At 32.9% G+C, this 72,089-nt stretch overlaps 6 protein-coding genes across 7 annotated transcripts in view; 1 reads left to right on the top strand and 5 right to left on the bottom strand.

Annotated features, from left to right (window-relative positions):
• The window catches only part of cindr (CIN85 and CD2AP related), a 14,161-nt gene extending 7,261 nt beyond the window's left edge, over positions 1-6,900 (bottom strand). The window contains exons 1-3 of the mRNA XM_077439124.1: positions 6,758-6,900; positions 3,676-3,874; positions 1-13 (exon numbers count right to left, since the gene is read on the bottom strand). The exon at positions 1-13 is cut by the window's left edge and continues 202 nt beyond it. Coding sequence (XP_077295250.1) covers positions 1-13; positions 3,676-3,874; positions 6,758-6,773 — 228 coding nt within the window. The 5' untranslated portion in view covers positions 6,774-6,900. The remainder of the gene's footprint in view (positions 14-3,675; positions 3,875-6,757) is intronic.
• Positions 6,901-9,329: 2,429 nt separating this feature from the next.
• Positions 9,330-14,931, bottom strand: LOC143914212 (leucine-rich melanocyte differentiation-associated protein-like). 2 transcript variants are annotated; one of them, XM_077434341.1, is made up of 6 exons: positions 14,761-14,931; positions 10,550-10,635; positions 10,273-10,414; positions 10,049-10,188; positions 9,751-9,962; positions 9,330-9,630 (listed from the first exon to the last, which is right to left on the bottom strand). In XM_077434341.1, the coding sequence occupies exons 1-6, from the start codon at positions 14,812-14,814 to the stop codon at positions 9,551-9,553; spliced, it is 714 nt and encodes a 237-aa protein (XP_077290467.1). In that variant the 5' UTR covers positions 14,815-14,931; the 3' UTR covers positions 9,330-9,550. The 2 variants fall into 2 exon arrangements, with proteins under 2 accessions (XP_077290467.1, XP_077290456.1); XM_077434330.1 differs by lacking the exon at positions 14,761-14,931 and adding an exon at positions 10,750-10,917 and having other exon boundaries at positions 9,551-9,630.
• Positions 14,932-18,038: 3,107 nt separating this feature from the next.
• On the top strand, positions 18,039-24,073 carry obst-B (obstructor-B). The gene is made up of 6 exons (XM_077440489.1): positions 18,039-18,158; positions 20,915-21,056; positions 21,137-21,255; positions 21,339-21,539; positions 23,139-23,334; positions 23,421-24,073. The coding sequence occupies exons 1-6, from the start codon at positions 18,104-18,106 to the stop codon at positions 23,584-23,586; spliced, it is 879 nt and encodes a 292-aa protein (XP_077296615.1). The 5' UTR covers positions 18,039-18,103; the 3' UTR covers positions 23,587-24,073.
• A 7,238-nt stretch (positions 24,074-31,311) lies between these two features.
• LOC143911395 (protein obstructor-E-like) lies at positions 31,312-41,877 on the bottom strand. The gene is made up of 5 exons (XM_077430273.1): positions 41,664-41,877; positions 40,619-40,677; positions 39,274-39,436; positions 33,006-33,200; positions 31,312-32,929 (listed from the first exon to the last, which is right to left on the bottom strand). The coding sequence occupies exons 1-5, from the start codon at positions 41,713-41,715 to the stop codon at positions 32,715-32,717; spliced, it is 684 nt and encodes a 227-aa protein (XP_077286399.1). The 5' UTR covers positions 41,716-41,877; the 3' UTR covers positions 31,312-32,714.
• A 2,449-nt stretch (positions 41,878-44,326) lies between these two features.
• LOC143918241 (protein obstructor-E-like) lies at positions 44,327-49,518 on the bottom strand. Its single transcript, XM_077440059.1, has 7 exons — positions 49,299-49,518; positions 47,624-47,716; positions 47,434-47,547; positions 47,286-47,350; positions 46,812-46,944; positions 44,753-44,966; positions 44,327-44,639 (listed from the first exon to the last, which is right to left on the bottom strand). Exons 1-7 carry the CDS (start codon positions 49,351-49,353, stop codon positions 44,588-44,590), a joined length of 726 nt encoding a protein of 241 aa, XP_077296185.1. The 5' UTR covers positions 49,354-49,518; the 3' UTR covers positions 44,327-44,587.
• A 4,243-nt stretch (positions 49,519-53,761) lies between these two features.
• On the bottom strand, positions 53,762-59,182 carry LOC143911384 (protein obstructor-E-like). The gene is made up of 5 exons (XM_077430262.1): positions 58,952-59,182; positions 55,972-56,169; positions 54,601-54,804; positions 54,310-54,523; positions 53,762-54,226 (listed from the first exon to the last, which is right to left on the bottom strand). Exons 1-5 carry the CDS (start codon positions 58,992-58,994, stop codon positions 54,145-54,147), a joined length of 741 nt encoding a protein of 246 aa, XP_077286388.1. The 5' UTR covers positions 58,995-59,182; the 3' UTR covers positions 53,762-54,144.
• Between the last annotated feature and the right edge of the window lie 12,907 nt (positions 59,183-72,089).

The raw sequence follows: 72,089 nt of genomic DNA, 5'->3' as shown, positions 1-72,089 counted from the left end.
ACGGGGAGTATTTCTGGTGAAAAAAAATTCGTCATTTTAAATTCATATCAAGAAATGAGTCAAAATATAGTAGACAGAAAAGGTACAATTGTCCTGATTTACAATTCATACATATCATCTAAGGAAAATGTTTTTTTTTTTTTTTTTTTAATAGAAATGAAAAATATATCATATTGTATAATAACATATATAGTTGGTATCTATACATATGTGCTAGTTTTATAAACACTAGATCTGATTTATTATTTTATTTTTATACATATACTAGCTGAACCCGGCATACGCTGCAATGCCACAATAACGCATGCAATTCCCTGTTATTACAGTAATGATAGTTTGTCAGAAAAACGTAGGCGGCGAGGCAAACACATTTGAAATTATAATTGTTTTTTTTTTATTTTACCCTAACAACGCAGGTGGAGACGCGAAAACATTTGAAATTATTGCGTTGCAATGCCACTCATTCCCGTTTTGGGCGATTTTTTTTTTTACAGAAACCATCGCAGACATGCACACAATAACTCCTTTAAGTTTCATCGCAATCGGTTGAATGGTATAGGAATCCATATGTGACAGACAAATATTGATTTATTTAGATATTTTATATACAAACATCGATAAACAATTATATTAATACAGTATCACAGAGACATCTAAGGACAAATTCGAAATACAGCTAATTTTTGCAAGAAATACATACATTTTACAGAGTGGGTAGCATATTTATATAATAATCAACAAATTCTAGATACTATAAACTCGACCTTGCAAGATACAGGATAAGCTGCAAATTTGGTGGAACCGTTTCAACAATGAAATCAGATAGATTGGCAAACTCTATTAGGAAAAGATCGACCTGGCGTCACATATATCCAAGGTCTGGCCAGCAACACCGAGCCAGGGATTCAAATCACGACCCTTCAGTTGAAAGCACTACACACTAACCAAACAGCTATGTTGCTGGTTATATATGTATAAGTTACAGTACAAAGAATTCACTCTCGTTCATTCGTGAACACACTAGTTTGTTCATACACGAGTTTAAGTGCGAACAGTCAAAAGCTATCTTCAGATAAACAAATAAAAGTGTCGCATGAAACTTTTAGCTGTCAAAATGCCGAACATTCAAAAGGGAAATCTTATGAAAATCACATTAATTTTTAAAATATTGCAACCTAGGATAAGCATACACACATACCTAGAAGATGGAACAAACGATTGAGAATACTTAAACTTATGCCTAATAACACTGAGCAAATAAAACTCACTAGACAATTAATGTATAATAAGTATTTTAAACATTGAAGTATAATGTATAGATTAGTCATTCCTAACAAAAGTATCGCTTGAAAGCGAGCCATCGAAGAGAGAGACGGAAAGTCAGAAGAGAGACAAAAGAGTGAGGAAAAAAAATTCGTGGAAGTGATCGTCCCTTGACGTTCAGGGTGGCATTGGGCATATTTTTATTTTATCTATTTACGAAGTATCAATAGATAAAATATTAATTTTAATTCAATTTAAAAATACAAAATATCACTTTTTATCTATATTAACAGCTTTTGACCCATAGGAAGTTGCGCTTCCAGCTCTTTCCCACCCTTGTATCAGTGGTTCATAAGGGTACTCCACTATAACCAAGGGGACTCAAGTTATCTTTAATTTAAACAATTTTCACGATACATATAAAGAAATAAGAAAGGCGTTTACGCGAAATTAAGTGAAAAATTTAAATAGAGGATTCCTTCCTTGGGAGTGTTATCAGTCCCCAAAAGTGGAAGCCTCCTAGTCGCGAGAATTTAGTTGAATTAGAAATATATAAATATACAAATATGACATATCAATCAGAATGACATATTATAAATAATGTTAGTGTGACAGTACTATACATATCATAAATAAAAGAATTTTAAAATCCTTGGAAAATAACTGTTTTGTTAAACAAATACCTTTTCGATGAATATTTGTTAACCAAATTATCTTTTTTCGCAATGTAATAAACTCTAATTTTAACAAAATTTTCAATGGTTGCGCGAATTAACTGTAATCTATGGTTTTGTATAGCAGGCTGATCTGCAGAATGCACTAATATAGAACTAAAAATAATGGTACCCAAAAATAATTTTAATATTTTAGAAACTATTTCTACGTTTATGATTTTTAGGAAACCTTTAATAAATTAATCGATGTTATTTACTGTAATATTGAAAAGTTCAAAAATATTTGAAATTAAATTAAAAAACATAGATAAAGTAATAATTGGTTTTAAAAAAGAATACGGTGTAGTGTACGGCCTTGTTTTTCAATGAACGGTCTGAACATCCATCTGTACGCACGTGCACATACATACAGATGTTCGGACTTTGTTGAACTACTACATACGTATTCTAAGAATTCTACTTCTATGTTATCGACACGTTGCGATGTTTTTAGAGATAATTATAAAATTACTACTATGTTTAATGAAATAATATAGATTCTAACCTATGATATTTTATTTTTATTTTATTAATTGAAAAATCAACAGACAGGATGTACAGAGATAGGTATAAAAAAAACAAAAAGTAAATAAATAATATATGTAACATCCGAGTCCAATAATAGATTTTTACAAAAATGAAAAAGATAAATACCATCATTTTTAAAAAGATAAATACCATGTGATACCATCCATTTTTTTGTACACTATTGCCACACAATTTCACTACACAGAGCGACATTTTCGAGAAAGTAGAGCCTACTTTAAAGAGAACTTACTGCCACAGAGTTTAGTAAACAACTGGACAAAAAAGCTGACATCTCCGGGCACACGGACTTTTTGTGGCAACATTTTTAGGGGCTGAGAGCAATTCTATGCATACTACTTCAATGTAGATAAAGTAATAATTAGTTTTAAAAAAGAATACGGTGTACGGCCCTGTTTTTCAATGAGTGAGGCTGGTCGGAACATCTATACGCATGTGCACATACAGATGTTCGGACTTTGTCGAACTAATACTACCACACAATTTCACTAGTAGAGCCTATTTCAAAGAGATCCTACTGCTACAGAGTTTAACAAACAACTGAGCAAAACAGCCGACATCTCCGTTTGCACGGAGTTTATGTGGCAACATTTTTGGAAGCTAAGAGCGCTTCTATCCATTCTACTTCAATGATTTTAAAACAATAAAAAATCACAATCAATAGAAAAAACGTCCGACTATTGATTCCAATACTCACTTTGAGCACATAAATACTAGATTGTGAGTTAAAACCCGCAAAAGTCAAAAAAATATTAAAAACACGCGTTTTTTTAAACGCTCATATCTCGAAAACGATCATTAACCAACAAAAATCATTATCATATTCGAATTCAGTGAGTCAAACTTAGTAAAGATTGGTTAGTCTCGGTTCTGGTAACTCAAAAACGTAATTTTTTGTTGCTCAGTGTAATTTGTGTATGAACTGTTGCTATTGCTAGTTCGTTTACAATCGCTCAAAAAAATAAAATAAAATAATTCCCATTTATATATCACAAAGTATCTTGCGTTATATAAACCCAATCAATATATGTCGAGCATCAAAGTCAGCACACTTTTGCACATAGTTGTGACGTACCAAATGTTCTTGGTACGCAAATAACAAACACTTAAGTCGCCTCTCCCCTATACAACACACAAGGAACGACATAATCACCTCATAACAGCATCATTGGGATCATGCGACGAGTCGAGCAATCGCACAAAGTTGTCCGGGAAGAGACCGTAGCGACCTCGGAGCTCGCCACGCCACCAGCCACCGACCTTCTGCTCGACACTTCTGATGATATCTCCCTTTTTGATAGTCAATTCCTGATCGTCCGTCGCTTTGTAGTCGTGCTCGACTATAACGTTGACTGAAATCATATATAAAAAAAAAAAAAACACAAATTACCAAACAGCACAACTCGAACTTACATACAGAGATACTATGGAGGTGTTCCGTTATTGTCACATTTAGGGATTAGGAAGTACCGATACCGGTAGTATCGGTATTTGACCGAAAATAAACTTTGGTAATACCGGTATTAAAAAAAGAAATACAGATAGTATCGATTTTTTTCAAATTCATACATTTTATTTGTCGAAAACGATATCTCCATGGCTAAAAACTACGAAAACGACCGGTGCGTATATATTTTGCATACGCGAATTGATCGAGTTATTATTTTATAAATTGTTTTTTTAATCTCTCTTTATTTTATCACGCCTCACGTTTGTAAAATGGTTTCAATTTTTACTCTTTTTCGATACATATCGTTAAATACAATGTTCAAAACCTTTTCAATTTAATTTAAATAAGAAAATGTTAACTATAAAGTGCTGATTTTTGTTTAAAATTACGTACATACATTGAAGATTTAATCAAATATATTATTTGGTACACATATAAAATGATAGCACGACAGGGACTATTTTTTGTAATTTGTGAATGGAAAAAAAAATAACTTTAAACAACAACTAATTCCCCAGCTGATGGTTGAGTCTTCATTTGCATCTCCAGTGAGTAATGATTAGGTATCTGATAAGCTTATGTCGCAATTGCAAAAAAAAAAAAAACCACTAGTTTCTACGAAACATTATAATCCTTTATACCTGGGACGTACCTACTTCACAGTTTTGTACCCGAAAATCATGTATTTGAATGTTCAATAGACATGTTGAAACATGCGAGCGGTGCTCGGGATACCGGAAGCAATTTTTTTTACTAAAAATTAATTAATTTAAAAAAAAACATACCAAAAGTACCGTTTGTATCGCTCTTTTTTTATTTCGACAGTACCGGTATCGCAATATCCGGTTTTTTTGCAATCCCTAGTCACATTCAACGATAACGCTAATCTAAACCAAGTTCCGAGATAAGATAATGATGGCTGTAATAAATTTCACTATGCACTTCAAAAGTCGAATAGAAAACGTAATTCTGTGGAGCATTGATCGATGTCGTAGATATTTAAAAATTAGAAACGATCAATAAATCAATGACATCACCGTTGAATCTCTGATGCAACTCATTTTGATTGAACACACATGTAAAGCTCCGTTATTTCGGTTAATGTCAAAGCCGTGACTCACTGTTTAATGAATGTTTTCAAACATGAGAGCAGAATTAAGCTTTTAAATTTCAATGTTGTTGAAGTGCACACCGTTCGGGAAATGCTTACGGTATCAAAAAATACGCGCACACACTGTAAAAGTTGATTAAGCAAAACAATCGCAGGAAGGATTCACGAGTGCAAACATGAAAATTTACGATAGCAAATTGTTATGATTAACCGAATGTAAACTTTGCTTTAATATGTACATATGTATATACTGTGAGAGGAAAGCAATCAAATAGCATTTACCGGATCAACAGCGGCACAATACAGATACAGAAAAATCAACGGTGATTCATCGGTTTCTATAGATAAGGATGTGTGGATAAAAAATGCGATAACAGGATTAATGAGAAAGCGTGACGATTTTCACACACTCGCATATAATCCGGGGTCGTTACGATCGACCACAAAAAGGATGTTTTCCATTAAACGTTAATATATTTTGATTCAATTTCAAGCCTGTATGGTAATGTATTGTGAATGTTTAATATGCTAATGGGAATGAGTCACTCGGTTCGCTTATAAGGTAAAAAAAAAAAATACATGTCAAATTGAGCATCTCATTCTCATTCTCATTCAACGCATGTATACGTTGTTAATGTTATTTAAATTGCATCAAATACATCAGTAGCTACGGCTTGTAATTTGTATTAATTATGCATACGTACATACATATTTTTTAATTTGAATTCTATTGATAGATACGACTGAACTTATACATACGAATACAATAGTGAATGTTTAAAAAATTATACAAATAATATTATTAAATACACAAAGAAGATTTAACACTAAAATTGGTACACATGAACAAGCGAATAAGATAGTGAAAGTCAAACGTTTGGCTTGGAATAATAAGGTGAAGTCAGTATTGGTAATTTTAAATATTTTTTTTCATGATTTATATTTGGAATATATGTACGTATATTCCAAATATATGTATATACATATATATATAGTTGAATAATATAAGTATATTACAATTATTATTGAACATTTTAGATAGGTAAGAGTATAAAAATAAGACTTGTCTGCAAAATACACACCCGATCCAATACGAAGAGGAAGTTTCACCTTTGACCACCGTCAACACTATACACAAGTGTCGTTTATCTTTTTGGGTTAATTAGTATCGTAAATTTGTAAAATGTCAAAATGTAAATAATTGCGAAAACGGACTGCGAACCGAGTACAGAGTAGTACGAATAAGCAATACGAACTGCTGAATCAAAAAAAAAAAAATTTAAAATTCAGGCTGATATCATACATGAGACACTATCAAAAAAGTGCCACTCCCACTTAAACAAACCGTCGTATAACTATCACGAATATCGCTGGGAAATATATCAGATGACAGTCGTGCGCGTACGCAATAAATTGAATTTGTCGCTGCGATGAGTAATGGTGTTTATAGGGCGGTCGTAAATGTATACATGCAGAAATGTGTCAACGTGTAATTTCGCGGAAAAAATTTGACAGGTGACCGGGAGTTTGACGAGGTTAAGTTTTTCAGCACGAAAAGAAGAAGTGAAAGCTTCCTGTCAAAAGGTGTCACGAGAGGGGGCGGGGCGGGGGTGCGGTGTGGGGCGAGGGGGCGCGGGGCGGCGTCTCGGACGGGTGCTTCGTGACGGGACTGACCGGTGTGGAGCGCCATGACTGGGGGCGCAGGCTCCGGGGGGCGCTGAGCGGCTATGGGGGCGGCGCGCCCGCTGACACACACATCACACGCCTCTCTGCCCTCCGCCGCTACACATCAAACAACACACCAACACGTAACAGCCACATTGGCGGCCATCTACCGTGAGATTGGACATTTTTTTTCGTTGCGTTTTTTCCAGGGCTTTTGAGTTGTTAAAATAAAACACGACAGATACTCCAACACTTTTTCACAATGCGACTCCAGCTCCAATTTTAAAATATGAAGTTTAATTTTTTGCAATTATTTTTCCATTGGATTATTTTTTTAATATTATGGGCGATGAACGAATGAGACGACTGGCATGTTGATGCACGTGCTTTTATTATGAGAGCCAGGTATATTCCCATAGGGCTCCGAACACGGCCGAGTTGGTCCCAACTCGCAGGATAGTAACCGAAACTCGACCATGTCGTAGAGCCGCCACAATATCTCTGGAGTACTAATACTGGGTCCCGCATCTAAAATGAACAGTAAACGGGTAACATCCCGAATGTGAATCTCTAACAGGATAACCGCCGCTACGAAAATCGCTCACATGGACCTCTTGTCGCAAATATTACTCATTTGCGACTTTTCGAGAGTTTTGAACAATATTTGGGCAATTTTCAACGAATATTCTTGTGCAATGAATTTTCGTGCGACATGAGATCCGCGCGAGCGATTTTCATAGCAGCGGGTATCCTGGTAGCGATTTAAATTTGGGATATAATCACAGAACCAAAATGAACTAATGTAAATCACTATGTAGGGACCCTACGACATGGTCTAACCTGGGCTATAATCATGCAAATTGGCAGTTTGGCACCCATTCAAATATGTTGGTGAATCTTAATGTGTTTTTTCATAGAACCTGAGCCCTCGCCTTTACAGATCTCTCCAAAGCGACGAGTGGACTTATACAGATACAATACAATTAATATACATAAGCATTTTATACAATGCGAATTCATACAAACGTCCACAGTGACATCTATGGAGAAATTTTCGCAGCATTTTGTTATCAAATTGGCGAATCTCAAAACGCTAAATTACATGAGATTCGCAAAAGAGAAAGAGGAAGGAGTTGTCAATTTTACAGGAACCGTTTCTATAAGAATCAGAAAAATTGGCAAACTCTAATAAGAAACGATCGACCTGGAGTCACAAACCAAGGATTAGCCAGCAGCGGGATTTTATTAGGACTCTAGCCCGTGACCACTCTGCATGAAAGCGTCGTATGCTACCCACTAGTCTACGCCACTGGTTTACTATTATTCACTTACTTCCTTCTAGTCCATCATATTAAATAGCGTGTCTACAACACCGTTGTTTCACTTGATAAATTAATTATTTCGCACATTGCGATCGCGAATACGGACTATCTGGCACTCGAGCTCTCGTTATTATGATAGTTCGCGTAAATACCTCTCGATGGATGGAGTCTTCGGGTACAAGATGTTCCGTGATCGAGATTTTAGTTACGTGTGCGAGATCCGAACCGAACCGTTTCACTTTTAATTCATAGACGAAACTAATAAAATTTACGGATTTTGCGTAATGGATTTCTAAAACATCAGGCCTGTCTTCAATTGATCAAAACACGAGAAAAAAAAACAAATATATTCTGTGTCTCGGATCTGTATATATTGGGTATTGGTGAGTCACTTTTAGTTGATAATTCAATATTCATATGCATTATTTAGTTGAAAATAAATGCGTTATCAACGTGAAATTAGAGTTTGAGTCGTTCGAAGTTTAAAAACTGTGCCTCTAGTCTATTTTGCTTCGCGTAGTATTAATAAAAATACATATATGTAATAAATTTATAATAACTTAATGTTTAAATAAACATATACATATGTATTGTACATGTTATTGAAAAATTAAGTCCTTGCAATTATGTAAAATTATATTCATTTATTGCTTGATGTATTTATTATTACATATTACATACCTCCTTAACGTTTCACTTACGATTACATTCAGGAAAAAGTTTTCCTCTTTTCCGATCGTTTTCATACTTTGCCATATTGCTCAGTTTGGTCATCAATATAAGTAAATGGATCCTCCGCCATTACGATGGTGCAAAAATATTGTGTAAGATGCGTTTTAAATCTGCCCGGCGAGATAGTTGTTGACGTCTATCCACCGTTTGTTTATTAGCTTTAAACATAGATGGCGGTAGCAAAATAAAATAATGGTATGTTTATTCAAAATAATAATTTTTGTACGCTTGATGGTCTATAACGACTTTTTTATTAATGGCTATTAGTAAAAAAAATATATTATAGAAGAAGCGTTACAATTGTAGATCAGTGTATGAAGTTATTGGCAGCTTGAAAATAAACTGCCAATAACAATACAAATTATAATTAGTACGAACAAAGCATTATTGATTTATAGTTTAAAAGTTCCTATTTTTTTTAAACTTAAAATCCAACTTGAGAATAATTAATAAATAATAAATAATAAATAGTGTTTCTTTTACTTTTTTAAGGAATATATCTACCATCACAAGAGATAAGAAAATTACATTATAAAATATATATTTATTATCGAATAAGAGATTACAATTTATTTCATAGAAATAATATTTTCGTAAATATATTTTTCAATTATTGAAAAATTACATATCATTTTTTATAATGTACAGTATATCATTACTTTATGTAATAAGAAGTTAAAATTATGTTATTACTTCATTTGAAACCTTGGGATTTATTTAACAAACGATAATATACATACCAAACTAATCACAAGTCATTATTGCAAATGAATCGATTTCCTTCAGAGTGTTTGCCGGAATATTTATGTGTGCATTTTCCATAAGCCCCTTAAAATAATATAATAAAACAAAGGCATTTATTGACTATCTAATTTAACATACACATACATATAATATTATTATGGAATATTATATGATATCATTTTTATTTATTGCATTACAGCACACCTTTGTGTTGCGGCCTGGAAGAAGAAATGGTTGGCAGAGATGTGTACGGCAATGTCTCCAAAGCTGGAGCAATAGTTTGTTGGTATGAATTAGTGGAAGGTCTCCGCACTCGAAGAAATTCACCACGTCTATTCGCTTCTTTTCTTTCTTCACTAGTAACCCTTCTAAAATCTAGGAATTTAAGATTGGGCAGATGATGCAGAACATAGTATCTAAAAAAATAATATATCGTGATTAAAATAATATATAACATACTACATATAAAAACAACAATGAAGTTAAGAAAAAGAACAGCCACCGGTATCTCTGATAATCAGCTTCGTCAGTTTTGGTATCAGAAAGTTGATCAGGACAAACAGGATTTCCCAAAAGGCTCAAGTATGTGAGATTCGGTAGTTGTTCGGCTATTCGCATCAACGTTGCATCTAAATTTGTAATCTTAAACAAATTATGTAATTTTTATTTAAAAAATAGTGTAATATTATAGCTTTAGTTGGTGTAATATAATAACTGGAAACTTACAAGATTATTATTCAGTGAAAGAGTTGCTAAGTTTCGCATGTATGGTAAAGGACGAATCTCTGTCAGCCGATTATTGTCCAAAATTAAGTCTTGCAAAGCAGGAAATCCATTTAAACCATTAAGAGATACCAAACAATTATAGCTGCAAATTAAACATTTACTCAGAGTTTATTTGAGGTATAAACAAAACAATTTCAAAATAAAATATTATAAATAACTGTTTTCTAATAATTTATTTTTATTGAATAAATACGATTTTTTTTCTATGAATAATCACCTCAGATCCAAGCATTCAATTTTGTCACCAAACATTTTGTTTAATGACGGGGGAATCTTTTTACAATCTTGACCACTGTAGCTTAACTGAAAATAAAAAAAATATAATTAATATAACAATAAATAAAATCTAATACATACATACATGCATGTATAGAAAATTTGAATTTTCCGTATATTTTTTAACATTGGTAAAATTACCTGAGACCTAGACGCCGTCAAGTGTAAATATAATTGAGATTTTTTATGTCGGCGAAGACTATTCGTCTCTACACGTAGCATACATTTCAATTCTTTCATTAAAGACATTATTTTATTTATTATTAAGACATTTTCTTATTATATATTAATGAAAAAAGCATATTTGGGGGATTATTTGAAACAAATTTAATAAACACACACTTATAAAATATTTATATGTTATATTGCAAATATATGTATAATATTTTGCTTATTTTAATTGAAACGTTGGCGAAATAAAAACAACAATTAGTGAACGGCTGCGCATTAGATAATGCTTATAAATAAAGAGCACTATCGCCATAATGTTTTTAATAATCAATGCACAAAGAAACGAATACTGCGCAACGTAAATGTAATCGGTCAACATTTTCTCAATGAGAAAACGATACTGAACATTTTCAAGAGTTTGCAAAAGCTAAAGCGCCTTGAAGCACTGCAGAAACGAATGCATCTTAGCTTACGTAGAAGTTCAACAGGTGTAATCAACGTAATGAATAAAAAAATTTCAATAAACTAATATAACATGTACATATTTCAATTTAACTAAGTTTATACAAAGCAAACGGTGACAAAATTCAGTACAGTATATGTATATGATAATAGACAGCGTCCAAATGTAAGTTTGATCACAATTGAATAAACCTATTGACTGTTTGAATCTTTCGCAGTGTCGATGCTATAAGGAAAATTGATAATCAAATGCCAATTTTAAAAGATTAGAAGTTATCCAATAGGTGAAATATTGCCATAGGCCTGTCTGCTAGCCAGAAGTCATACAAGTGCTCTAGTTGTATTTGCAACACTTAATTGTCGATGCACGTGTTGCTTCAGATGTTTTTTATTGTCAAGAGTTCAAATAGATTATCATATTTGATCGGGTGCGACTATTTGTTATTGTTTTGAATGGTAAATATTTGATTATAATTTAAAATGCAGTTTTTCTATTAGTATTTTCATGAAATTCATTGAACCTTATTGATAGTAAATAAAAGTTAATATAATTGTATTTATGTATTTATATCTGTGTTGAGCATATTTGTACATATCTGTAGTATTCAAAGATATTTATTTATTTATTTTATTTATACCAGGAAGGTCTAACAGTGCGCCTTCCTGACCGGAAACATTGTACATTTGATACATAGATAATATTATACAAAGTAAATTCATATCAATTAACATCCATAGAGACATCTATGGTCAAATATGTAAATTTGCAGCATTTTATACAATTCAGCGAAATTTGAGATTGCTGAAAACTCGAGATTTGCGAGAAATGGGTAAGGTTGCCAATGTGTTGGAACCGTTTCAATGAAAATCAGATAAATTGGCAAACTCTGACAGGAAACGATCGACCTGGAGTCACAAATCCAAGGTCTGGCCAGTACACACCAGTGGTATTCGAACCCATGACCACTTTGTTCAAAGCATTATATGCCAACAACTAGTCTATTCTGCTGTGCATACGTTTTTTTTTTTTGGGTTTGGATGAAAAGCTTTCCTACTTGTTCCGACATTGCATCGTCATCGTCATTGCTCGGCATTGCAAATATTCCATCGATGACTTTTTGCCCTTTTACTACCACTTATTTTTAATACGATACTATTAAATTATTTAAAAATGAAAATGTTTTTCAAATTAATTTTTATACAAAAAAATAAATGACAACGCTTAATCGTTTTGCTAAGAGAATTTTCATCACAGTTTTCCGAGACAAATTAAAACACTTCACAATTGATTTTTTTACCGCAATTGAAGCACACTGTATGTATGTATGTACATATATGATGAATTGTAAATATATTAGTCTGTTTTAGATTCATCGTAATTCAACGATATGATTTTGACAATAATTTAAAGAATTTTCGTGAATATTATATATCACCAGAAGACATATAAGTTGAAGTAATGTGAGGCGTCGTCACCAAAACATAATGTAGGTTTTGAGGCTTCTCAATTTTTTTTTTAGTTGTTTGTAGGACATCATATGAAGACTTCCTGCGCACTTGCGGTTTTACCCACTCGATCTTGTTACGTCTCCAATGCATCAGTGTGTCAATGTTATCATTTTGCTCCACATACACATCAACGTAGACGAGTCAGCTTACCGCAGACGTCTGCCGAGTATATTTTTAACATTTTTATAAATCAATATGTTCAGAAATATCGTTCTGTGTAAATTAATTTATTATGACTACTAATACGGGCCCTGGAAAAATAATTCTGGGCCCGATGATAGACTAAAAAATAGATCTTATAGATATATTTTTGGGGTCTACCTGGCGGGACCGAAAGTGAAACGCCCGAAAACGCAAATATCGAAAGGCAAAGATCGAAAATTGAAAGATCTTAAGTCGAAAGATCAAAATAAAAGGGTGCATGGTAAACGGTACATACTCACTGAATTTGCGCGAGCAGGATACAACAGGAACAAGAGGAACAGGCTTTTCCTCCCGTATTCTGCGCACGCACATTAATATGGGGGGAAAAGCCTGTTCTTCTTGTTCCTGTTGTATCCTGCTCGCGCAAATTAAGTATGTACCGTTTACCATGCACCCTTTTTTTTTGATCTTTCGACTTAAGATCTTTCGGTTTTCGATCTTTGCCTTCCGATATTTGCGTTTTCGGGCTTTTCACATTCGGGCCCGTGAGGTAGACCCATTTTTGATATGCGAAAAATTTATCAGAACTATTCGAAAAATACCTATATGTTTGCTATTTTTTAAAATAATTGAATAAGAAAGTATGATATAACAGGTACGATTTCACATGGACACAAAGAATGCACGTATTATTAAATAGCATTAAATAAATATTTGTGTTTTTATGTAGAAATAATATAAAATATCAATGTTGGCTGGTCGAAGGTCCTGACACGGCCCTTCAAGTAGTCCGGGCCCTGGAACTTTACCACAGCTTCCCCGCCCCGTCAGCCTTGTATATGTATGTCAAATGCTCAAAACTTCTATAGTACATTTATTCAATTTAGTATAGTATAAAAATATATTTACATAGTTATGACCTACATTATACGTATAGTAAAAAAAGCATTATCTCTTATTCATCAATTGAATCATATATTAATATAGATTTACAACATGTACTGTTCTCATACAGCAAAAGCGAAAATGATAATATTATGATTCCGTTTAATTTTTACTACATACAAGTCATTGATCTGGTAAAAGTATGAAATAAAGTGAGTTACAACATGGTGATTATGTTGTATGTACATACATAATTGAGATGATTGGTTTTTTTTCCATTTTAGAAAATAAACCAGATGGGTTTAAATGAAATGGAAAGTCATATTGTTTACTTTCACATTTTTAGCACGTAGTTTAATATAATAAGTTTGATAAATTTGAAGTATTCATAAAGTATAATCGTGTGAAATGTGTATAATAGAGAGATAATTGTTGCCCAACGATAAGCACACTAGCATTGTTTGTTTAATAAATTGGAACAATTTTTTACTAACAAATTAAATGAAAGAATTGTAGAAAAGCACGTTTTCAATATTATTATTTTAATATTAAGAATATGAGATTTCAATTATATTATGTTATTAGATAATGTTTAATATCAGAAAATATCCGACCACATTTTTTTTATGTAATCAATAAATAAATGCATAGAATTCTCGGAGAAACCAGTATTTCGTTGATGAGTTCACGGCCTATTGCATAACTTGGATTTAGTAAATGCTAAATAGTTGAAGCTTGGCTGAAATTCTAAAAACTGCGTTGGCGTTAAAAGAATGATAAAATTTAAATACTCAAAATTAACACATTAGTTGCGAGATAAGAAATGCGTGCATTTTCTGTTTATCGACTAGATAAATAAAACTTAATATTACATTGAAATTATTCGAGCGATTGATTCATATTACTATATTTACATATTTTACGCTGTGTTCGTGCTGGAGTGTCATCGACACATGTGTTGTTAATTATTATTGTACAAACCGTTTTATCCACGACTATGAACTGGTAGGTTTCTCTATATTCTTCAATGTCCATATTTGTGAAACTTTCGGCTGCTTTTGAGTGAGTTTTAAGTGAATATTGTTAGGAAAACTATTGTTGTATACAGTTCGGCTCGCGAGCGAACTCTACGACAGCTAACTGGTAAATAGTGGACTTGGTAGCAATGAACTAGCATATCTGTATGGGAAAAATGCTGATAAAAAGGCGTCTTACAAAATATCCATAGATGTCATATTATTACTCAAATTAAAAATTAATCATTAAATTTATACATCCATAAATTAATACTTATTGAAGTAACATACGTGTATACTAATAAACACGTGTTTTAATATTTTTTTACATTTTTAGAGAAAATTATATTTTTAATTTTTATTTTTCATAGATGTCACTATAAAGTAAATTAAAAAATATTAGTTTTGTACATGTATTCAAAAGCAGGGAACCGAACCGGAATCGATCTAAAAATCAAAATAACCGTTATTTTTGCCGGAACGAAAACCGAAACTGAACCGATATTTTTTTTGGTTCGGTAAAATTAATATATATATATATATATATATATATATATATATATATATATATATATATATATATATATATATATATATATATATATATATATATATATATATATATATATATATATATATATATATATATATATATATATATATATATATATATATATATATATATATATATATATATATATATATATATATATATATATACATATTATTTCGGTCTCCGTGACGAGACAATGATAAATTACAGAAAACGCAAATATCGGAAGGCAAAGATCGAAAATCGAAAGATCTTAAGTCGAAAGATCAAAAAAAAAAGGTGCATAGTAAACGGTACTTACTCACTTAATTTGCGCGAGCAGGATACAACAGGAAGAAGAGGAACAGGCTTTTCCTCCCGTATTAATGTGCGCGCGCAGAATACGGGAGGAAAAGCATGTTCCTCTTGTTCCTGTTGTATCCTGTTCGCGCAAATTAAGTGAGTATGTACTTGAGTATGAACCGTTTACCATGCACCATTTTTTTTTGATCTTTCGACTTAAGATCTTTCGATTTTCGATCTTTGCCTTCCGATATTTGTGTTTTCTGTAATTTGACATTCTGTCTCGCCACGTAGACCCATATTATTTGGGGGTTTGGTGCAAACGATCGTAAAGCGCCAGACAGATTGAACCACAGATTAACTGGATGGCTGCTTTAAACGCAATTCTCGACTTCACGAATAAAAATTGCACATCAGATGACGAGTAACCTTTCGATGTGCACAGATGCTATTATTAAAATGGTAATTATTAAAATTGAGTTGGATCTTTCTGGCGAGTTTTTAATAATTTAATAAGGAAAAATTCGGAACTTAAGTATCAGAAGTGCAAGAAGTGCAAGCAGTGCGCACGCATAAGGTACACGTGTCGTTAATCTGTGGTTCAGTCTGTCTGGCGCTTTTCGATCGTTTGCACCGCACCGATTCTTTGGGAACAGGTTTGCCAGACGTCTCTATTTGAGCGGGACTGTCCCGAGTTCAACAGACAAATCCCGAGTCCCGTATTGTATCTGAAAATCCTGACTTAACAAAATTTGTATATGTACAAAAATGTACGTAAATAGAAATGGTTTGACTTCAAAAGTAACATTTCAATCCATCAAAGTCTTGTCTTTAAACCAAACATGAAAATCGATTTTCTTCAATTGAAGAATTAACAGAACTATTTAATATTATTTGCAATGATGACCTTCTATACGAAGATGTCTGTTTATTAAACAAATTTTTACTGAAGCAAACGAAAAAAAAATGAGAAATGGACAATATTTTTTATCATTCCGCTTGCAATAATGTGTATAAAATTGTAGCCCACATCCTTTCATTTCTATATTCCATTGCAATTTGAGAAAGAATATTTGGTCTAATGAGTGCAACCTGGAGAAAGGAGAGAAACAGATTATTGTTAGAAACCGTAGAAGCTGAATGAATGCAATTGTAATTAAAAATTGTTATTAAGCAAAGCAGCCACCGAGAGGGGGGGGGGGAATGTGGGGTTAAAGTTGACTACTTGAGGGGCCCGGACTACTTGAGGGGCTTCGTGTTGGGACGTTCGACTGATCGATATTGATATTTTATAGTATTCTACATAAAAACACATATTTATTGAATGCTATTTAATGATTCATGCATTCTTTGTGTCCATGTGAAATCGTACCTGTTATATCATACTTTCTTAATCAATTATTTTAAAAAATAACCAACATATAGGTATTTTTTGAATATATATATATATATATATATATATATATATATATATATATATATATATATATATATATATATATATTTCTTAAATGCTAAATGTTTATTATTTTTAGATCCACGCATTCTTTGTGTCCATTTGAAATCGTACCTTTTTTATCATACTTTCTTATTCGATTATTTAAAAAAAATAGCATTTAATATACATAGGTATTTTTCTAATAGTTCTGATATAGGTTTTTGAGCTCTTTTTCCTATTATGCCGTACATTAACATTAGAATAATATAATACTATGATTACTAACCAAATTAAATTAAATTGTAAAATAGAAAATGATCAGTAGATCAGTAGCTATTAAAATATATATAATATGTAATGTGAACATAATTTCGTAATAATAAAAAGCATTTGAAAATCAAAAAAACAAATTACTTTTCCAGGACCCGGGATTCTTCTCAGCGGCCCTGTATGTATTATATATACATATATACATATGTATTTTAAATTAACTGATTAGATGTCTAAAGGCACATAATTTCACTTTGTATTTTTTTTAATTTTTAACTTTGCTTCAGTAATGAATCTTCAAAAATGGCTGAAAATTGAAGCGTCCAATTAAAAAATGAATGGGTACATTTTGAAAATGTATGTGGTGGAAAATACTGTTTTTCTTTTACATACCATATTTTTTCTAAAGCTTTTACCAAATATTATTGCACCAGTCACCATCTTTATACCAACCAGTAAAACGTTTTGTCAAATTTACATAAGTATTCTTCTTCTTCATATTCGTAACAATTTAAAGGCAAAAACATTAAACAGTGCGAAACCATTCTACGTAGAAGCTAATGACAGCCGATATTCATATAGATTTTTGCCTTAAGATACCCAAGAACCGATGCAATTTGTCATAGATTTTGTATCCAACGGTTTGGGAGCCACTGTCTGACGACATTTGACCAAAGAGAGCTTAAAGAAAACCGTCCATGCATCATTCAAGTCCGGATTGTCGGACGGATCGCAACGCTACCGTTGGCAGCTGATGTGTTAACAATGGCAGTCAATCAGAATAACTTACTGAAATGTTTCCTCCTGTTCCTGATCATAGGTAAGTCAATGTAACCAAATTCATAACCGATAATAATATAACGACTTTTTTTCAAAAAAGTATATATGAAACTACATATATCGAACGCAAATCAAAACCATCAAGAGGGCCAACTTTTGATATTTTGTGTGTAATTAGATAATTTTTTTCTTAATAGAAATCGAATCTGAGAGCTGGTTCTCAAGTTGCAAATAAACGCCAAAAGAGAAAGTAAAATGCACGAATGTCAAGATACTCTTGAACCTTGAACGTTTGCCGCATAAACTTTATGTATTTTTGTTGTTTTAAAAGCTTATCATTGGCTGCATTAACAAGTATGGAAATGAAAAGTTTCATCACAGATTGATTAACGTCTACAATACTTTTCCTTTTTGTTGCGTCTTACGTATTTCAAACTTGTTTGGTTGATTTTTAACTGCTAAACTGCTTGTAAACTTGTGTAATTACAGTCTCCTATGAACTTAATACAATATAATAAATTATACGCTTATTTATAAAGCAAAATAGTACAACAGATTGCTAATCCGATTGTTATAGTTGGAATGTGATTTAATTTTGACATTTAATTTGTTCATATTACAAATATTTACACATCTAGCGTAAAATATTTGGAAATTTAGTTTCTAATATACATATATAAGAATGATAGTTTGAGAAGCTGTGCGCTGTCGGATGCTGTCGACCGTTTTTTCTAGAGTTCATTGCATTAGAAAATTTAAATTTCTTTTTTTGTATTGAAAAAAAAAACACAGTTTACTCAACTTTTTCGGTGAAAATTAGATAAATTTTCATCACTCAACTAGGAATCTATATCCAAATTTGAATGCATTAGATTTTTTTCGCTTTCGCTTACATAAAATATAACTGGAAGAGATGCTACATTTCATTCTTGGATAATGTATACCGGTTGACCTTTCGTACTCGTTTGGCAAAGACTTGTTAGTCGTTTGAGAGCGTTATTCGTTTGCTTTGTCGCAAGTTTTGCGGAAAATTTTGCCAATCCACGACTGCATGCCATAATTTTGAAATGAATTTTTGCAGTGGACTGTACGTCTCAATATGGCAATCGATCTGATAGGAAATTCGTATGGCGTATATTGTATTGCATTGTATTTTTTTCAATGCATTCGGCGAATTCAATGCACAGTTATGTACCTATATAACGTTTTCGCATTCTTTGCAAACCAAAGAGAACGCAATAGCAAACCGAATTAACCTTGAAAATGTATTGATATAACACTGGAAATTAATTCTTTATTAAACTATTCCTAGAAATCCAACACGAATAATAATCTGTTTATATTTTGCGAAACGCAATTATTTGAGAATATTTTATGTTAATCGAATCAAGTCTCCTATACCTTTACAGGATATACAAAAAAAAATTATAAATTTACATTTTGAATTTATCACATCTTCCGATACTGTATTATATATAGAGAAAGTGAAAAGTTTAAGAATCATTCGATATTTTCGTTCAATTATCGAAGAGAAACGTGTCGATCGAACGAATTCGTTCAAAACACTTCAAAGTGTGCGCGCAACTAATTGAAGCGAACGACTCTCAAACTTTTTTTTATCAAACTACACATACACGTACGATGGGAAATTTAAATTCAAAAGAAGCCTTGTGTGATGTGAATTTGTCAATGCAATAACCCTACATCGAGGTGAACTACAGTTAAGTTCTTCGACCGTTACCGGGCGCCGACTAGACGACCTCATTGAACGTGATCGAAAAGATCAAGGATTTCGAAATGTAACTGTTACAATTACAGGAAAAAAAATGAGAGGTTAAGGTCTAGAGGCTTTGTAGAAACTGCGAAAAAAATTTTTGTCAACGATGGCGCGCGCTGAAATGGTAAAATTTTAAAGCAAAGCGTCAATCGCACTCGCTTAAAATCGTTTCCAAATTTCCACGACACATGTTTCGAAAGAAATTCTGTCAATGTAAAGTTAAATACATGTAATTTTTTTGTTGTATATTGAGACATCAAGATATGTATTTCAGGAAAATATATTATATAATGTGATATATGATTTCTTATTCGATACCACGTAATAGCTTTCTGTCTATACATTCTGAAAATAATTTCATTGTTGTTTTATTAGTTTGATTTTTATTAAATATAATATAAGAAATAATACATCTACTGATACAGTTAACACACGTTCACTATAGATATAAAAAAAATAATAAAAAGGTTAATTTTTTAATGAAAAAATCAAGGACGGATAAGTATCAAATAAAAATTAATTAAGTTTAAAAAATACAATAAATAGCAAAATCAAACTTAAAATCATAGAAACTGATAGTCCAATAATTAAACCCATGTAATATTTTAAATTAAAATTGCAATAATGCATGTATGTATACATATTTGGGGATCATTAAATTTGAATCATCGGTTTTAATTTATTTTGCTACGCCACTACTAATGTTATTGAACCGGTTTGATCGACACAATGAAATGCCTTCTGGCTCTTAGGTTCCAAAAAATCAAGGTCGTACAATATATGTTGATATGTAATACAAAACCACACTACATTTGCTTAACAAAAGCTGCATAATCGGTAAAATTGCTCAATTAACAAAATAGCCCAATGAAATAATCAAAAAATTGAACTATAATGGGATTGATAAATGAAAAATAGAGTGTCTGTTAACTTAGCATGCAGGAAAATGCTCATTTTCAGATACGATGCGAGATTGATGTATCATACGTAGTATTGATTGGCTGGTTTTTAATTTGCAGGAGTTGCTTTTGCGCAAAGGAAGCAGGAGAATAAGAAGCGTCCAGCATCCAACGATGAAGATGTTTCCACCAGCAGTCAATGTCCAGAGCCAAATGGTTACTTCGCCGATGCTGAACAGTGCGACAAGTACTACGCTTGCAGGTCAGAAACAACTTCAGATCACCATAATCATCGGCAAAAGAGCGTTTTAAAGTTTATCATTTGGTTTATATATTTTTCAGTGGTGGCGAAATAACCGAGAAGCTCTGCCCCGATGGTATGGTTTTCAATGACTACAGTCCCGATCAGGAAAAGTGCGACCTTCCCTTCAACATCGACTGTAGCCAAAGATCCAAGCTGCGTAAGTGGTTCAATGTTACAAGGAAGCTTATCTTCGAGAATGACCTTGTTCGATATGTATTTTTTTTTCTTTTTGGTTGACAGAAACTCCTCAGCCGTCTCAACATTGTCCACGTCTGCATGGATATTTTGCCCATAGTGACGAATCTATCTGCGACCAGTTCTATTACTGCGTCGACGGAAAGTTCAATATGATCGTGTGTCCCGCTGGTCTGGTCTTCAATGACAAAACCGGAATTTGCACTTGGGCCGATGAGGCTAAGAAGAAGGGGTGCACCACCAAGGGTAAGTCGCACAATTTTATTATTAAATATGTACATATGTGCCACGACAGGCATTAATCAATGGCAAAACATACGGCCAGATTATTTTTGTACTTACTTATTGTAGTACTAACAATTTTTAAAACATAACAGTACATAGAATACAATAGAGACATCTATGGACAGTCAGCAAAATTTTTGATACAAAGCAAGTTTGTAAGAAATACATTATGTATTTAGCATTTTATAAGATTCAACAAATTCAAGATGCTAATAACTCAAATTTGCGAGAAACTGGGGGGAAAAGATAACGATTTATTGGATCGTCTCAACAAATAAGCTAGAAAAATCGTAAAATTCTAACAGGAGACGATCTATCTGTGCTTTTTTAATAACCACAAGATCTAGGCCGGGAATTGAACTCACGACCTCTTTACTGGTATGCAATAGCTTTACCAGTGCACTACGCTATAATGAGCTGAATGAGCAATGCTTTGAATTTTGTCTATAAAATTTATTTTAAATGTGCTGACAAGTGTTTAAAGTCAGTGCTTAAAACAAACGAAAATAGTTTTATTCGTTTATTTGAAATATTAAACCAGAGAAATGTTATCATAATAGAAACGTCTTTACGAATAAATACATTATTTCAATATTACGCGGTACGTCTCCATAACTAGGCTAAAGCGCACGGAATACAATCAGGGTTATCACATATTCACTACAGAAATTAAAGTTTTATTTTGATATAGATTTATTTACAATTTGAGTATATGCTTGTGTTGAGCGTTGGAGGCCAATCCGTTTATTTTCCAAGTTTGCACTTTATTTTATTTGTCTGTCTTTGGGAACTCTTAAATTAACGTGTAATGTATAGTTTGACGCTTTGGGTGTGACGCTTTGGGGCAACCTGTCAGGTCACACTTGTCATTTTATTGTTGTTATTATTTTAAATTAATAAATTAAATTAAATAAATAGTTTTTACAAAAATATGTATAATATAAAATGAACGATGTTTATATTAATTAAACTTAAATATTTGGTCATTAATATAATTGACTATTCGGTACCACCAAGATAAATGTTTTACATTTATTTAAAAATAATTTTTACATTTCTCTGGTGCCGCCCCTGAAATGTTATGTAGAATGCAGACGATCGCCATGACACTTTTAAAAACTGTCAAACTACGATGTTAATTCAATAATATCTTACTTAAATGATCAATTTACGTATAAAAATGTATCCCATGTTATTTATTGTGTGCTTTTGAATGTGTTGTGCAATTTTTAACGATGCACTTGCCCATTGCCCTTGGCCAGAGAAGTTTTTATCGGACATACGTCGACCACCAAGCATCAAATATGACTGATGCTAAAATTATTTAGGATTGTCTGTGGACAATCGTCACTTGACAACAATATAACGCCTAAAGTCACTTTTATTATTATAACATTTCTCTGTATTAAACATTTTGTTTCAAATTTGCACTATTTTTATGTAACTTTAAAAACTAGTATTACAGCTCTAATAGTTGAAAGCTTATGTTTTATAGAAGTTTTTTTTTTAAAGAAGCCCAATTTATTTTTGATCTCATATGAGTCATTACAATGATTGCAGATGTCTTCAACTTCGAGTGTCCTAAAGTCAACGAAACTTTCGCTCTGAGCCACCCTCGCTACACAGACCCTGACGATTGCCAATACTTCTACGTCTGCATCAACGGCGATGTACCACGTCGCAGTGGTTGCAAATTGGGTCAAGTGTTCGACGACTCTACCAAGAAATGCGACTGGGCCAGAAAAGTCCCGGAATGGTACGTAAAACTCACAAGTATTGGAGCATATGTATATTATATAAAGTATACTGAAGCAGTTTTATTTAATAAATGTAATATTTCAGCGTCGACTGGTACAAAGACCAGCTGAGCGATGACGAGCTCTACGCCTTGGAGAACCCAACCACCAAGAAGCCTAAACACCAACCAACCCCGTTCGTCAGCAGGAGGAAGCCGATGAGACCCAAAAAGAACAAGTCTGAGCCGTCTCCACCACCGGAAGAAGACTAGGAGTGAGATTTTATCGTTGGCAGATCGTTCAATCTTGACTTTTATTTATAGTTTGAAACGATCCAAGAAATGTATTTATATATAATATGTAAAGAACTGAAACTGTAAAGCATGTGTACATATACATATTTTGAATGGTACAATATGTCAGATTTTTTACTAGTCGATTGTGATGCAATAAAATTTTTATGTATTTTCAAAACAATAAATGGTTATTAAATATCCTTTCGTTGATTTCATGTTTGATTTATGTACATTAAATTGGCCCACGATATGTATGAAATTTGAGGTTTTATTGGTATTCCATGTCTCGATTCCACGTCACTTTTCTTTTAAGATGTAAGGTAAGGATTAAAAAAATCAATACAATACTATTATTAGTCTTTTATTGGTGTCATTACTTATTAAAGTTTTCCTTTATTATTCTTCGTGTGATTTCTAATGATGTTTCAATTATTAAAAAGTAATAAAACTATATATTTTATAGTATAAATATTATATTTGAATACTGATATAAGTATCTTAACCATTTCAAAGTTACACATCATTTTGAGCGGTTCTGTATAAGATTATTAAGCAATTATTCCTTATTCCTCTTATCCTTTTTAGCAGTTAATACTTTTCGGGACACTTTTCAATCAACTTTTGTATCAATTTAAGAATAAAATGCAGGCCAAACATTCAGATAAAAAAGTAGCAGTTTTAATACATAATTTTATTTTACATAGTTTTAAAAAAGTTCATAACACAACGACATTTTACTATGGTACAATTTTCTGCGGTGTATTTTTCATAATATTATATTTCACTCTTACATACAGATGGCATTAATTCAATGTTATTGAATTTTATTTATATTCCAATTTATTTTATAGACTGAAAGTAGTCATATTTTCTTAAATTTAAATTAATCAATTAAATTGAATTAAAAACTTGCATATCTCTGATATTTTAAATCTTCTGTGATGGTTCGGTCTCTATGTTTAACCCAAAACCTAAATATTAAAAGTGAATTTATTTTTGTATGAGAATTCCATTAATGAAAATTTTTGATTAAAACTTACCTTACTGTGCTAAGCAATCCGCTAGCCACTGTGCTGGACGCCAAGCGTCCAGTTAAAAGTGTTTGTTTGAAGTTAAAACGAGGCTAATTACCGTAAATAGCTTTGAAAACCATTAAACGTCTAATAATATGAGATTAGTGCCATTCTCACACTGAGCGTTGAGCTGAATTAAATTCCCTTACATTGTTTGAATTGCTGAATTGAATTCCTGAATTCATTTTATTGATTTCCTCTCTCGTATCTGTGAGATACGTGTACAAGGGGCTTCCCACGAAAATAATTATTTCTGTTGATATAGATCAATATTTTTATTTCATAATAAGATCATTCAAATCATAGAGGTTTTGACGAGGAACACATAAAATATGAAGACCCTGCATTCAATATATTTTAAGAAATAATATAAAGTTCGGCAGTGTGAAACTGAGAAACCTGATGTTAAAATGAGAAATCTGATGTTAAAAACGATTCACAGGTAAAGTTCCATTTGCTGTACAGCTTACAAACGATCTTGAAAGAATACTTACATATTTATAAGTATTATATATACTGTACATAGTTTTCATTTAATACATGTACATATATTTGACATTACTTTTGTATATCTTTGCATTTAACTTTCTGCTTCCTTCACTTTCATGATTACACCATTTGAGCTTATTTTGAATACTGAACTGACTTTCACACGTATAGGTGACTTATTGACCCAATCGGTTATGTATGTATGTACATAAAATGAATATTGGATATCGAAGAATTGGAACAGAGATAAGAATAGGAGCGTGGATCAATCGAGCAGTATGTGCTGCATAGAACTGGAGCACTAAAAATTTTGGTTTTATTCAAAAATCGTCGCTTATTATTTACATTTTTTCGTTTCTCACTAGTGTTTTTACCCGGCTTCGCTCGGTATTTGTAATATAAACAGCTTAAACATGGAAAAACAATCTATGTTAACATTCATTTTTTTTTATTTAATTTATTTGAATCGATACTATTATATCGATATCGATATCGTCGTCATGGAAATTTTGATTTGTTTTCAATGTTTCCAATAAACCTTACATACATACATAGTTACAAAGTTTCTTTCAAAATTATATATTAAAATGTCAAAGTTCCAATTGAATGAACGGTATTGGTAAGATCATACTGAAAAGTGCGGTACCGGACGCGTAGGTGGAATCCATCTGTGAAAGGGTGTCTTCATGTCATTGTTAATTCATACGATTCTATTATTTCGATAAGTTTCTACAAATATGGGATCACTGTTAAACTTATGTACAAGGACACAATATCACCGAAAACACTTCAATGGGTGGGGTTTGCGAAGAGAGTTCAAGGGATTCACTTTGAGGCCATTCTTAGGATAAGAGCGGCCTCCCTACATCGTCGTTTTTTCTCTAAATAAATTTATTAATAACATAGCAGAGCCTGGTAAATTCCATTACACATAATTGATTCGAATTTTGACTACTAAAATTGATAAATTAATATAATTTTGGAGTCTGGATTATCCAAATTTACACAGAATATGTCAAAAAGAAGTATGGAACTCTATATGCTTGGCATAACGAGGAAAGCGGATTACCTGTGTGAGAAGTACTACAAGGATAGTGGATATAGTGGATAAAGTGAAGAGATTGAAATGGCCATGGGCGGACCACGTGGCTAGAAGTGCTAGAGTAAAAATAATTTAAATAAGTGCTGGAATGGTAACTGAGAGAATGCAAATGGGTAAAAGGAAGACTGCAAGGAAAATTGGTGGACGAAATTAGAAAGATGTGTGAGGTGACGAGTGGAAGAGTGTTGAAGAGGCGTTCATCCAGCAGTGGATGGTGAACGGTTGTAGATGATGATAATGTCAAAAAGAATCAACCGATTACACTTTCCCGAAGTTCTCAGCTTCTCGTTATTGACATCTCGCATTTGTTGAATCTTATAAAATGCTACCTACATAATGCATATTTCGCAAATTTGTTGTGTCATAGTGTTTGCTGATTATCCATAGATGTCTCTATTGTATTCTATGTACTATTTGAAAAGTTGTTAATACTTATGTATATATGTACAAAAATAATTTAACCTTGGTGTAATTCCTGTCATGGCACATATTTTTATTTTACATATATACCAGGAAGGCCTTACAGGTAAATCCCAATGCGCCTTCCTGGCCAATTACAAATACAAATACAGCATTTTTATTATAAGTCGTTGAATTGCGAGACACTGAAAAAACTCGCAAATTAACGAGACATCTATGAATTGTACATAAATTTTTATTGTACATCAATCAAATTTTTCAAATAGTGGTGACATAGTAGGTAGGAAGGATTTTTAGCCAATTTTTTTTTCCGGGAACCGTTTCAACAATGAAATCAGAGAAAATTGGCAAACTCTGATAGGAAACGATCAACCTGGAGTCACAAATCCAGGTCTGACCAACAGCATACTCTGAAAAATTCATTTTCATTCAGGGATAGAACCCGGCACCTTCTTGACGGTAAGCAGAAGCTTAACGTCCGAGCTATGCTGCTGGCATACATACATATGATGTATGTATGTAATAAAATATATATGAATGCAAAAAATCAACCTTAATTTGTTACGTTCGAGACGTAAATATTGAACGAAAATCAGCATCAATTAACCAGAAAAATTGCACAACGCTCGGAGATATATTATATGTACATATTGCGCAATCGGCACGACAATAAATGACGATGATTGACAACACGAAATTGATATAGTGCGGTGCAATTTCGTGTGCACGTAAACCCACATATAATACATGCACACGTGTTCCGGCGGCAACGTGTTAAATTTACTTTCACTTCGGTCCGAACGAAATCGAAAGTTGTATTGGCGAACATTCAGCGATCGCCATTCCGGAACAAATTGATCCTTACGAGCTGTCGACGCAAGGGTGATATTCGTACGATTGGAGCGACAGCTTGAGGTCATTAGTCATTTGGTCGTGCAGAGCTCGCGTTAAACGGAATTCACAACCGGCAACGGGCCGAACCGGTCGCTTAAGAAAACGGAATGAAAAAAATAAATAAATTAAAAAATAATATCGGTTATTGTCAACGGCAGTGTCTGTGAAAATTATTATTCGACACGGTCGTCGAGTGTACCTTTCACGGGATCAGACGCTTACGTAACTGGCGTAACAGCGTAAGTTACGGCGTAATTGATTGCGGTAAAAGCTACACGTGTCCAATTGTGCAGGAAGTCGTCGTAAAATTTGACCTAGAGATTCGTATTGATGTGAATCGCGATTTGTTCATTGAGAGTGATTTTTGAATGAAGTCTGTGTGGCCACTGCTTGGACTCTACTCCAAGTACTTGAACATGTGGTCATTTTGATCAAAAGATACATACATATAATACATATTTATAAAGGGTCTACCTCACGGCACTGAAAGTGAAAAGGTCGAAAAAGCAATATACCAGGAAGGTCTAACAGTGCGCCTTCCTGACCAGAAACATTGTACATTTGAGACATAGATAATATTATACAAAGTAAATTCGGGTGCACCTCACGGGATCGAATGTGAAATGCACGAAAAGCCAAATATCGGAAGGCAAAGATCGAAAATCGAAAGATCTTAAGTCGAAAGATCAAAAAAAAAAAGGGTTCATGGTAAACGGTACTATGTACATATATATAATATATGGGTCTACGTGACTTGACAGAATGTTAAATGACAGAAAACGCAAATATCGGAAGGCAAAGATCGAAAATCGAAAGATCTTAAGTCGAAAGATCAAAAAAAAAAAATGGTGCATGGTAAACGGTACATACTCACTTAATTTGCGCGAGCAGGATACAACAGGAACAAGAGGAACATGCTTTTGCTCCCGTATTCTGCGCGCGCACATTAATACGGGAGGAAAAGCCATTTCCTCTTGTTCCTGTTGTATCCTGCTCGCGCAAATTAAGTGAGTATGTACCGTTTACCATGCACCGTTTTTTTTTGATCTTTCGACTTAAGATCTTTCGATTTTCGATCTTTGCCTTCCGATATTTGCGTTTTCTGTCATTTAACATTCTGTCGTCACGGAGACCGATAATATATATGAGTGGCATGCGGTGAAATTATCTCTATTTTTGTCATACAGCCTTGTTTAATATGCGCGCGCAGGATACGGGAGGAAAAGCCTGTGCCTCTTGTTCCTGTTGTATCCTGCTCGCGCAAATTAAGTGAGCATGTACGACGGGGGAAGAAAGAGTTTTACCGCACGCCGCTGATATACATATATACTAACCGTTTTTCATATGTATTCATGGTAAACGAACATTTTCAATGTCGACTTTTTTACGGTCACCCATTTATAAAATATTCAAAATTGAGACGTATCCAATTATTATTAAAAAAAATATATGAATAAAAAGTGAGAACAAAAACTTTAGTAAAATTGAGCATGTAATTAGAAGCCATAATTAATACAAGATTTTAAATAGATTCATATACTGTGTTGAAAATCTATTCACAAACTAAAGTTTAGTGCTATTTTAACAACTTTTGCAAACCGGAAGTGTGAGCTTACATTGTGTACCTAAGCGATTTATGAGCATTCATGCTAAAATTAATAAGATAATTGTTAAATTCTATATTCTAGTAAATTCCACATATTCCGTTTCCTATGTGTTCTCGTTATGGATGAGAAGTATGAGAAGACGTGTGTAGAGAGTGAAGATATTGAAATGGCAATGACCGCAGTATGCTCGGCATAACGAGAAGATGTAGCAACCGGAATAGCTGGGTGAGAAGTATGACAAGGGTAGTGGATATAGTAGATATAGTGAAAATATTGAAATGGTAATGACCACTGTATGCTTGGCATAACGAGAATATGTAAATATGTACATATATAGGAACCAGAATAGCTGGGTGAGTATAACGAGGGTAGTGGATACAGTGAATATATTGATATAGTAGTGAATATATTGAATATATTGAAATGGAAATGACCACTGTATGTTAGGCATAACGAGAAGATATATAAGCCAACTTTAGAGGTCAATGAAGTCAACCAATAAAGCCCTCTATATGAGGCTACCACTCCCCCCACCGAATACAGTCTGAGTGACCCTTTCGTAGAAGAGCGAGACGGTTGTCCGACAATAAGAACGAGAAGATATGGGAACGAGAAGATAAAGGAAGGAGAAGACATAGGAACAACGAGAAGATATAGGAACAACGAGAAGATATAGGAACAACGAGAAGATATAGGAACCGGAATAGCTGGATGAGAAGTATAACAAGGGTAGTGGATATACATGTAGTGTAGAAAGTGAAGATATTGAATTGACGAAAATATATAAGAACCGGAATACCTGGGTGAGAAGTATGACAAGAGTAGTGGATATGGTGTGAAGATATTGATCTCTAGTAGTGGATATAGTGAAGATATTGAAGGCAATGACCACTGTATGCTTGGCATAACGAAAATATATAAGAACCGAAATACCTGGGTGAGAAGTACATATGACTAAAGCCCGGATAGCCAGAGTGCCGTTCATTGTTCAAATGTTGTAAATGCATTGTTAAAGGTTTGCCGAACCTTTTATACGAAGCATTTACAACAATTGGACAATGAGCAGCGCGTTTTGGGTCCGTATTCTACATATGACAAGGGTAATGGATATAGGGAGGGTGAATATATTGAAAAGCAATGATCGCTGTAAGCTCGGTATATCGAGAAGATATAGGAAACGGAATACGTGGGTTATAAGTATGACAAGGGTATTGGATATAGTGTAGAAAGTGAAGATATTGAATTGATAATGGGCGGGTTAGGGAGCTAGAAGAGTAGTCGGTAGATGGAGGAAAGAAGTGCTCGAATAGTACTCGAGTGAATGTAAAAGGGTGCAAGGAAGGCTACAGATTAGACGGGTGGATGAAATTCATAAAATTTTTGGGATGGGATGGATGAGAATATGACAAGGGTAGCTGATATAATGAAGAGAATAAAGGACTGAATTGGCAATAGGTTGGTCATGTAACTAGAAGAACGGACAATAGACGGACGAAAGAAGTGTTTGATTGGTACCCGAGTCGTATCTTCACACCGAGGTCGCACGTGCAATTCGTACAATCTTATTATTTCGACAAGTGTCGCCTACATTTCTTCAATATGGGGACTAGAGCTATCGATCACTATCAAACCTACATATGTATGTATGTCAATACAGGGATAAAAAAATCGCCGAAAACTCTCTAGGGGGTGAGGTTTGTTAAGGGACGCGACGGTACAGATTTGGCCTACTATTTTTGTATGTGAAAACCTTTTTAAAAAAAATTACGTGCTTCCTACCTCTCTGTATCTTTACCTTAAAGTACCATCAGCTGATAGTATGAATCCGATCTGCTTGTATGTACACTATTGGATGCTTGATATCGCATTGATTTTGAGATCTTCTCTTTCCTATAGTGTCTGGACGGAAGCTAATGGAACTAAAGCTGTTAACAATTGGACTTGCTCTATTACCTATGTATATTGACACATATGTTCTAATACTTTATTTTGCAGTAAAACTGATTCAGCAATGTTTCCACATTGGAGACAGTACAGAAATGGTATACGTACACACATGGACCGACACTTTTATATCAAGGTCGTTATGAGACTGTAATAATGTATTTTTTTTATTAGACGTGACATACATAGTACTGGTTCTTAGATCAAATACAGGTTTTCGTTGAGCTTTGTTTTATTTTATTATAATTGGAGTAGCATTTTGTCTGCTGTTATAGAACTGAAGTCTAACTTGCTTAATATACATAATACAAACACGGCTTTGACAAGATCTCAGCTGTTACGAGAAAATAATTACAGATCAATTTGATTCAAGCGTTTTCCAATATGATTCCTCAGCTATACAACGAGCTTGCTAGTTGGATATACCGCACAAATTTTCAGAGATAAATGTTCGAAGATGATTCTAGAAATATTAGTAGTTTTTAAACATCAATGCTACATGCTGTCATGCATAAATAAATAGGACATATATAATTTATCAAAGGGTAGACAGTATTGTAGACACAGTCAAAATTATACCTGTAAAATCAAATGACCAGTGTAAAGGCGCAGACACAGAATTGTAGGGCACGGCATGCCTAGGTAAACTCCAGCTGTAAATGGGCGTGTCTTAATGTCATTGTTAATTCGTATGATCTTATTATTTCGACAAGATTTTCCAACATTTCTTCAAATATAGGAATCACCGTTATCGATCACAGCCAAACCTATGTTAATACAAGGATGAGATATCAACAAAAACACTCCAGGGGGTGAGTTTTATATATAGGGCGTGTTAGCGGTCTTTTTACACATATAAAACTATCTAAAAAAAAACTTGTGCATCGTATAATCACGCTCATGCGATTATAAAATTATAATTTTACCTTTATAGCGTGTTTAACCATTTCGTTAGCAACACGTAAAGCATCAAAGATCTCTAAATTATTCACGATTTATAAATACATATGGTGGCAAAAGTTGGTTGTATATAATATACAAGCATATTAATATTGATTGAGTGTGGCTATGTAAATATTGAAATATTAAGTTGGAGTTCGGCTTAAATCATTGCTGATACTACGAGTCATTACTCGTTATAACTGAGTTTGCCCGAATTGTTAGTAGATATTATATAAGCATTTGGTATTGTTCGATTCGTTTCATTCGATAGTTTTTCCAAGTTGGTGAACAAACAAAACGTACAAATCAATCAACAATCATTGCCTTTCTAGCATTTCCTTTCATTTGACTTGAAAACTCCAATCCAATTAGATGAATAATCACTGCTTACATCGAAACAGAGAGAACGCAATCGAAATTCAAACAAAAATAAACGAAAGAGGTGAAAGTTCGACAATTTAATTAAAAATTCAGAAGACGCACATCACAACACACATGTTAATAAAAACTGTCAATTTATTTTAATAAATTAGGAATTATCTACAAAAATAAAAAGATAAATATTGCTGAATTGAAGAGTGTTACTAAGAATGTATGGAATCGGTGGATTTCTATTTAATTTTTTGGGTTTGTTTAGTGACAGTGTGGCACCAGCTCTGGATCTTCGCAGGTGAGATTGTTGTCATCGAAGACTTTTCCGTCTCCGCAGCTGATGAGACGCGGGGAGCCCTCGACGCAGGTGATCAGACGATGGCAGTCTCCGGGAACTGGGAATCTGGGGAAGGGCCAGAACTTGGCAGCTTGAGAGCTGGATGGGACCTTGGTGGGGCATTTGAATCCGACGACGGCTGAAAAGATGAATCGGGACGATTTGTATCGATCGATGAGGATGGAAGTATGTAGTGGAGTAAGGAAGAAACTCACCTTCAGGGTTGCAGAACGGTTGGAGGAGATCAGGCCAGTTGCATCCGTGGGTACGGTGGTCGTAGACCAAGCCTGGCTCGCAAGGTTCTGGGTGTGGTGCTCCGTAGGCACACTTTACGTAGCTGGTGGAGCAATCTTCACTGTCTGGGTAGATTCCAAATGCGTATTCGCAGCCGGGAGAAGAGATTGGGGTCACTAAAAATTAAACATTTCAGTTTTAAATAATAATATTCTAAGTGGAGATCAAAGTTCGAGTACAAAAATGTAGCTGATTAGTGTTTATTTGTGCAAGACTCTTCGAGTAGAAGGTTTAGTTTGGATTTTTAGACTTTATTTTTATACTATAGCGTGTAATATCAGGATTTTAATAACAATTTCAGGGCATATATGTAAGTACAAATTATAAAAATAATCTACTAGAGAATTAAGTATTGTATTATTAAATCAATTTGAATGGTGATTTATTAATAAAATATAAATAAATTTCACAAAACAAAAGAACTCTTTCGTAAAACAAAACTAACTGTGCTTTATTTTTTCAAAATAAAAATAAAATAAAATTTATTGACTTTATATAAAGCAATTTTTTAAATGCAGAAGTGTAGTTTCAATTCGCATATTGGTTTTTCTTACATTCTTCCAATCATTTTGAAACTTTGCCATTTTGCACGGTTTGGTCAACGATAGAAATTTAAATCGCTTCCGCTAGTACGATGGTGATAAATAATATTCGTAATAAACACGTTTAAGAGGGCTGGATACCCGAAACCTTAATTTTGTTTCTTTTTTTGATATATAAATATATTGAGTGAATGTATATATTATATGAATGTGACAATATATATCAATATAAATATTGAGTGACTGCGACAGTTGCGCCTCGGCCAGATAATACCTACATATTTTAAATCGATAAAATCGAGGTTTTGTATTCTCCAGTTTCCTCGTCTGAAACTGGACCAATTTAAAAAAAAATTTCATCATCGGTATGAGAAAGATATTTTCTATGTTTGTGTTTTCGTATTTTTTTAAAAATCAACCGTTAAATTAGCACGCTAGACTCTTTTCGTGGGTGTAAAAACGAGGCGATTTTATAGATTTTTGGTGGCTCCTAGCTCGTATAAAAAATAACTAATAAAAAAATAGAAAAATAGAAACATGTCTATGGTGGATAATCATAGCATATTAAAAAATAATTTCTCTAGCGCCATAATTGAGGAAGGGCGAAGTGTAATACGTTTGTAAGGACAAGGCGCTGGTGTCCAGCCCTCTTAAGAGGGTTGGATAGCAGCGTCACTTTTGAATATCGCTTTATAAAAAATGTTGTTTTTGTTTCTGTCTTCGAGCTACAGCCCGAACTACCACGAAAGTGAGTGAGAGTGTGTGTGTGCGCGCGCGTTTTGCATCGAGCACAAATTCCCAAACATCGAATATTATTGATGTATTATTGATGCGAGCGGGAAATATTTGTACTTGCAACGTTTGGGAACATGCATCTTTCGTAATATGCTGTTTCGGTCGCTCGCGCTTATGAATGTATTTACGCGTCCCGCTTCTTTGAATTCTCCTTTCCGTCGTGTCATATGCATATCGTTCAGCGTTTGTTTGTACGAAAGTCTAAGAACTGAGTACTTACAATGGATGGAAGAAAAGGGAAGAAATAACGTATGTTCCAGTCGACTAAAAGACAAAAACGATATTTTAAACGAAATATCCATCTTACAACACATTCGACCACCAGGTAATAATGCTTTCTTGTGACTTAGTAACTATTATTTATTATGCAAAATGTAGTGATGTGAGCATAGCATAGGAAAAGGAGTAAGACAAGGAGATACAATCTCGCCCAAGTTATTCAATGCGGTGCTTGAGGGAGTTTTCAGGAAATTGGATTGGGATACAGCCGGAGTAAGCATCAATGGTCGCTTTTTGAGTCACCTTCGGTTCGCAGACGATATAGTTCTAGTAGCTCGTGATTCAGCTGACCTACTTATCAGACTAACACAGCTGGACAGGGAAAGTAGAAAAGTAGGATTAAAAATTAACGTAGATAAGACTAAACTAATGTTCAATAGTTATTGCATGCCTGATAGCATCCCCTTAGATGATAAACCAGTAGAAGTAGTAAATAATTATTTATATTTAGGTCAAATAATTGACATGTCTGGTAGTAAAAATGAAGAGATAAAGAGATAAACATCGATGTCGCCAATGCTGCTGCTGTTGGAAACTTAGCTGTAGCCTCCACAAGTTCTGGACCGACATCTTTGTATACAGTTCCGCGAGATTTATTCGATCAAAATTTATCAGAAACAGCTAGTTCAACGTCATCAACGAGGCTTGATGATTTAGTTATAGAAGCAGAAGCAGACAATCCCAACGAAACAGATATTCATGAACAATTAGAAGGGCGCAGAATAGTAGATATTAAATATTTATTTTCAGCGCTTTCAAAAATTTAGCATGAACACACTAATTGTACATTATCTGACTTAAATTTTGTGAAAGAAATAAGAAAAGGTTTTCTCAGCGAATATGTTTTTCGGTGTAGAATGTGCTTAGCAAAGGAAACTGTATACTCCGAAGATCCGAAACTGCAAGTTTCCGCAAATACTGCTTTCGTAGAAGGAATTATTTGTACAGGTAATGGCTATTCACAATTAAATGAAATTTGAGTCGTGGAACTTACACAAGCATAGAACAACATTTAGCGCCAACAATCGAAGAATGTGCCTTTGATGAAATGATTGTCGTTGGTGAAGAAGAAAAAAGGCTCGCCATTTTAAATGGTGACATAGACGAGGAAGGATATCCCTTACTGACAGTCATTGCAGACGGTTCTTGGGCAAAGAGATCATATAAAAGTGGGTTTAACTCCTTGTCTGGTGCAGCGTGCATAGTAGGGCTCCGAACTAAAAAAGTTTTATATCTCGGAGTACGAAACTCTTAGGGCGGTTTCAGACTAGCGTTTTATACGCGCGTATAATCTCGTTTTTTGAAGTGCATGTAGGCACGTATAGGCGCTTCGTTTTCCATACGCGCAACTCGTACGAGCGTAGACGCGCTTATAAGCTCGTATTATCCATGTTGATACTAAATCACCACTACCGGTTCGAGCGAAAACGCCGAAATAAGCCCGTGTACGCGCGTTCGGTTTTTTGAAGCGCAAAAAGTAGCGCGCGTGTAAGCGCGTATGGCGAAATGACCGTATACGCGCAGAAATAAAACGCTAGTCTGAAACCGCCCTTACTGCTGCATATGTGCCAGAGCTACAAAATTAAATATAGATGCAACTGAGCACAAGTGTTTTAAAAATTGGCGTGACAGCGCTAATGTCATGGAAGCTGATAAGTCTATTTAAATATATCTATATTTTATTTAATAATGTGTGTTTTATTTTCATTTATTATTTTATGTTCAGTATATTTGTTATCTGTAAATGCATTTTCATTTTTTGTTTCATTTCATTGTTTTAATAAAAAATATATTTGCCTTCTGTTTGTACCTGTGAACAATATTCAAGAAGAAAAAAATCGTATATATCAATTTAAAATAATTTGCCCGTGAAAGGGTTTAATTACTATAATCTTTTCCTGTATTTTAAAAAATGTGAATATTTCACTAATATATATGTAGAAAATAGATTTTAGTATTTTATTTTCGTTTTCTCCGCAAACAAAATGAAAAAAAAAATTTTGAATAAATTCAATAATTACTTTACATAACACATTGTTTTATTTTAGAAGTTCGTATAAAAGTGTCACGTACATACATAGACACACCAATCTGGAGAAATAAAAAGAAATCGACAAGTGAGAAGTTGCAATTTGGTGTGCGCGAATATAGTACTTATGTATCGAAATATGTAATCCGTACATATTGTGTAGTTACGATTCGAGCGAATTGTATATCGTATGTATGAACTTGTCATGTGAACAGTGGTATATGAGTCGTATGGGAGTGCGTATGTGAGTGCGAGTGTGTGTGTATAGTGTACGTGTACTAGCCTCGGACCCCCCCCCGACCCCCGCACATATATTGAGTAAAAGGGACAGATGCGCGTCCAACAGATTCTACCTCTTTTAAATTTACAAAATCCAGCTTTCCTAATCAACTATTTTCTCCTCCAAAACTGAACCAATTTTAAAAAAAATTTCATCATCGGTATGAGAAAGATATTTTCTGTGCATCTATCAGCGTATTTTTTTTAAAATCGACCGTTAAATAAGCACGCTGGACTCTTTTCGTGGGTGTAAAAAAGAGGCGATTTTATAGATGTTTGGCGGCTCCTAGCTCCTACAAAAAATAATAAATCAAAAAAATAAAACGATAGATGCACCCCAATGGTGGATATCCATAGCATATTAAAAAATAATTTCTCTAGTGCCATAATTGAGGAAGGGAGAAGTTTAGTAAGTTTGTATGGACAAGGCGCTGCTGTCCAGCCCTCTTAAGAATCCAAAAATTTTGGAGCCGATGACAACTCAGCTACCCCATTGGGCGGTAGCATTATATGTTTTTACCTAGTTATTATGTATGCCTAGTTATTATTTAAATAACATGTCTAAGAAATATAGGAACATATAGAAAGAGATTTCTAACCACGACATTAACCTTCTCACTCCTGAAAAGCATGGCTACCTGAAGCAGCGTGACTGGGCGGCGTAATCGTGCACGAATTACCATCATAACCACAATGTAGTACACTGGTAGAGCACACCATTAAAGAGGTTGTGAGTTCAAGTCCCGGCCAGATAAGCTGCTGGCGAGATCTTGTGGCTATGAATGTAACACAGATCGACCGTCTCCTGCTAGAATTTTCCGATTTTTCTAGCTTAATTGTTGTGACAGATCCAATAAATCGGTATAATCCCCTTGACTTCTTCTCAAATTTCAGTTATTCGGATCTCGAAGTTGTTGAATCTTATAAAATGCTACCTACATAATGTATTTTTTGTAAATTTGCTTAGTATAAATTTTGATTGACCATATATGTCTCTATTGTATTCTATGTACTGTTTTGTCAGTAAAAATTGTTAGTAATTATGTACAAAAATAATCTAACCATGTGTTGCTTTTGGGTAATTCTTTTCATGGCAAATATGATGTATGTAATAAAATATATGATATATGCACATATGATTTATGTAATAAAAATAAACTATACTTGTCACACACACATCCTTCCATTTTTATATATTATATACATAAATGTAGGTCTATTCAAAGATATTTTTTTATTTTTCAAACATATTAATATATACCGGGAAGTCCTCACAGGTCAACCCGAATGCGACTTCGATATGCAATTCTTAACAAAGCATCATGGAGACAACCATGGATAAATTTTTTTGATAAACTTGCATTTTCGGGGCATTTTTTTACTTATTTATATAAATCGTCAAATTTCAAGATGCTAAAAAGCTTTGGGAAACCTTTATGGACAAATTTGCTGCACTTTCATTGAATCAGCGAAATTCGAGATGCCGAAAACTCGAAAATTGCGAGAAATGGGCAACGGTTGCCAATTTGTTGGAACCGTTTCAATGAAAATTAGACAATAGGCAAACTCCGATAGGAAACGATGCTACGTTTTCAGCATCCTTCTGTATGGGACAGAAGCATGCACCCTGACAGATGCCACGTGCAAAAAACTACAGGCCTTTGAGATGTGGACATACAGAAGGATGCTGAGAATATCATGGATGGCACGTCGTACCAATGCCGAGGTGCTAGCCCTGAAAGCATGTCGAAGTGCTCAAAAGTGTGAAAAGGCGTAAATTGGAGTACTTTGGACATGTGATGCGGAACGAGAAAGACGATCTCCTGCGCCTAGTAATCCAGGGGAAAATCGTAGGCCAACGCAGTCATGGAATGGGACATCTAATTGCTAACGTTCTGGGAGGACATGGCACGTGAAGACGAAGAAGATAGTAAACGATCCACCTGGAGTCATAAACCAAGATCTAGCCAGCAGCAACCAGTGGGACCCGAACCCGTGAATACTATGTTTGAAAGCATATATGCTAACCACTATTCAACGCTGCTTGTTAATAATAAGATAATCAGGCTAAAGCCATAAGCTCAAAAAGCTCAAAAATCTATAGAGGGGAAGCTATTTACAGTGTGTACCACTTGGATATCAATTTTATTGAACTTTTGCATTGATGATGCCTACATAATGTGTTATTTTTTTGTTATTCAAAGCAGTATACGTATCGAGAGTAAGTCATTCTTTGATCATGATAAAAAGTGGTGCAAAACTTACAATCGGCCTTCCTAGTTCCGCAATCGACAGCCCAGTTGTAGTTGCAGTGGTTGTGAACGGCCCCTTTTCCATCGAACAACAGTCCATTTTCGCACGTTTCAACGGTCAAAGACCCATTTGTGCACAGGAAAAATTCATCGCAAAGCTCTGGATGAGCATACGCCTGAAAAACATCGAAAATCAAAGCAAAACAAACAACAAATTGATTGGTTTAATTAGCGAAAGTGATTGATCGACAAACGAACCGGCATCGTCATAAATAAACATGACGGGAAATTTGTGTAAATGAAATTGATCATAATCGAGTGGGCATTTAGCGCTAATTTTGACCGATGATGATTGTGTAAATTGCTTAGTTCAAACAGAGTAAAATTTTCCACCGTTGGGTGGGTTTCACGCAATCCAAGAAAGTTACGTTGGCTCGAAGCATGCCATTTTTGCATAATATTAAGTCGTAAACATGGAAGTCGATCGTTTGAATGTTGCAAATGTGTCAAACGTTGACATTCATGCTAAATTTGTGTACTATGACACGCAATTTTATACACTTTTGATATATTGAGTGTATTATAATGATGAATACGTTTAACTTTCTCGGGTGAAAGTTTCGATGAAAAATGGTTTTTGTCTTAAAATTTTATGTGACAATTTGCAACTTTCTTTTTGTGGGCGCAATTGTGCAAAGATTTGCATATGGATCCTATTTTTGCACAATTTTCAATCGAAGAAAGTTTCTTTATTGTTTGATATGCTCGTATGTGGAATTTAGTCAATATATGTAAAAAATAATTATAGCCATAACCAATAAAGAATGTCGATGTATAAAAAAAATATTAAATTGAAATAAAAATGGCTGGCTTATGAGAGTTGTTGCGAAAAGTTTCCACCTCACTAAAGCTGCCATAAAAAATTCCACTTGTAAAAGTTATAATTGAAATATGAAAATTAATTATGACCGTCAAATTGATTTGATAATTCCGGGCGATAATTATTTACGATACAATTCAGTGCAAGACATTCACACGATTCTTTCTGAAAAAAAAACTATAGACAAGGTGATCGTGAAAGAATGTGTCGATGTTGGCGAAGGCGATTGATTTATTTGATGCTTTTTGCAGACAAAACACTTTATATTCTGTCAACATTTTTGTACGTTGACGATGTATGGTCAAAAGATAAAAAAAAAACCACATACATAAATTTGCACAGTGAGTTTCGCTTCGAAAATATTTGAACAAAATTTTCCTGATACATTTCAAGTTATTTTAGGTATGCATATATTTACAAATTCATTATGACTCTTCAAAAAATATAAATACAATGACTTTTGGAAGGATTTGTTTACCTGAACGCCGTGTTGTTCTGGACAAGCGGGCGCGCGATCCAACAGCACTCCTGCTTCACCTAAAAACGATCATTTAACACTTAAAATTACATATTGATAAAAAAAAATAATTTATATTATAAACAAAACCTTTTGTATTTTTTTGTGTATTTTTACAATATAAATAACATTGTTTTAATGTTTAAAAAAATCATTCAAAGTGCAGGCAGCGTATTTAGCATCATACACACTTACAATATTCATTTCTACATATTTAACAATCGAATTGAATAAATAATGCAAAAATAACTAGCTTATCTCAAAACTAAATCATTTCAAACTACTTTTAGATCAAAATCGTTAGACTAGCGTTAATTATAATAGCATTTTATCACAAACGAATTCAGGTGTATGAAACTGGAAATAGAGCCGTTCGCCTTGGCTAGATGCGGACACCTTTCAAAGCCGTTTTTCAGTCAATCCAAATTTCGATATCATACCAATCAAGCGCAAATATATTACTCGAATACCGATCGAGTAATATATACTACAAAATACGACGTTTAGATTAAATTCTGCTTGCGTAACGTGACATTTCCGCAAAGCATACGCACAGAGTAGAAAACTCGACTCATCATACGCACCAAAATCGACTTGGATTGTATAAAATATACTTTTAAACGCATTGATATTTTAATTGAGTGCATTTTTGAAATACTGAATACACACTTTACATGGTAAATAATCGTTTTGATTGCGTATGCATCGTGTATTGTACCAATACATACATACATACATTGCGAGTTAGAACTGAATACATAATAATGGGCATACAAGCGTAAAAATCACTTTTTCTTTTCGATACATTTCGTATACAAACAGCCTTGATTGGTACATTCAAACAGTCGTAGACCTTTCAACGTTTAATTGGGTCTGTTTATTGCCGTTAATTTATACATTGAGACTCGAATACAACAACGTTTTATACAATACGTGCTAACAGTTTAATTTTTTTAATGTGCGTATGTAATAAGTTGACACAATGAGTTTGTTTTTTAGAACTTACAGTACGCGGAGAGGAACAGGGCGATTCCTAATAGTAGAGCGGTGGTTCTCATGGTGTGTTTGAATTGGAAACCCTTAGTGAAAATTAAATTGAAACTCGCGCGCACAGACGGACTGGACGGACAGTGAGAGCGTGTGTTTAATCCACGGTGTTTGGATCGCGACTGTTCGAAGTCTAGGTGACTGGTTGGTTCAGTGACGCTTTTTCAACCAAATGGGGAATGCGTATATATCAATAAAGCTCAAAAAGGCTTACCGATTTTTTATTTCCATTCTACCATATGATAGTTAAACCAAATTGGGCAATGTGTAATAGACCGTTGCAAAATAATCGTTCGTTACTTTGAGGCTTTGTATCTGGCATTTCAATCTGTATATTATATATATATATATATATATATATATATATCAGTGCGAAACGGGCTTAGTTTTAATGAGTATATCCTTGTTTGTGGTGATATTAAATAGTTGATTTTTAAATCAAACATCTAATTACAATTCGTCGAGTGAAACGTATGAACCCAATTTCAAAACTTTGTATGAAGTTTTGCACTCGCACTCGATATTTTACCACTTGTAGTGTTGCAAATCGATTTTAATAACTATACCATACAGAATAAGCTTCAAATTTCACTGTTGAGATGTTGTGATTTATAAGTAATAAATGTATTGCCAAAAATGTCGGAAGTGCCTCTCCTTTTGCACATTTTCTCTTTCATTGAATCGAATCTTTCGATGAATTTCGTTTTTTTTTCATGTTGTAATAAAACTGCTATTTGTATTCAGTCATAAAGACATTCAATCACAGTTGATATATATATATATATATATATATATATATATATATATATATATATATATATATATATATTTCCTTTAAATTTGAAAAAAAACTTTCAAAATTGCAGTGGTTCGAGGCCGAAGCATATTCATACAGTTTAGCAGACGTCGGCATGTAAATTATAATATGATTTAAACTCCTACAAACGCGGATAAATCGGAGGATTCAATTATTATATTAACTAAAACCATTAAAAATATGATATTTTAACTGAAAATGTATATATGTATGTGATATTGAATATATAGATCAGTGGTAAGCGTATAATGCGTTCAACTGGGTGGTCACAGGTGGGCCTGGGTAGTCCAGGCCCGTTGCTGCTGACCAGACCTTGGATATGTGACTTTGTCATATTCAGAGTTTGCCAATTTATCCGATTTCATCGAAAAGGTTCCAAAAAATTGGCAATACATTTCTCGCAAAAAATTCGAGTTTTCAGCATCTTGAACTTGCTGATTTATAAAATGCTGCAAAAATGTTTGTCAAATGTATCCATAGATGTCTATATGATGCTCTGTAAAACTGCTCTATAAATTGTTTATCGATGTTTATAATTAGCCTTCAATTAATTTATAATTAGATGTAAGGCCTTCCTGGTATTTACATATATATGTAGATATACATATTTTATTTATGGATAAAAATAAATAAAATATATATAGATATATATCGACGTTATAAAAATCATGGAAATGTAGTACAAACAGCGGTGTTTAAATAAAATAAAAAAGGACCGGGGTGGTGTTTATTTTTTTTGACCCCCGTCATTTTTCATTACTAAAAAAAATATGTATTCAAATATTTCTAAAAAAAATCAAATGCTAATTAACAAATATTGTTGTTATAATCATGACTTTTTTTATATTTTATAAAAACTTCCTTCCATACATCCTCTTCAACAACTTTGATTTTTCAAACCCGTGTTTGTGTGTTAACAGCAATATTTGATGAAATTTTTACATGTGAATTTAAGGATGACTATTTATTTAAACTGAGTTCCCTTATTTTATCTATTCTCAAGTGCGTATGGTTAATAGTTCAAATAATGTTTTCTTTCGAAGTTTTGGGTGTTTTTAGATAAAAAAGGCATAACATAAATTTCGATTTTTCTTTTTGGATAGTGTGACCTCTAAGATGAGTGTTCTCATTGAACGTAATGAGTAGAGGTCGGAATCTGAAGGGGCCGGAAACGTGCCGCCTATTGTTCAATTGTTGTAAATCCTTTGTAAAAAAGGTTCGGCAAACCTTTAACAATGCATTTACAATCTTTGAACAATAAACAGCCCCTTCAGATTCCGGGCTCTAGTAATGAGTTTGGACATAGGACCTGCCCCGACTTGGCCCGACTACACCACTGAGTACAAATTAATTGAATCATTATCAGCCTGTAATAAATTACATATAGATGTTTATATACTCACTCATATTATACAAAAGTACATATGTATACAATCTACCTATCTAGGAATCGTGTTGTAATAATCCAAAATCTCATATGTCGATCGATTGACCGGCTCTTTGTCCGATTTGTATGTTTCCAAAGTGTTGGCCAATTCAATTTGTATCGAATCGAAAAATAATCACCATCTCGTATAATATGAATGTTGTATTGTTTGAGTGCACGTGTGCAGTTTTTTACACGGTTTTATATTCGTTGCTTAACTTGAGAGAGTTCAACGCGCGATCAAACGCGAAACCCACCCTGAAATTAATGGAGTGTGACTTCATAGCGATTTGATGCAATAATAGTTATTATACACGACTGGAAAACAATGTGATCAAACAACAATCGAAATGTTAATAGAAAAAAATGAGTGTATTTTGTATGATTTTTATTTTACAAAAAAATTCTAACAACACTACATTTGCATGTACAATTTATGCTCATAAATGAATTTGTTTCGGGTGTACAGAAAAATCAGGTCATGTTTTCAATAACTTAACAATAGACAATGAAAGGCACAAATTTCAACGACGGCACACTTGCATGTTCGCCAAAGCAGTGATGAAATGAATGTTGCGTAATAAATGCACGGACTAATTACAATCGTAAATAAATACGGTTCGATATGATAAAATATAATCTAGTTTTTCTTCGACTTCTTGCCGATCTCTTTTCCTTCGTAGTAATTTTCACTGAAAATAAAAAACCAAAAAATTATTTTACTGCAGTGACATCTATGGAATTACGCGAAAAACTTTTCAAATTAAATTTAATAATTTATTTAATAAGTTTCATAGAATTTTACCATCCAGGAACTGATTCAGGCTCGTCGCATTTGAAAGTTTCTTCGTTGTAAACTTCACCTTCTACACAACTGCCGTATTGAGGATCAACTCCGTTACGACAAATGTAGAATTTGCGACAATCTTCTGGATGTGGGAAGGTAGGGTGAGGCAAAGCGCGTCCATTAGGACCCACTGTTTCTCCATTGGGACAAGAAAATCCATCGGCCAACAAGTCTGTAAGAATGGAAAATGTATATTAACTTGTATGTATAGAATGTATAGGTAGTATATGTAAGTAGAATACAGCGGTGGTTTATCGTACATTGAAAATAAGCACGCGCTTGGGGTCCCCGAAATTTACTACTTACAAATTATTACCATTGTCCACAATACCTTCGTAAGCCAAGAATACCTATTTTACATAATATTTTAAAATAGTACCCATTTTATTCCAAAAACTGTTAGTGTTTCAAGTATAGTAAATAATTAAAAAAATATATGGTTTGTAAAATCCTAATGAAAAACCATATACTGAAAAGCATGGTAGAAAAAGGATGATTGCACTATTTTTTACTGAAGTGGGAGCTTCAAACCTCAAATGCGCCTGGGGCCCCCCATTTACTTGATCCATCACTGGTAGAGTAATTTAAAAAAAAATTATAAATTTATCACAATCAAAAAATGATATGTTCTAAATTTCTCTATTTTGATTATAAAATATAAATATGTTAAAATACATCATATGTATTTTATTTTGATATAGATATGTACATAGCCAGCAGCATAGCTCGGTCGTTAAGCTCCAGCCTAATACCGAGAGGCGCCGGGTTCGATCCCATGATCGATTGAAAAGAATTTTTTTGAGTATATCTGTAGTGCTGCTGGTCAGACCTGGATATTTGTGACTCCAGGTTGATCGTTTCCTATCAGAGTTTGCCAATTTTCTCTGATTTCATTGTTGAAACGGTTCCCGATTAAAAATCGGCTAAAAACCTTCCTACCTACTGTGTCATCACTATTGGAATATGATTAATGTACAATAAAATTTATGTACAATTTATAGCCAGCAGCGTGGTCTAGTGGTGAATGTTGAATTATTTCGTACTTGATGTTACGAGTTCGATTCCCCGCTAAGTCTCGTTGTTGGCCAGACCTTGATTTGTCTAGGTCGATCGTTTCTTATCAGAATTTGCCAATTTTTCTGATTTTCATTGAAACGATTCCTGTAAAATTGGCGTTTCCTTCCCAATTTTCTGTTGCGAACCTTAAGTTATTGTTATATCTTATGTTTCGCCATATTGCTCACCATAGATGTCTCTGTGGTTGTTTATCGAATATAAAAAATTCGTATTGTTACATGAAAGTTATTCATCGTTATTTATCGTATTAATACGATGTTTGTAATATAATATATGTATACTGACCATAGATGTCAGATATTTAGATTTACATGTATCTATGTAATAATTATGTGGACCAGGAAGGCGCATTTGGGGTTTACCTGTTAAGCCTTCCTGGTATATTTGTATATATGTATGTAAAATAAAATAAAATAAAATAGAATAGATGTCTCGTTAATTTTCCAGTTTCCAGTGTCTCGTAATTCAGCGACTTGTATAATAAAAATGCTGTATTGTTTGTAATTGGCCAGGAAGGCGCATTGGGGTATACCTGTAAGGCCTTCCTGGTATAAAATGTAATAAAATAAAATATGTACATGTGTGTGGATCAAAATATATGTATATGTAGTACAAAATTACGGTAGAAGGTAGTTTACCGCTTTACTTTGATGTACTTACTCAGACTTACCCAAATATATAACCGAATGATTTAAAATGTTGGAATTAAAGATCAAATATGGCACTTATATAATTTGCGCTATTACTATTCATAAGTGACATTTGATCTTTCATGACATTTCCTATTCAAATCGACGGCAATTTATATGCAACGTATGCATCGCACTGCATTGAACAAAACGCGTTCATCTTTATTCAACGATTCTCTTCTTATCAAAAAGTCGAGAGAAAGCCGCATCGGAAAGACAAATAAAGTAAGAAAAAAGACATGCAAAATCACCTCTTTTGGAATTTTCACACTTTCTTTTGCTTTCTGCAGGCCAGGCACACTTCATATCGTCGTAGATCAGACCTGGAGGACATGGCATCTCATTGGCCACACCGTCGATGCAATTGTAAAACTTGTCACACACCTGAAAATGTGAAATTTCAAACGTTTAAATATTGTAATTTAAGTCGAGGTTAAATTGTCCGTCGATTTTTACGACATTATTACGTAAATTCTGTAAAAAGTGTTGGCACTAATTAAATTATCTTATAGTTTGTCCAATTTTATCACACTTCATTTGAATTCCTTTTAAACACAATAAGTATTTTTCAAAACAATTGAACTTTTTTTTTCTTTATATTTTCGATTTTATTTGAATATGTCTTCTTGAGATATGTTGAAAGTTTTCTAAAGCCTTAAAATGAAGCGTAGTCTTCATTCTAAACTTATATTAGATAAATACATACAATGTATATATATTTTTACCTCTGGATCTGAATGTCTGTAGAAACCATTAGCTCTGGGGCATCCCTTAGTAGGCTTAGGCTCCTCTGAAATATTATACATACATAATTCATTGTGTTACAATAGCTCTGATGAAATAATAATACAAGTACTCAAAGTGAAAACTTACGCAATTCAGTTCTGTCTCCGCATTCCACGTTCAACGGAATGTCACAATGTTCGTGGTTTGAACTTTTGTCGGAGAAAACCAGTCCATCAGGACACAGCTTGGTTTCAGCCTTTCCTATTTGCAACATAGCCATTATAAAATCATGAAAGCGGTCGTGAAAAAGTCGAAATCGACGTTTGATTACACTTACCTTGCGTACACGAGTAGTACAAGTCGCACTGATAAGGGTCCGGATAGAAACCGGTCCGTTCCGGACATTGGAACTCCTCATCTTGTCCCGAGACTGCAATGAAATTCAAGTTTTCAATCGAGTAGAAAAATTGCCGAGCGTTTCGTTTAAGAGTTAAATCTTTCATTTTTTGTCGTGTGCTAATCGAAAGCTTGCGAAAAATCGTGATATGTCATACAATGCACTTTGAAAGCGTTCAATGCACGAATCGTGACTTAATCGTGACGCAAAAAGTGTTTATTATTGTGACGTGCAAATTTAGGTTAAGTATGTATATTATTTATGATTCTTTTTCCGAATCGCTGTAATTAAATTCAAAAGAGAATTATACTTTTTATAACATCAATACATTTGCATATATATTGCAATCGTAGGCGTAACTTACTCAATACATCTACATACATACATACATACACACATTTTATAAGAATTATAGTGGGTATATGTAAGAGTATGGTATTTATTTTAATATTAGTATTTAAAAATAATTTTAATGCATGAAAATTTAATGTAAATCACTTAATAGTATCACTATACCTTTAGAATCAATATTTATTTATTTAAAGTTTGGACCATTGAGGCATTATAGGAATTTCTAATGAGTCACAATGGTCTAATATATAACTTAAAATAATTATTAATATTATATAATGTGCCAATTTTGAAAAAAAAATTGTTAATTTAATTTTATACTTTTTTCTTAATATATTTTTCTTCGACATGTACCTTTAATAATTTTTTTTGAGGGAGGGGGGTTGCTGAATTTGTCTAGGGGCGCCATATACCCTCGGGCTGGGTCTCAATATATGAGTCGTTATATTTGAAAGTGGCATAAGTCCACGTTTCTTAATTTCGAGAAATATTTCGCAAAACATTCAATATAATGGTTTGCGCTCAGCAATATTTAAAAATACTGGAGGCCTGTAATACGTTTATTCCAATTTTTCGAGATTCTGGACATATCGAATTAAAAGAAGTGATAACAATTTGTGAATTAAATCAAACAGAAATAGTGTTTTTGGAACTGAAAATTGGAACTTAAAATATAACGGCTCATATGCATATGATATGTAAAGCTTTAAAAAATTATCACAATTATCACATTGATAACTTCTGAAGGCTTTCAAATAAATACTGGATAGTTTTCTTCATTTAAAACTTAAATTTCATATACATATATGTATATGTATGTACATATGTTATATTTCAAAAATTCAGAAACTATTAAAATAGACCTAAGACGAATCAATTCAACATAAAATTTCTATATACGATATAAAATTTTATATATAAACAGATTGATATCATATTTCAGCTTACGGCGTAGAATCTAACATAAATAATGGAAATACATACATAAGTAGATCGGGTTTATATTTTGTTTACGATGTACTTATGTATATAATCGGCATACATATTAACTATCAATAAATCATTAATACAACTTTATGTAATACGTGTAATGTTACATATTTAATACGAAATATATGTGCATATTTAATATCCATAAATTCATATATTTTATAATAAAAATACCATTAATATTACAAAATTTAAATTTTTTACATAAAATAGTATATAGTATTCGCTACTCGTAGTGGATTATTGGTAAACAAAAATGTGAAGCACTACTAACCTACAACGGCGTATATCAAAAGGGAACACACGGCGATCAACATCGTGGACTGCATCGTAGTCTGTGGTTCGGTCAAATGTCTTGGGTAGTCGATGACAGATTACCTTTGGATTATGGTTTGACAGTTGCGGCCTGGGCGTTTGATTAGAGCGAGTGAGGCAGACTGAGGCCGCCATGAAATTTCTACTGGAATCTGCATTGTCCGGCTCTCACCGTCTCTGGGTACCGGAACACCCAAAAACTGCAACGCTGCTTATTAATTTATTCAACATAAGCTGTGTCGAAGGCAGTGCAATGTAAAGAGACAGCTCAAACAAAGGGCAAACGATTGTATGGGAAATATAGGACTTCTAGTTCAACATGTGGTATCTTATAGAATTTGGTTACAAAATGCTATTTTGTATAAGGAGTACTATTAAAAATGGCCTTCTGATATATTGTGATATAACTAAAATAATCTAATTGTGATTCAACTCTGAATAAATAGTTTTGGGGCATTGTTAAGATGACTTAGTCATATGTATATGTGTTACACCGAATGCGTGAAATTGTCTATTACACGCATTCGGCAAGAGAATTGCCGAATGCGTGAAAAATGCAAGCATGTTGCCCAGTTCACGGATTTGGCAAATTTTTTGGCGAATGCGTGTATTCGGCAAGAATTTGTCTGCTCAAAGCATGGAGTTGGCAAATAGACAGCAGCGCTCCGGTGTTGTTTTTTAGAACTGGACAGCGTGGACAAGTGTCAAAGTGACAGCTGAATGAGGATGTTTAATTTAGTTTAATTTACATATTTTTATGTATAATATGACTACATACCTATATTTCGATCATCTCATATGACCTATACATAAATTAATGCCATTTTTATACAATTTGATCAATATTTTAACAGTGAAATATATGTATGTAGTCATATTATACATAATAATATGTAAATTAAACTAAATTAAACATCCTTATTCAGCTGTCACTTTGACACTTGGTTATAATATAACACGCTGTCCAGTTCACGCATTCGGCAAAGAATTTACGGAATCCGTGAACTGGGCAACGTGCTTGCATTTTTCACGTATTCGGCAATTCTCTTGCCGAATGCTTGTAATAGACAATTACGTGGATTCGGTGTAATATATGCATAAACAAATTCGCATAACTTTATCTATGTATTTTAGGAATATAAGAAGGAAAAAAAAAACAAAATTCGATAATCAAATATACATTCAGGGCTATGAGAGTATTTTCGATACAAATTGAGCCCAAATGTAGGGAAACTTACACAAGGCAAAAGTTATACTTCCGGTTGTCTGATTTTGTTCAATTTTATTTATTACTTAAAATCACTATAAATATTCTACACATTAAATATCAAGAAAATAAAAATAATTTAAAAGGTCAAAATAAAATAATGAAATATTGTTTTAAAAAATATTACTACTCCCGGTTTACGAATTGTTACCAAAACCTTATCAACTCAAGTAAGTATATAAAACTTACATATATGTATGTACATATGTACATTTAATCATTTAATTTTCATTGGAGTATTTTTGGAATATTTAAGCCTTCAAGTAGAAGTTTCGATCTTTTTAAGGTTTATTTTATTGTAATAATGTAATTAATTATTATTGTCAAAAAAACTAAATTTATTTACGGTTAATACAAATTTTGTAGTTGAACAATGCAAGCTTTATGGTGAGAATACACTCAAAAGTGCGTTACAGGACGCGCTCATGGTTTCCAGCTGTGATTGGTGTATCATTATTAGAGGTAGGACCGGAAGTGTGCTTTTTCCAGGAAACAGGGCAAACTACAAAGCTAGAGAGCATAAAAAAAGGTTCATCATAAAAATGAACAAAGCATGACGAACAATGAACAATGAACGGCACAAAGTTGGTCCGCTCTTTAGTCATTATGTCATTTACGATCTTATTATTTTATTTTCTATTTAATAATACATACTTGGGAAAGGCTGCATAGCCGATGAACCCAATTGTATATTCTCCCATATTGATCTTTTCGAGTTGCCTCTCGACATCGACATCTATGGCATTAAACTTATATAAATTTTTGGAATCATATTCAAATAGTGATGACATAGTGGGTAGGATGATTTTTGCTAATTTGTCGAAGTACCGTTTCAATGAAATCAGATAAATTGGCAAACTCTGATTGGAAACGATCGATTTGGAGTCAAAAATATCTAAGTCTGATCAGCAGCACTATAGAAATACTCGGAATAATCGAGGTCAAAAATTGGGGTCAAACCCGGCAAGCTCTCGGTGGTTGCCGGGTTTGACACATCACCAAGGTATGCTGCTGGCTATTTTGACAAGATTTACATTTATTCAAATATAGGATTTATTAATTTACATTTATTCAAATATCTCCATTATCGATCACTGTCAAACCTATGTCAAAACAAGGATAAAATATCATTGAAAACACTCCAGGGGGTGAGTTTTTCCAAGCATCGCGACGTTATAGATTAGGCGTAGTAGAGTTTTGTTACAATTATATTTGTCTACACCTTCACCGTGACACTTGCATAACAATAAGTCCAGTTTTTTCAAAAAAGTGAAGTCCACAATATTACCTCTCTGTATTTTTTTACTAGCCTCTATAATGGAAAACTATGAAAGAAATATAAGCAAGAGACAATGAAGAGGATAAGGGCGAAAACACACTGAGTGGTACGTGGTACGTGTTTTTCTTTAGATAATTTTATTAAATCATCATATTATATTTATTTATTTTATAAATAATTTGTGTAGTCTATATTTTATTTATATGGACGATGGAAATTGTACTCTTTTCCTTTTCGTCTGGATTAAAATGTTATTATTATTATTATTATTACACCTACTTTATTATTTATTTGATTAAAAAAGGCATCTGTATCAACATAATATTATTTATTATAAGCATGATATTATCCACATTGTACATTTTAAAAATATTAAATTAATCAATGATAATTTGATAAGTTGAAGTTAAGCATTCTACGATCTAGACAAAAATTGTCTGTTTTATACACTTTTCCACCAATCAAACAAATTGTTTTCATATAATATTCGTAGCTCTAACTAGTTTTATTATAGTAATTAACAAAACGAAAAGTAATATATTATACACATAAAAAGCAGTTAAGTGTGCTTCAACACGTGTATAAGCAATAACATATCGTGGAAAACGTAGATTTTCCCATAGAAGAATCTAGAAGATTGGAACCATTAGTTGTAAATCTTCTTTTTTTAGAATCATCACTGTATCCGAGCACCCAAAAACTCCAACTACAATAATATTTCCTATTAAAAACTTGTCGTTTGCCTTGAAATATTTGTGTGCGATATATTATACATACAGCCTCCTCACTGTAAAAAAACATCAATGTCTCAACCCCGATCTAAACACATACTAATTATTCTATAGAACTTTTCATATATGATATCATATTTGAATAAATAAAGGACAGTATCGTTCTATAGAGCTTACATTTACATATAAAAAATGTAATTTAGTAATCGTTTACTTTGGATCACCCTATTATAGAGCAACATCTCGCTAGCTGTTCACCCGCTGGCCTCGTATACCTTTCACCGACTGTCGTTAACCGTGGCGCAGATTCTGCAACCTCACCCGAGTGATCTACTGATGACCTCAAAGGACACCATTGATCACAGCTGCCTCGTGTCAAGACCCCATGGGGAAAGCAGAGCCCGATCCCCGACACGCCCAGCTAAACAGGTCAGACTGTGGAACAGTTATGCAAGTCCCGGACCACTTTCTTGTCGATAATGATAATTTGTAACAATCGCCATATAATGCGTAAGACCGGTCAATGCGAAACACTATACAGCACTTTAATCCAATCTAGGAAATGTAACGAAAAACTGTATACAGTTGTTGCACAATGCTTGTACGAACATGGTTCTATGGTGAGATTTCAGTGAGAGGCGAAGAGTGGGTGTGCACTTTTCAGTCTGGGTGCATTTTTAAGTGTGTGGCATTGGATTGTAAATGGTTACTATTGATTTTTTTTTTTAGTTTTGTTTGGTAAAAAACGAGGCCGAAGCACGCCCAACCCCGACACTGATCCACCTTGCAAAATGAAAGCTCTTTTTATGGGTGTAATGAAGGTTGTTTCATCTTTTCCTCGACGTTAATCATTTAATACTTGCTACAAGTAGGTAGACTTAGATGTCGCCAGTGCTAAATGCTTTTAATTTATTCTTCTTGTGACAATTGATAAAAATAGCCTTGTCATTTTTTTTTTAATTTAATCTTGTTTAGCATACATTTTTTTTTTAATTTGAATATGATTGATTGAATGTGTATAAAGATGTCATTGAATGACATGTGTTCTAATTTTTCTCAATTGCACTATAGTGTTTGATATTTTTCCATGTCAATGTTAATTTGTGTTATTGAAATAAAAATTCATTCAAAATAAAGAAAATAATAAAACTTCAAGTATTTTTATTCAATTGTTTTATTTTTTATTGGTATCGTTGACACTTTTGACTTTTAAAAGTAGTATTTGAATTTGAAAACTCTGGTTTTTCCTGTTCTTTTATGTCTGTCCATGCACTTGTATGCCTAATTTTGACCTTTCATTTAACTATCTAATTTATGTTAATTTTAACTATAAATATCTCAGTCATATAAATGCCATTTTTCAGCATAGTTTTCTTATGTACATACATAACTATGCGTGATTATTTTTTCAAACGAAAAATAAATAAAACAAAAGGAATTTATATTAACATAAAAAAAACAATTTATTCACTAGGATAGCTCGTAGCAATATAAAATAATTAAAATACACTATGAAAATAGGAAAGATTTAGACGCTGCGTTTAGTGCGTTTTCCAGGAGTTCCCTTTACAGAAGCTGGTGCGTCTTCGGAATCTTTGTACCAATCCTCGCTGCAAAACGACAAAAATATACATAAATTCTCTACATCTCCAAACAATATGTCAAAAAATAAATCAACACCAATTTTTCTTACCATCCAGCTACATTTTCAGGAGCGTCACACCTTTGAGTTTCTTCATTATAAACTTCGCCGACTTGACAACCGAGATCTCTGGGCTCAAAACCGTTCAAGCAAACATAGAAACGTTGGCAATCAGAAGGATGGGGGAATTTAGGATGTACGACGGGTTGTCCTTGAGGATCGCTTGGGATATCCTTGGGGCACTCAAATCCGTCCTTCAACTTGTCTAAAACGAAATTCAGCATATGATACATACAAATTTTAAATGTTTAATCATTTAAGATTTTTTTTTAAAGGTCTTACGGTCGGTTTTGTCGCATCCAGTCCTTCCGGCTGTGTCGGGCCACACGCAAGTTCCAGAGTATTCGTCGAAGTGCAAACCAGCTGTGCAGACGATCTCGGTGGCGTCTCCATCGATGCAGTTGTAGAAGATGTTGCATGTGGATGGTTGGGGATGGGCGAAGAATCCGTTCTTTCTCGGGCACAATTTGTTAGGGTGTGGTTCCTCTGCAAAGGCAAACGACAAGAATGTTAACGGTACTTGGTACTAGAAACTTGACATTGATTTCTATATAGAAGAGCGGGAAGTCGCGTTTTAATCGGTTCGACATTGATTTCTACGCGAGAGTTGTACGTTTAGTCAAGGTGAAATGCATATGATACGTTTAGCACTCGTTAAGAATTAAATTAATGAAAGCGAAAGAGTATTTAAAGGTATTTATAGTAAATCCCAGACTTGTATCTTGTGATTTTCTCTTATGCATTGAATATTTTGAAAGTGTGAAATAAAATTTATTTTATGCACAATGTATTATACATACATATAAACACACACGTGCTAATTTTTATTAACATAAATTGTGGTTCAAGCCTTCAATATAAAAAAAAAAAATTTTCGCAATACTCATATGCAAATTAATATGTAAAGTGGAATAAATAAATGACTTGAAATAAAATTTTCTCTTTGAATACAATAATAAAGGTATATTACTTTCTTTAAATCTTAATTAAATTAATTTGAGTTAATGTGTATAAAAATTATTATTATTTTAAATATAAAAAGGCGAAAAAAATATGCTCCTCATGTGGAAAAATCAAAGTTTTCCACAGAAAATAAAATTATATTACGATATCAATAATATAATTCATATATAACGAGTACTATTATTTACTTATTACAAGAAAGTTAATCATCATTTAATGGAAAGCTAACAAAAAAACCTTTATATGGCTATTAACTGTATTGAATTGTACATATCTGCATATATGTATAACTTGTTTCACACAAGGATATATTTATCCAATGGAAAACTGTTAAATCAGGCATTGCGACTGATTAAAAATTCTAGGCCATTTCCCTATAGCAACCGATTTATATTAACGATTCTAAAAAAAAAGAACAGTCTCAGTTTAATGTCAATCGTGAATTTTAACGATCTAGTGAAAATTACAATGCACGCAAGACAATCTCAAACTGGTTATTTAGCATTCTCGAAGCGATCGACTATCGCTGATTGATATTCCAAGGCCTTCCTCGATACTTATCTATCTATCTTTATACCTTCGACAGTTGGCTTTTCACATTTACCGAGAATTCACACGCGGTTGAATGCTCGATGCATCCCACGAAACCGTATACATTACGGATTACAGTAAATGCCATAGTTTACTTACGGAGTTCGGTTCTGTCTCCACAGTCTATGTTGAAGGGCTGGTCGCATTTATTGATCTTCCTAATCAGTTGATCGAAGACGAGACCATCGGGGCAGTACTTTTCTTTGGCGACTCCATCTACGCATTCGTAGAACTTGTCGCATTGTCTGGAATCTTCGTATTGGCCGTCTTTTGCTGGGCACTTGTATTGTTGCGCATCTAAAATCAATATAAATAACTCAGTTTTCTGTGTTGTAAAATTATCGCACATGTAGATTTTTGTAGATTGTACTTTGGCGTTACAAAGTGCAATAGTAGTAAGTAGGTATGTATTCAAACGCTAACTTTTACGAAATTGTTCAGATAGAAGTCAATGTAGTTAAAAGCTAACTGGTTTAGTCTGAATTTATATTTATATAATTACACTTTAAAGTAAATTAAGTCATTACATAAATATTACTTCAAAATATTTCAATACATACGTACATACATATGTATATCGTTTTTGTTTAACGAAAAACAACTGTAATATTTCCCTTTGACGCTGTACACTAAAATAAAGCTCATTCAAGGATGATGAAATTATATTGAAATTTACTTATGACGATATATTATATGCAAATTCTTTGCATCGATTTATTAATTGATTCAAAAAGAAAAGACTGCATATGTATGAATAAAATTTAAATATTGATCAAATTTCAACCGGTATTCTTTCAGAGACATCAACGCGCTGGTAATCGACAAACCTACCATTTGAATTGTTTTTACATATGTATCTACATATATGGAATGAATACGGGTTAGGTTAGGTTAAAAAAAACTACGATTACGATATATTTACGTGGCCAGAGCGTGCTGTTATTATGCGATAATGAAAAATTTCACCTTATGTCAACAACCTCGGACATGACCGCTCACGCAATTGGTAGTTTTACGCGGACAACTCTCGCCGATGAATATATTAATAAAATATCATTTGTCTTCTCTCTCGCTGTATAGATACCTGCATTCTTCTATCGTAATGAGACAAGATCGAATTATGTAAAAAAGCAGCAAAACAAAAAATCCGGTAGGTATGATAAAATTTAACTTTCGCCCGACATTTTGGTGATATTTTGAACGATTCGTTCGTGCATGAACGAAAAGCTTTCCCCTAAAATTTAAGTAGGAAGACGAAATAGTTCTAAGATGAAAACACACTTGCTAGTTATAATAGAAAAACTTTCATCCGTATTGGAAACTTTTTGATAATACGCGACAAAAAATATACGTTATTGTAATGTGATGCAAACGAGAATGAATTACGAAATCCATCCGCGAAAATGTCGTTTTGACATTGTCGTAATTTGTGATATAATAATCGCATAACAGATACGTGCCACTTATTGTGATCATATCCGGTATTTGTTTTCTTTTTTTTGTCATATGGAAGTTGATCAAAATAATTAGCTCAATATTAATATACTGAGTTTCGTCACAAATTTACATATAAACCAATTGACAAATTTTATATATTTAATTATAAAATGACATGGTAAGATTTTTAACTGTTGAACGTATACCAGGCGTCACCTGGGTGAGCTGCTTTTTCTTTGTTCAGAATTGAAAATGATATAATATCGTCAACATTTTAAATCAAGAGCGGTATTTTAAATATTTGTCATAATTTATACTACAGAAGAAAATGAAAAATAAATAAGCTTCAAGAAACTCTTCTATCAAAAATATATATTTGTATATATATAAAATTGAATGTCTGTGTGTGTCTCGAATATGCTCCTAAACCACTAAACCGATTACGATGGAACTTTCAGGATTTGTTGTATGTATGTCTGGGAAGATTACTGTGAAAAAAAAACGGGAACGGAAACGGGAAAAACGGGAATGAGTGTCATTTTAACGCTATAATTTCAAATGTTTTCGTGTCGCGACCAAAGTGTTCACTGCCTGCGTTTTTCTGACAAATGGGAACGGGAACGAGAACGGGAACGGGAACGGGAAATGCATGCGTTATTGTGGCATTGCAACGCATGTCAGGTTCAGCTAGTAATATATAAATTTATAATGTATGCGGATAAATTTTATGCTAATTTTTACCGTAAATAAATTGAAAAACTGCTTTTTTTGTTTGAAATATGTACGTTATTATGATTGTCTTTGAAAACCACACAAAAAGCTATGAAATATTATTCTAATATGCGTGAAAATTCTACATTTTTTTTCATTTATATACTTTCACTCTTCAACTTAAAACATAAACTAAGGAAAAATAAAAAGAGAGATAACTAAGATATCAAAATGTAAAGTGATTTTCATTGCACTTTAATCTCAGTTTAAATAAAGCATACCTAGTTAGTAATTAAATCAAGACAATGTTTATATTTCCAATAAAATATAAATTGTAACTAAGCCAAATTAAACAACTATTCAATAACAAGGTCGAAATGTTCAATAAAATCACATAACAGACATCCTCATTATATCTGCTCAAATGTAATATCCTCATTACGCAACTCGTACACGAAACCCATCCCAAACTCAACTTTGACATTCGAAACGGCGAATTTCAAGGCTTCGCGATCGATCACATAAAGCGGCGGCCCGTTGCACATCTGATGCAACTCGGAGAATGCCGCTCGCCTGCAGCCCGAAGAACATTTGACATTTCGAATCCGAGACACTTTCATATTGCGAAACAACCCGCTCTGTTGTCTCTGATATTTAATACCGGCTCTCTCGCGAATATTATTACACTCTCAAGACGCCGAGTGTCGAAATACACCCACAACGCGTTGCGAAATTTCAATATCAGATCGATCGACACGCATAATAATTTATGTATTTGACGCAACTGAAAATTTCTGAAATATTACAATACTAGAAGGCAAGTTGGATAGTTTCCAGTAACATGTGTCGGGTATATCAATTACAATGTGAGCTGTGAAGCCTTGTGAAAATTTAGTGTGTGTGTGTGTTTTTTAATTGTGATATTTCTTACTTGCGCATACGGCTAAGGCGATAACTGCTAAGAAGAACTTCATATTCGACGGTTCTTCAGATGACTAGACACGTTATCTGTAAGTCTTATCGGGAGTGTGTCTCCCGTTGTAAAGTCAGACTTAAACTGGTCGCAAATCTACGAAACACTGTGCTTTTACACGCGCTCGCATTTTCTCGCTCGGTGCTTCTTTCTCTTTCTCGACGCGCCGGCTGGTGGCCCTCAAACTGTGGCTCGGTCGCGGGATCTCTCCACGTGATCTGTCTTCTGTATTTTAGAGGTTTCATTACATGAATATATGTTTTTTTTCGGTGACCGTCAGCGCATCGAAAAGTCGAAAAATCGAAAATATTCGTTTACTATGAATTCATATGAAAAGCGGGTAGTATATATATCAGTGGCGTGCGGTAAAACTCACTCTCTCCCCGTCGTACAGCCTCACTTAATTTGCACGAGCAGGATACAAGAGGAACAGGCTTTTCCTCCCGGGCACATTAAGCAAGGCTGTACGACAAAAAGAGATATAATTTCACCGCATGCCACTGATATATCTAATATATAATTTGGAAAGAGACTTTGTATATATATATGTATGTATGTATCCTTGGTTCATTCGTTCGTTGGTCGTCCGTAGATCGGTGACGTCATCGAACACGTGATCGAACACGTGATTCGATTTACTTTTTTTTTCGATTCAATGGATTCACCCCCGCGGGGGCGCAAGGGGTGTAGTCCCATGGAGCCCCGAAGGGGGCGCATGGGGCTGCGCAGCCGCATGGGGCCCCGAAGGGGGGCAGCCTTATGGGGCACAGCCGTCATCGAACAAATGATTCGATTTATTTTTTTTTCGATTCATAGGCGCCGATTTGATTTTTTCGATTCAATGAATTCACCCCCGTGGGGTTTACTATTAGAATAAAATGTTTACTATTAGATTATTAGTCATGTTTAAATGGTTTATGGGGCGCAGCCGTCAACAAACCAATGATTTGATTTATTTTTTTTCGATTCATAGGCGCCGATTCAACTTATTTTTTAAAGGCCAAAGGCTCAGGGGGCGTCGTGGGCGAAGCCCAAGAAGGAAAAAAAAAATTTTTTTTTTAAATAAAATGTTAACTATTAGATTAGTCATGTGTAAGCGGTTTATATTATAAATGCTGAGCGAAGCCGGGTAATACAGCTAGTATTATATATACAACATAGTACCGTTTAACATGCATACATTCTTTTTGATCTTTCGACTTAAGATCTTTCGATTTTCAATCTTTGCTTTCCGATATTTGCTTTTTCGATCTTTAAATTTTCGTTGCCGTGATGTAAACCCGTTTATTTTATTATAAAATGTGATTTTTCAGAATAATTTTCATTGAATACATTCAAATTACTTCATACATTTATGAATTTTTATTTTATTTAATACTACATACCAATCTTTTTACCTAGCTAGCCAAAGCTAGCCATTTCAAATAGTAAAAAGCCAATTTGTTGAACTGTAATACGTGTAATGCTTTTGATTGTGTGGTCTTGAGTTCTACTCCTGGCTTTGGAGCTGGCCAGACCTTAGATATGTAACTCCGAGGTCGATCGTTTTCTTTCAGAGTTTGCCAATTTATCCGATTTCATTGAAAACGTTTCAACAAACGTTTCAAACTATTTCGCAAAAAATTGAGTTAACAGAATGCAAAAATTTGTCTATAGATGTCTCTATGATGATTTTAATGTGTGAAGATCGATGTTTTTTTGATATTTTTTTCCTTGCATAATACATACTTGACAATATATGTCGTATTCGTAATAAATGGATGTATACCTATATGAATAAAAATGAAAATGCTTTAACTTTAAGTTTAGATGGTGGTTTCCAAAGTATTTTCAATTCATCGAATGAATATCAAACTGGTCCTTCATTTAATACTTTGAGTCTTTGGAGGACTTCTTGCCGAGTTTTTAGCCAGCAGTATGGCTCAATAGTAGCGTGTATGTTTAGCACAAAGTGATAAGGTGGGTTCGATCCGCTATACTGCTGGTTAGATTTAGGGATATTTGTGACTCCAAATCGATCGTTTCTTATCAGAGTTTGCCAATATTATCTGATCATTGTTGAAACGGTTCCTCAAAATTGGCAAAAAATCATCTTTCCTGTTGTCACAAATCTTCTGTATTTATTGTTTGTACGATTTGTAAAAATGATGTACAAATCAAAAATCCATAGATGTCTCAATGAATTAATTCTTGAATTAATTGTTATTTCGTGTTCTTCAGCTTCTGGAAATACAGTAATTTATGTAATAATAAAAATTGCTGCATTGTTTGTAATTAATTGTCCAAGAAGGGGCATATGTAAAATAAATAAATATCTACCAAAGATGACTAGATATACAACAATCTGTTGGAAAATCAATAGAGAAATTTATCACAAAAATCGTCATGATAAAAATAGGCCACGTTGAATCATAATGATTGCCGTTGTGATAAATTTCTCAATTGATTTTCTAACAAAACACTCTATCTCTAGTTATATTTAGTGGATAGCTGCAAACTATGTAAGTACATAGGAGGTCTTGAAAGGACTCGAAACATTATTCAACAATGGACCAGGCGTTTAAGCTTTATTCGATGAATTGAAAATACTTTGTTAACCACAATATTGTTTTTGGTATATGTAATCTCAAAATTGCGTTTGACTAAAGAGTATTCCGAAACAAACTGCTCAACTAATGTTAATTATTTTGGTACAAAAAATTCGATACAAATATATATGACTGACAAATGTATTGCTTTCCATTCTATTTAAATAAAAACAATGGAATATATGTAGAAGCAAATCGAAAAATATACCTAAATACAAAAAATATTTGGAATAAATAATCAAAATATTTGATTTATATTCGTATTGACCAGCTATTACATACAATTGAAAATGATGTTTCCCAATAATATTTTCATAAATAGTTTTTCTATGATAATTACATGAAATTACCGATAAAACCTCATCAAAGTTTGAGCAGCACTTAAATGTGACGAAAATGATTTATTCAAACTATGTATCATCCTTTTCTTTTATTTTTTTTTTTGTTTGAATTTTTCCTTACGATATATTATATTATTACTTATTATCATTTCAAATATTAATATACACATGTGCGAGAGAATTTTATAATAATTCTTTTAATATCAAATCATTTTGCAAGCCGTTATTTGTATATTAAACGTGACGTAAATTGTCCGACGTGCATAATTAATCATAATTATTATTTCAAACGATTTGTTAACATCACAATCGTAACACACCTATTCCAAAATTTTTCACTAAATACGTGTAATCGTTTACGAAAATTGAAATATGTACAATTGCGAATCGAAACCTACACGGCGTTAAGAAAATTACAAACATACATATTTGTAACTAACAGGTTTATCGTTTCAAGGCCAGAATAACAATATTTTTATTTTATTTTATTTAAATTTCGACTGAAAATTCTCGGAAGCCCAACGATAAACAATTCCATTGAAAATTCTCATTATATCTCACATACATATATAAATTTTAACACGAACCATAGATTTTTGAGGCGTGCTGTGAATGTTTAAAATTAAAGAAGGTTAAATTAACGGTATTATAGACGGTTCAAGAACGCATCACTATGTCGACATAATCGATTATGATATACCAACCTACGATATTGTAATTTCTTATTGTTTCCGAGAACTGAACATACATTTTTGGGTCTTGTAATGCAACCCACACGTAGGTGAACATTTAAGAACTTCAAAATGGCAAAAACCAGACATGTTTCACCATCGATTATCGCAATGAAATGAATATGAAACACCCTGTTCCCAATATGCATATAAATTTATATCATAATTAGAATACACACCGCTTTCGTTAATCGTTGCGTGTTGCGTGCAATCAAAAGCGATGAAAAATTTCTTCAACATTTTTTTTTAATTGCACCCAAAACATGATGAGCATGAAAATAATTACCGTACTCTTCAGTTAGATTAAATTGCACGTGAAGCTGAATACTGAAAGCATTTTTTAAAGATAACGGTTAAGATATGTCGTGCATAACCTCTAAATTTCGCAAAAATAAAAGTGCAGGTTTAATTGTCGTTTAGAAATGTCTGAACGAACAGTTCAATGGCAAAACGTCAATAACCGTTCGTTTTTAATTTTACTGTTTTTTTATTCGTAAGTGCCCATGGCTCACTACCGCTTTGAAAATACGTGAAAAAATGTCAAAAAATTAATATGCGCAAATATAAAATGTCAGGGGAGTCCAAATTTGCCGTTCCAATTAATTTTTTTTTTAATTGTGGAATTTATTTTACTATCAGTTACCTTTCTATTTAATTTTTTTTCAGTGAGCGGTTTCGAGGGTCGTCGCAAGTTTCCTTAACTCGATTCGGCCTTCGAATGCAGTATAGCGTATGTCAATCGTTTAAGACGATCATGTTCGTGGAGTTTTTTTCATTCTGGAATGTATTATTTTAAATCTTCTTTTTATTGCAGTGCAACGCTTGATTTTGTGTATTGCTTCATCACTTTTCTTCAACAAACACGACTGAAGTACGCATGCTTTATTATAGTGAAGAGGCTCATTATTTCGCAATAACACATTATGTATTATATTATATTATACGTACATAGCAATGAGACAAATCAATTTTTTTTAATCACTATACCTTATATGAATATGCTTATATAAATAAAAAGGCACTCAATATTAAACATAATATAATATGTATTTCGAATACACTTCTACATTTTTGCAACACGTACCAATATACGGATAATTTTCTATTGTTAAAAACTATTTCGGATTTTAATATTCGATATTCGAATAGTCGAATAATTGGAAACTCTAAATCACACACATCGCGTCCGTTATATTTTATATATATTATTATTTATTATATGTATGTATGTATATTAAAGTATTATGGTTTACGTTGTAGGATTAGGGAATGTTCAAATGTGCATTTCCGGATAAAACTCAAGGTGGGAACGATTCATTCTTTATCATGATTTATTAATTTTGGTTGATAAATCTTTTAATCTCCGTAGTTGTGTTATACTATTTTTCAATAAAATTTTTGATGACCTTTATTTCTGTTTTTCAATGTTGTATTTCAGTGTTATATATTTCATTAATAAAACAATGACATATCGAGATACGACAAAAATAAATGTTTTATTTTTGACTTATTCTGAATTGTTTATATTCTGTTTTGAAAGTTTTGACACGATTGAGAATACTTAAACTTATGCCTTATAGTTAGTGCATGAACAAACTAGTTCGTTTGTCATTTTTTTTTCTTTTGTGTCAATTGGTTTTGTATGAATAAACTATAATGTTCATGATCGGATGAAATGTAAACTTGGACCGTTACCTATATTTACATACATACATTTGTATATATTATAACTCAAAAAGCACATACATACATATGTATCTCAAAAGCCAATTTGCCTTTTGCTGTCAATAGTGTTTAATCAATTAACATTAATTCCAATTATTAATTGGGCTTATCGACAAGATTGCATATTTTCATATTTATCACCAAAAACTTGTACTGTATATCGAAATAGCGAACTCGAAAACTTGAAATATGATTGAAAACGGATGTTAAAATATTTAAGATTTAAGAGTCAAAATATCCCCACAGCCGCGTTCTTATTATGCGAATTCAACTGTAATTGCAGATTCTCAAATACATTTGTTATTATTTTCACTGCGAAAGAATGAAATATTGATTGCGCATAGATCTGCAAAACATTTATTGCTGTATGTAGGTTCATATGTATACATGTGTTCTATACTTACTTTTCTTTGGACTCTTGTAAAATAACAGCTTCGACTGATCCAAAATTTTTAGTTGTTAATTAATTAATCCGGAAATTCCCACGCATTTCGTATAAATATTTGATATAACGAATACTTTTGTTGTTGTTGTCAAGTAAAAGGTTTTGCGATAGTAATGTTTTCTATACCTGAAGATGGGTCGGTCATTGAAACTACATACATACATTCAATAATATTTTATTGGTTTATGCTGGTCTTCGTCCATTACTTCTTCGTTCTTTCATAGAAATTCGAAATTCATAATTGTTAGTTTTGAGAAAAAAAACTAATTAAAGAAAACCTTAAAAAGCCGGTTTTCGGTTTTTTGAAAAATGGTCAAAAAGTCGGCTTTTCGGCTTCGGTTTAAACCGGCTTGAAAGCCCTAGCTCTGACGTTTATATGTATGTATGTCGAATTGAAACGACTATTATAGTACGGCTAGCGTTATTTTAGACGGACACACACACAGAAACACAGAATAGCGATATTATATATATGATATGATTAGATTATCAAGTATTAACAACATAATACATAATTCCTATTAAATTTCCTTAATATTGTGAAAAATTCAATGACATTCGAATACATATGCTAGACTTAATATGCAATTCAAATTCTTACACTGGCCAGCTAACTGTGCATCATCTTGCATACAACCTTTCTAGAAAACTTGATTTAATTAATCATTTTTCTACAGCTCATTCTGAATCAGCCTTGAAGATTTACTTTTACTATGCAAACTACCGTTAAAAAACATTTTTCAAATCGCACAGTTCATCGTCGTTTCCATTCAATTGAAAGTTTGATACAAATCCTATATATGTAGATATAAATTTATTTACATTAAGCCTGATTTTGCAGTGAGACTTAGCAACTAGTTACGCATAGTATGAAAAGGTTGCACACTTTGTGTTGCATAGTTTGACCATTACACCATGGCAGACGGTAAAAGTGTGAAATATTATAAAGTAAACTCCTTCCAAGCGGCGTCATATCGTAATAGGCACAATGGGTATTAAATCTTCAAACAGGAATTCTACACAATGTAAAAGAAAGGTATACAATGAATTGCAATTCTGCAACAAGAAAGCTAATCATTCCCATTGAGTAACATCGTATATGTAAATCGATATAAATTTTGAAAACAGATAGATTCATTCAATGTTCATTTGTTTTATTTAATTGAATAAAATAAATGAAGCATTCATTTGTTTTTTTTTTATTTGCTTATTCAATTGAATAAAACAAATGAATGCTGAAAAAACAGAAAACCATATCATGTGTATGATCAAAATAGATTTAATGATACTATAAATTTTATTTATTTATTTTAAAAAAATCAATACAACGGAGACTTGACAGGTAGCCCCAAAGCGTAACTGTGGTTTTAATCCAAATATAAGTATACATTAAACAAGAATAACAAAAAAATAAAAGGATCAAAAGCAAGTAAGAAATATGTATAGAGAAAAAAAACATAGATAAAGTAATAATAATAAACATAATTATATCGTGTTAAGTAGGATGTGTTCGACCAACTTAACTGGCATTGAAAAGATCCATGGAATGTGTCAGTAAGTTGAGAAGTCGAACAGCTCTCGAGAGGGGGGAGTTCATGAGCACATTTGTTTTAGCCCTAATTGGCAACAATATATCATACTTTCGCAAAACCCTATGATTTTATATGTAGATGGGTAATAAAATGAACGAGTTCACAACGAAATCAACCAGTTCTACAAATTGGACGCTTCCTTGAACTCTGCAAAGTGTAATTGTGAATCTAATTATGATCGGATGGGAAGATAGATTGCGGACAATTGATACTATCATCAGATGGGTGTCGTAGTAACAGTCGTCAGTCAGCAGCACCGCATCAATCCAGAAGTGAAAGTCATTTCAATAAGTCAACACTGGTTCTAAAACAGGCCGACCGCCAAAACTGGTCGACAATTATGTACAATTTTCGAAAATTTACACGCACACACACACATTGTATGGTGTAACAAGCGATAACATTACATACAATAAGGGAAAGAAATAATCATTTCAAACATTTGAATCAATTGAGTTTATTTGATCCGTTTGATTTATACTTACTTGTTATTACATCAAGGTTCATTTTAATAAATATAAAATTAATTATTTTGTTTTTTTTTATTTGTATTTTACTCACGTCAATTTCATGCGTATCCAAAAAATTGATGTACTTTTCAATATATTCAATAAATTAAAAGGATATTTCCACATAATACAATAAACGGAAGAAGATCAATTCAATTATCATAATCAACGGAATATGTAAATAGTAAATTCTTCCGACAAGTTATTCCTGAACAATCTTACTCACTATTAAAACTCAATAGTCATTCATAATAAGAAGAAGAGAGCGATGAGAAGTAATTCTAATAGTCAAAATTTTCATATAAAGAATCAAGCATAGATATTACAGCATAATTATGACGTTATGAAATTAGCGACAATTTTTTATACCACTGATGCACGACCTTTTCCACGCTTGTCTGGCATTATTGAAATACGTTACATGATTGCATCTTGAATTTCGAATTGAATATGTTGTGAATTTATCACCGGCAACGATTGATTGTGCATCACCGTATTAAACAAGTCTAGAAAGTTTACAAACAAACATACAGTAAGGCAATTTTGTAAATACAATAGTTTACTGATAACATTTAAACATGTAATATGGCTCTATTAAAGATTATTGCGAAAGAATAATACGGCCAAAAGGAATATTTTTCTTTTCATAACAAAACAATGAACACATTCGAAGTTACTCGTGCGATATTTGATAAAATTGTACACTCGATTTTATTCATTACTTTTTATTTGTTTTCAAAAATATCTTTAACTTTTCAATTTATTGAAAGTTCAATTTAATATCACAGAAAGATATATCAGAATGAAAACAAACAATATTACGTGGAATTATATAATGATGAAGATGATATGAATATATGAAAGTATTACATACGTATTTACTTTAAATATAAAATAGTATCTTTAGAAAATTTAAATAATCGATCAATACACGATGAAAACAATTCACTATCAAATAAATAAAATATTTTAAAACAGCCATCAACTGCCTATTTAATAATTTCATAAAAATATTGCAATTTTAAATTATAAATTGAATTTACATATTTAAAGCAAATGCAATTTATTATGAGAAGCTGATCAATGCTCTAATTATTATAAAATAAATACATGTTACAAGATTATATTATAATAAACTTATAGATTAGGGAGATCAGTCGCATTTGAACAATAAATAAATGAAATACCTAAATTAAACTATGTATGTATGTATGTATGTATGTAACTATACATAATATAAAATAGCACAATATTATAATGTTTATTTAATTTTTTTTTTTTTGGAATATTCATTTCATTATAAAATTATTGGAAACATGTTTTTAATATCAATACAAAAATGTCAAACTTCGACTCGTATATTTTATAATACAAAAAAATACTTTTATCGAAGCATCGATTGAATTACCTCTTTGTATACAGTTAAATAAATAAATCAATACAAAATACAACAATACAAATAATTATTGGCCTCACGGATTTAAGTATGTATTTCATTTCAAAGTACGAGTGACTCATCTCGTCAAGACACGTACATAAAATTAAAAATAACAATTTTGAAATGTTTTTAAAACCCTTCTTAACGAGAAACAAGATTTGATCGGTGAAAGTATGTAACTAGAGACGATAAAAAAATCTATATTATTATTTGACATTACAATGATAATAATGAAGTTAAAAAACAAGGAATTAAATCTATACAGTGTCTAACTAACAACAATAAATATTAAACAGTCAACTCCTAAATATACAAATATTTCCTTGAATTATAATAAATACAATTATTATAGTCAACTATGCTACAACATCACTTTCCACTACTACTATACAAAAACACTTTGGTGTACGCACTTTAGAAGTCATTACTATAAAAAAGATAGCGACAGTTCATAATACAGTCATTTTATTTAGTTTGGAAACAATGACGTCATTTAAATTATCAACATCCAATCTGAAAATCCAAGATTGTCGAACAAACTTCAACACCTCATATATTTTTACTAGATCTATATGTATACAAACCTTGGACTTTAATATTTTGAATATTGAATCTTTGGTATACTAACTTGGTAAAAGATAATTAATTGTGTCACCGATTTCTTACATAAAAATTTGAAAACAATCACATATCCATTTTGATATTTGAAAACCAATTTTCATATAAAAGTAAACAAATCCTACATACAAATATCGTATAAGTGCAACTTTTATGGCCAACGGTTATATTGCACGTTCTCACTGACGATTTCGGATGACTTGAAAGTCAAAAATATCATAAAAATGGATAGCATACAGTATTTAGGCCATTCTTGAAAAACAACAAAAATATAGAAAATTGAATCATACAGTAGAAACAATTTTTACAAATGTATATATGCTTTTTAACATTATTATTTTCTTCAAATGTGTCCCGTTTTTTAAAAACATTTGACAAACAATGATACAATAGTATATAAGTATCGTCTCTGTATATGTTCCATGTGTAAATATAACGAGTACAAGTTATATGAATGTAATTTTGGACTAGCAATAATTACCTTTATAAATATCGATTTATTACACGTTGGACAGTATTTGTTTGCTTTTGTAACATAAGAGATGAAATTTGTAAAGATTAAATATGGCATCCATCAAAATATCTCTCCCGGAGCTGGAATATTAACGGTTTGAAATTAAACAATGTATGTATGTACATATTCAAAATTCAAATCTAATTGGACCCACGTGTGATATGAATTTAATTTAAACAATCAATCATTACAATTTAACAGAACGAAAAAATCATTATTATAGTATGTATGTATGTAATAAAAGTATATAAATCTGCGTAAGTGTTCTAAACATTCATATTGTCCATTTAATCTTTACAAATGTTCACAAATCATGCTGTTTCCACAAAATACAATGTAGTGTTTTTATATTATAACCATTGTTGATACAACGATGAGTATATATTATAGTGTTGAATGCATCATATCGATTTATCAATTACAATATTCTTGCAAAACGATTTTGGCAAACGAATTATATAACTTTGGCAATATATTCTTAATTTTGTCTTGCTTCATTTTTATTAGTATTATTCTTCCACTACCTAAATATATGAATAATACATTATTTTTTTAAAGTAACAATATACATATGAATGTTATTGGAAAACTTCAGATCGAATTGAAATTATAAATTTGGTTTTTAACCCTATTTAATATTCACTAAACTTTTATATATATAAAAAAGCATATTATCCATATATCAAAGATAACCGTGGGAGCAAATTGTAAAATTTTATTTAATGATGAAATTTATTCTATAAAACATTTTTAATTTTAAACCATCAACATCAACAATAAATGAGAATTTCAACGGTGACAAGAAAACATGGGAAAATTTTAGTTTAATTAATAATACAATTTTTAAATAACAACTTATAGAATTCACAGTTCAAAAATAAAACAAAAAACACAATATATATAATTAATTATTTAAGCATAAGATTATTTTTTCTAAATTTTAACTTGAGCTAATTTTTTTATATGGATATAGTTCAACTTATTTTGTTTGTTATATGGATATATGGATATAGAAACCAACTCACTTGACTATTTTTTAAAAACTGCAAATTTTGTGAGTTTTTTTATATAATACATATATTATACAACATTAAAGCAAATTTATATTTGGAAATAGTCAAAATGTTAACAATTTACTGTTTGTTATTATAATTATATTTTGTATTGAACAAAAAACGATTTATTAAAAAAGTATTCATATACGTAGGATAGTTTCATTAAGCAAAACTGAAATTTGCTTTTAATCAATACGATTATATTCATCAATTTACTCCAACGATCATCTCTGATTGAATCAAACGAACGTCATCAGTTTTGGCTTAATTTCATTGAATTTTATCAGTGAAATCAACATTTAATTTTGTATTAATACCTACTTAACCTAATATACATATAACGAAACCTATGATCAAAGATAGCCGCCAGCTGATGTGTTTTCTAAAGTGTTTTTGGTATTGGCTGGTCGACTAGTTCTTAACGAAGTCTCACTAGAGGATTTCTTTGCACTTATATCGTTAGTGTTCGGCAAATGTTCACTTGTGCCGGCTACCACTTGACTATAGTACATTTGCCTGCCGACAATATTCGAACCTAAGTGTTGCTTTGTCACTAGTTTCTGATCACCAACGACCACCGGCTGGCTAGCACTTTGGCACTGTTCACCGACTGTAAAGAAATGACCACCCAGAATCCCATCGCCAGCCTTATTCGAGCTCCCGTTACTGTCCACGTTGCCCACTAGGGAACTGTTCGAATCCGTTATCCGCTTTCTGGCACTGTCTCCATCGATTACATTCTGATAAATGACCAGATCCTGACTCCCCATAGGTACTATTTGACCGACGGTCTTCTGCGTCATAATGTTCAAACTTTGGCACACGTTGTTTCGCACCGTCACATTATTTTGTGGAGAGCTCGTGTTCGAAGTTCCATACCTATCACCTACCATTAAGTCTTTCTGACTTAACGATTGATTTCGACCTAACGAAGCTGTACAACCGGGCCTATTTTGGAATACTTGCATGTTTTGTACGCTCTGAGCTCGCTGCACCATTTGATTGTACTGAGGCATGTTCATGCTTTGCTGCAATTGAACTATACTTGGAGCAATCTGACGCGGTTGAATCTGCGCCTTTTGGTTTACCTGTTGCTGCCTTGCTATGTAATTTAAGGAGTAAGCATCGTCATACATTTTTCTAGTATATGCTGCCGTATCGGTTGGAGATGTACTATATTGAGAAAAATCTGTAGGAATTTGAGCACCGGGTACTCTAGGACTGTATCCGAGTGCTTGTTGGGCTTGCTTCATTGCAACATATTGTTGTAAGTGAAGTGCTGTTTGTTGTTTTGGGGTTAAAATCTGATCTTGTGGCATCATTCCAGTTGGTGCTATGTAATAAATGTTAGGCTGGGCTGGATTGGGTCCGATCTGAGCTCGTCCTGGATATCTTGGCTGCACGCCTGATGTTCCAGGCTGTTGTTGATATGTCGTTGGTTGTGATATGTACTTAGTGGCGTTGTGAAACGACACGGCTTGCTGCGACATTGGATATGTGATAATTTGAGCTATGTACGGCTGCGGATTGAATCCTTGAT

This window comes from Arctopsyche grandis, chromosome 1 (assembly GCF_051622035.1).
Source record: "Arctopsyche grandis isolate Sample6627 chromosome 1, ASM5162203v2, whole genome shotgun sequence".
In the NCBI taxonomy this organism is placed as follows: Eukaryota; Metazoa; Arthropoda; class Insecta; order Trichoptera; family Hydropsychidae; genus Arctopsyche; species Arctopsyche grandis.
Note: the sequence above shows the minus strand (reverse complement) of the source record. Positions and strands in the feature narration are given on the sequence as shown.

Excerpts from the sequence above, each read along its gene's own strand:
- LOC143914212 (XM_077434330.1), bottom strand. The coding sequence starts at position 10,857 with ATGTCTTTAATGAAAGAATTGAAATGTATGCTACGTGTAGAGACGAAT. Across the intron at positions 10,415-10,549 it reads ATTGAATGCTTGGATCTGAG|CTATAATTGTTTGGTATCTC; the intron begins GTGATTATTCAT and ends TTTAATTTGCAG. Across the intron at positions 9,963-10,048 it reads GCTGATTATCAGAGATACCG|ATACTATGTTCTGCATCATC; the intron begins GTGGCTGTTCTT and ends TTATTTTTTTAG.
- LOC143918241 (XM_077440059.1), bottom strand. The coding sequence starts at position 49,353 with ATGCAGTCCACGATGTTGATCGCCGTGTGTTCCCTTTTGATATACGCC. Across the intron at positions 47,351-47,433 it reads CGGAGACAGAACTGAATTGC|AGGAGCCTAAGCCTACTAAG; the intron begins GTAAGTTTTCAC and ends ATAATATTTCAG. Across the intron at positions 44,640-44,752 it reads CCTGAATCAGTTCCTGGATG|TGAAAATTACTACGAAGGAA; the intron begins GTAAAATTCTAT and ends TTTTATTTTCAG.
- obst-B (XM_077440489.1), top strand. The coding sequence starts at position 18,104 with ATGGCAGTCAATCAGAATAACTTACTGAAATGTTTCCTCCTGTTCCTG. Across the intron at positions 18,159-20,914 it reads CCTCCTGTTCCTGATCATAG|GAGTTGCTTTTGCGCAAAGG; the intron begins GTAAGTCAATGT and ends TTTAATTTGCAG. Across the intron at positions 21,256-21,338 it reads TAGCCAAAGATCCAAGCTGC|AAACTCCTCAGCCGTCTCAA; the intron begins GTAAGTGGTTCA and ends TTTGGTTGACAG.
- LOC143911384 (XM_077430262.1), bottom strand. The coding sequence starts at position 58,994 with ATGAAGTTCTTCTTAGCAGTTATCGCCTTAGCCGTATGCGCAA. Across the intron at positions 56,170-58,951 it reads CGCCTTAGCCGTATGCGCAA|ATGCGCAACAATACAAGTGC; the intron begins GTAAGAAATATC and ends TATTGATTTTAG. Across the intron at positions 54,524-54,600 it reads TGGATGCGACAAAACCGACC|ACAAGTTGAAGGACGGATTT; the intron begins GTAAGACCTTTA and ends ATTTCGTTTTAG.
- LOC143911395 (XM_077430273.1), bottom strand. The coding sequence starts at position 41,715 with ATGAGAACCACCGCTCTACTATTAGGAATCGCCCTGTTCCTCTCCGCG. Across the intron at positions 39,437-40,618 it reads CAGAACAACACGGCGTTCAG|GCGTATGCTCATCCAGAGCT; the intron begins GTAAACAAATCC and ends GATGTTTTTCAG. Across the intron at positions 32,930-33,005 it reads ACCGTTCTGCAACCCTGAAG|CCGTCGTCGGATTCAAATGC; the intron begins GTGAGTTTCTTC and ends TCATCTTTTCAG.